Source organism: Castanea sativa, chromosome 11, assembly GCF_040712315.1.
Source record: "Castanea sativa cultivar Marrone di Chiusa Pesio chromosome 11, ASM4071231v1".
NCBI lineage: Eukaryota > Viridiplantae > Streptophyta > Magnoliopsida > Fagales > Fagaceae > Castanea > Castanea sativa.
This window is the reverse complement of record NC_134023.1, coordinates 9,377,335-9,449,423: the sequence shown is the minus strand read 5'-3', so window position 1 is coordinate 9,449,423 and position 72,089 is coordinate 9,377,335. Positions and strand designations below refer to the sequence as shown.

The 72,089-nt window shown below is 33.6% G+C and overlaps 3 protein-coding genes, 1 long non-coding RNA gene and 1 pseudogene across 6 annotated transcripts; 1 reads left to right on the top strand and 4 right to left on the bottom strand.

Moving 5' to 3' along the window:
* Positions 1-15,347: 15,347 nt before the first annotated feature.
* LOC142615812 (G-type lectin S-receptor-like serine/threonine-protein kinase At1g67520) lies at positions 15,348-19,556 on the bottom strand. The gene is made up of 7 exons (XM_075788656.1): positions 18,248-19,556; positions 17,034-17,147; positions 16,692-16,891; positions 16,394-16,604; positions 16,031-16,268; positions 15,751-15,901; positions 15,348-15,672 (listed from the first exon to the last, which is right to left on the bottom strand). Exons 1-7 carry the CDS (start codon positions 19,458-19,460, stop codon positions 15,367-15,369), a joined length of 2,433 nt encoding a protein of 810 aa, XP_075644771.1. The 5' UTR covers positions 19,461-19,556; the 3' UTR covers positions 15,348-15,366.
* Positions 19,557-31,561: 12,005 nt separating this feature from the next.
* LOC142614444 (uncharacterized) lies at positions 31,562-37,438 on the bottom strand. 3 transcript variants are annotated; one of them, XR_012840450.1, is made up of 4 exons: positions 37,100-37,438; positions 36,744-36,897; positions 34,973-35,069; positions 31,562-31,998 (listed from the first exon to the last, which is right to left on the bottom strand). It is a non-coding gene; the product is annotated as an uncharacterized LOC142614444 (long non-coding RNA). The 3 variants fall into 3 exon arrangements; XR_012840451.1 differs by having other exon boundaries at positions 37,111-37,438; XR_012840449.1 differs by lacking the exon at positions 37,100-37,438 and having other exon boundaries at positions 31,621-31,998; positions 36,744-36,996.
* Positions 37,439-42,615: 5,177 nt separating this feature from the next.
* Positions 42,616-43,254, bottom strand: LOC142616032 (uncharacterized). The gene has a single exon (XM_075788924.1). It carries the CDS (start codon positions 43,252-43,254, stop codon positions 42,616-42,618), a length of 639 nt encoding a protein of 212 aa, XP_075645039.1.
* Positions 43,255-50,367: 7,113 nt separating this feature from the next.
* Positions 50,368-53,153, top strand: LOC142616031 (uncharacterized). Its single transcript, XM_075788923.1, has 6 exons — positions 50,368-50,584; positions 50,732-50,893; positions 50,987-51,488; positions 51,592-51,850; positions 52,313-52,562; positions 53,137-53,153. The coding sequence occupies exons 1-6, from the start codon at positions 50,368-50,370 to the stop codon at positions 53,151-53,153; spliced, it is 1,407 nt and encodes a 468-aa protein (XP_075645038.1).
* A 59-nt stretch (positions 53,154-53,212) lies between these two features.
* LOC142616030 (G-type lectin S-receptor-like serine/threonine-protein kinase At1g67520) lies at positions 53,213-59,400 on the bottom strand (annotated as a pseudogene).
* Between the last annotated feature and the right edge of the window lie 12,689 nt (positions 59,401-72,089).

Below are 72,089 nucleotides of genomic sequence, written 5' to 3'. Positions count from 1 at the left end.
ACCAAACATTAACATCTATATATTTCTAAGTGAAAAACCCTAGCTAGCAACTAGCATATACAATGGAACTACCTCTGAGCACGCACTCACACACGCCCTTAAAGGCTCTTTTATTTTTTCGGTAAGGATTAATAAAAAAAAAAAAAAAGCATCGTGATATATATATAGAGAGTTGGAGAGGGGAAGTAATTTGATAACATCATAGTTGCTTAATAATTGTTTAATGATAATGGGGATATTTAAAATTGCTGGGTAGAAGTTTAGAGTTGTGTGTGACTAAAACGTGGGTATATAGTTTTTTTTTTTTTTTTTAAATATCAGTATAGGAAATATGTGTTTGTTTTGATTTTAATTTTTTTTAATAAATGGATAAAGAAATTTGAAAACGATCAAGAGAGTGATCCTCTTTTGTAAGCAATGTTTTAGTTGAAGTTAAAGAATTATTTTTAACAAGTTTTGCCCGTATTTAAACATAGGCTGTAGGGGTATTTTGGAATAAAAAGAAATTCGGTCCAAATAGGGGAAACCCTTTAAATAATAGTATAGATAAAATTTTGAGGTTCAATATCTGTTTACACCAAAAATTGATTGGTGTTTTAGTCTGATGATAAATAACTATTATCAAGAGTGAATGCTATAAATTAAAACTCTCAAAAAAATAATTAAAAAGAAAACTTGGTCATTCTGAAGATTCCCAACCAGAAGAAAAATGGGATATTCCCAGAACCTAACTACTAACAAATTTTAATGAGAAATGATATGTCCACAATATTTTCACAACATTTTGTTAAACAAATCTTAAGTGGCAGGTTGTTACTGGTTGTTATTGTTAGGACAAAAAAGAAATCTTAGTGTTAGGTTCAAATTTGAACCAATAACAACTAACAACTTATGATTTGTTATGAAAATGTTGTAAAAATGTTGCGGACGTAACATCTCTCAATTTTAAAACAATTTGTACGCACAAAATCTACAAGGATGGACTTCATAGAAGCACTATCCTGAGCTTACCTCACAACATGTTTAGTCCTCATGATGAGGATTTGAAGCAGCTTTGGTGGTATGTAAAGCAAGTCCAGGAAGTACTCTATATATACATGTGTGCGTGTGCGTGACTATATGGAACAAACAAGAACCCTATTAATTGCTTCCTGCATCCGCTATGTGACTCTATCTTTCTTAGCACTGTCTATAATGATAATGACTGATGAATCAAAAAATGTCAATTGGTATTTTTTCTTATCCTCAAATCTTAAGTTTTCTCCATCTCAAATAATATATGGTTATTCAAGTTGCTACTATAATTATTTCTCACAAACAAGTGATGCATCTCAAGGGCAATGGTAGTTTGGTCTGATGGCAATTCCACCCTTGTGGCATTTATCAAGAAAGAAATTCTCATGGTAGGAAACAAAAAGCTTTTCTACTAAGTTTTGTCTTAGGATTAAGTAATTGACCATCAATTTGTAAGAAGAGTGCACACCATAATACTAACAAGGTACCTATGTCAAAAACAAATATGGCATGTGTGTAGGTGAGAGTGAGATCAATTAAGTTACTGTCTGGAGTTGAGTGGCTGTCAAAGGCATAATCTTGGATGAACTCATTGATGCTAACATCTAAAGACAAATTTCTAATGGATGCATCTATAGGCATATGCCAATGTATGCATTCCTTGCACATTTTGTTGTTTCCCATCAATGACCTCAATACATTACCACCATAAGATGTCTTTCCTCTCAAGTTATTGATGATTCAAAATAATGCAGGAAAGTATACCAAGCCAATGTGATTGACCTTACAATAACAAACAAGGTTGTAAGCTTTTTATAAGTGAATTAGTGCACTCATGCATGCTAAACAAATAAAAATTATTCTTTTCATTCCTTCCTCCCAAACCAGCTGTCAATGAAACTAAGTGATTTCATAATAATTTTTGGAGCATCATTGTGTTTTAAAATAATTAAGCATGGTTAATTCCAAATGCATTATGACAAAAATACATACCATCAAATGAAAGCTCTACACATATAGCAAATACACTATAACAAACTATAAGTGATTCACATACTCAACCATGATAAATAGCTATGATACATAAAGTATATGATATAATGTAGGAGAAAATTCAAGCATGCCAAGATGCAAAACTGATGTGATAAAAAAATTAAATGATAATTCTACAAAGCACTACTGATAACAAGTAATGTTAGGGACATAAATTTCAGCAAGGTACTTAAAAGTATTGTTAATGCACAAAGAAGTTCAAAGAAGCATGTTTTGCATCAAACCAATCATCAAGCATTATTGTTAACCAAGTTCTTAAATTTAGGATTAGTGCCAAGAACTGCAGCAACCTTTCTTGAGGTAAAATTGATAAAGGTATGGGAAGGGTGGAATTATTTTATAGAAGAATTTGATAATGGAATGAACATATCACAAAGCAGTTCTATACCATAGAAGAGTTACACCTCGAAAGAGCATTTGACCCCATATTGACTTCTTCCTATTAGAACCTAAAAGTGTTAACATTGACAAGTTAGTTTGAAAGTAAAAGGTTCAATTCAGCTTATAAGCTAAAGTGGTAAAAGTTAATGACCATATTTGTCATAATGATGAGGAGCAAGAGTTCAGAATTAGGCAAAGTAGAGAAAAAAAATCAAATACTAAAATAATTTTAGTAATGAATTCAGATTGAAGCAACCCATAAATCCTACAAAGCTGAAATACCACCTGTTGATTTCAATCTATAAACTCAAAACAAACCATTGAAAAAATAGAGCACAAAAAAAGAAACCATATTCAGAACCAATAAATCAATTAACAAAATTGCAGTATCAATAGTTTAATTTCCTTCGTTTTCTTAGAAACTAAGCAGAGAGAGAAAACTTACTGGGTAGTGCCTGTGCCTGCAGGTGGGCGGCACTTTCCGATGATGCTAGGTTGGTGTGAGACATAGCCCGTGCAACAACATGGAAAGAGGAAATCCTGAGACCTTCTTTTGCCAACATGGAAGAGAACCCAAAAGCTTGGCTCTTACAAATTTAGGTCTTATTTAAGAGAAATTTCCATTTTAAAAGGGAAAAAAAAGTTTTGTACCATGTCTTTAAATTGTGTTCTTGCTTATAAATTGCTTTTACTTTCAAGTCTTTAAATTATTTTCTTGTTCATAAATTGTTCTTACATTCAAGTCTTTAAATTATTATTATTTTTTTATAAATTGCTTTTACATCTAAGTTCGTTAAATTATGTTCTTGCTTGCTTTTAATCCATTACTTTAACTTCTCTTTCTTTCTCTTGTTATCATTCTCATGGGAATAAGTATTCAAAGGTGCTAGGTCTCTAGCTAGTGCCATGAATCCTAGATTACCAAACAACGAGAAGCTTGGGTAATCAAACCTCCAAAAAATGTGTTTTCCAAAAATATGGAAGAGACTCCAATGGCCATTCTTTTTCTTAGAATGAATCTTTTCAAAGAAAGTTCCCTTTTGAATTCATAAAAGCCTTCCAATGGGGCACTTTTTCAAAAACCCTCAATCAATGACATTTTCAAAACCCTTATCCAAAAAGGGGTCAAGTTTGGTTCTTTATTTTTACACAAAAATGAATAAAAACCATGGTTTTCACTAAGACCATGGAAACCATTTTCTCAAAAGCCCTTTCTTTTTTCTTAAATGGTTTTGATCTAAGTTTTGGGTATTTTCTTTCTAAAAAAACATGGAATTTCCCTTTTCCTAAAATAAGATGGTTTTAATCTTAAACTTCTATTATTCTAAAACCCTTTTTAAATTAATTTTTATACCTTAAACTTCTTCTTCTTTTTTTTCTTTTTTATAGAAAACCATGGAAACCATTTTCTTGAAACCAAATTCTTTTTCTTAAATAACTTTGGTTCCAACTTAATGTTCTAAAAATTGTTTTCTTATACATGAGTTTGTTCTTCCTTTGTTTTGAATTCCCTTTACAAATGGTTTTCAATCCTAGACCATGTTTTTACGAAAACACTATTCAAAAGCAAACCATTTTTCCTAAAGGGTCTTAAATTTTAGTTTTGGGTATGTTCTTTCTAAAAGGTTTGGAAAATCCCTTTCTCTTGCTAAAAATAAAAAATCCCTTAAAAGGTTTTAAATCTTAAAAGTTTTGTTCATAAAAGTTCTTCTACTTTCCAAAATACCTCTCCTTAAAATTTGCACACTTTTTTTCCCCATCGAAGAAAACCTTTTTACATGTAAAACCAAGAGAAGTGCTTTCGGGTCATTTTTCAATGAAGCTTTACAAAGCCATTTCCCAAAAGTCATGAGGTTTTCCCAAGGGAAAAAACTTATCTTTTCAAAAGAAAATTAAAGGTTTCTTTTTATGTGCATTGTTTTGAATCTTTTGAATTCTACATTTTTGTTGTTGAGGTTTGTGTCTATGATTCACTTCCTTTGAATCAATAGATTCATATCAAGCTGATATATCCCCCCCCCCCCTTTTGCACTAATTATTTTGAGTTCATTGTGTTTAGAGAATAAAATGGACCTAAAAGCAAAAAGATGGCATCCTTCCTCTCCTCTTTTTTTATGTTGTGAAATATGCATATTCAAATGATAAACATGTAGTAAATATATTATTTACATGTATACATTTAAATCCTTGCAAATTTGTAATATAGTTTTCACATGATATGTATATATTTTATATAAAATATATACAAGCAAGAGCATGTTAATATATTCACATGCTCTTGCTTGTATATATGTCTTTGCAATAAATATTCATATGACACTTTATAAATACATAAAATACAAACATGAAATATATATATATATATATATATATATATATTTGTTTGTGCAAAACCTTTCAAACATAAAAATGCCTAGTATGTAATTTGTTTGCCTAAAATGTGTATGTTGTAGCTAAATTAAAATGAGATATTGCCTTTTGGATAAGAGGTATCGGGGTGTTTAACACCTTCTTTACTCGTAACCGAACTTCTAAGTCCAAAATCTTTGATTCGAGACATTGGCTTACCTTAATTAATCTAAGAACCTTTGAATATTTTTTAGTTAATTAGGTAAAACAAATTCGACAAATAGAAAGACTAATCACACCTAATACAAAACCAATCAATGGTGCAAGTCCTAAAAGTAAAATAAAAAAAATGTAAAACTACTTACATACACATCTCACCCTAGAAACACATACACACATAAATCACGTCACTAAAGAACCCAAAATGTGACAACTCCGGGGGAAAATCCTCCTCCCGAGGGCATCCACGCATCTTTTCTACACTTCTCCTTCACATGACCACTACCACCGGTAGTGATTGTTCTAATAGCATTAAGCAAAGAGTCCTGAAGGAGTCCTCTACCCTCAATTGTTCCAATTTTTAAAGATGATTTTTAAAAAAAAATTTTATTGTTAATTTCTCTACCAGATCTAAGAAACGTGATTAAGGGATGTACATGTGATTATGAATATGAGTTTTGATTTGGTGAATTATATGATGAATAATTAAGGGTATTTTTTTTAAAAAAAAATTGGCCATTATTTGAGGTTTTTCTATAGTCAACATTTAGGGGATTTGGGTCTCTAACATGTTGAAGTCGAAAAATCCATTCTTTTGTTTTACATTGAGTGTATTTGGGTCAATTTGAGAGTTTAGTTAGTTTATTGTTTTGGTTGATGCTGTAATAAAAATTAACTTTTCTAAAATATTGTTAAGAGGGAGATTAAGAAAAATGATGAAGACATTGAAAGGCTTCCAATTAAAAAATTGGAGTTTTTATTTTGTAAATGATTTCATTGTAATTATGTATGCCAAACAGATTTACATATGGGGTTAAAAACTTTGTAAATGAGTAAGAGAAATTTTACATAACGGTCACTTTTACAAATCTATTGAAAACACTTTCAAAGGACCGAAATTCTTAACACTCTAAGAAATATCAGGAATTTGGGAAAAACTATTTTATGGTCCAATCTTAGTAATATAATTTCATTGTTTAATTGTGTAGGCAACGATTTTCATTTTAATGAGATTGATTTAAATGGGGTTTTATAAAATTGAGGATAAATTTTGAATGAAGTTTGTGGTTACCTTATCTTGTTATTGATTTTAGAAAAATAATCAATACTTACATATGAGCATTTTAAGATTCAACGTGTTTTGAAACATTATTCAAGGTTTTCTTAAAATGAATTATGTATGTGCATTATTTATTCTACTTGATGATTTGTGGTTTTAAAATGACTAATGACCATTTGAAAACTTTTGGCTAAAATACCATTTTGTTGGTCCCTACATTTTAGGGTCATTGTTAATTTGACCTTTATTATTTTCAACTATAATCTACTTAGTTTGTACATTTTGGTAGTAGTTATATTGGACATTGTTATTTTTAACTTACATTCAACTTTGTCCCTATTATTTTCAATTTGCAAGTTATTTTGGATCTACATCTAGGTTTGCTTTAGTTGCTAAGTTAATATGTATCTACCATAGTAGGATATTGGTAAATTTGATTTGTGTTTTTGTGTTTAGTTGTCAAGAAAATGTAAGAAAAGTTACGATTTGATGGTAGTAACCAAATTGACCATAGCTTGAAAATAAAATAGACCAACTTCCTATAATTTATAAATAAATAAATAAATAAAAAAATCATTGACCAAATCAATGGCTACCAAATATAGATATCAAATTGACAACAATCCACAAATGTAGGGATAGAACTAATATTTTTCCAAATTTTTTTAAAGGTAACAAATTTTAAGAATAATAAACAAAAAAATTCTCAACAACTAATTGACTTATTGCATGAATTTGTGGTGGGGACTTTGGACAGTGCTCATTAGGTGGGTCCATGATTGGACAAAGAAAATTCTCTTCCTTAGCTAGAAAATTTTGCACTTAACAAGCGGGCCATTGTTGACCATGAAATGATCATTACAAAGAATATGGTGGCGCATGATAGAGCGCTTACTTGCTTCTCAGAACTAAACCAAATTATAGTTAATCAGATGATGAAGATTATTAAAAGATGTTTGTGATGGTCATAATCTGCACATATTTTTGCAGCAAATAAAAGGGAAAATCACCAAGTTAATTAATTAATTCAATTAACATGCGATACGCATGGTAGCACAAACAAATCACCAACTAAGTTAATATGCAGCAGAAAATAAAGTTGACATGGTGATTTGTTTACGAATGGGGAAAACCTTCAAGGCAAAATCTCACTGGGTGAATTTAAGGTCACCACTCTTGAGAATCCACTATTATCACAACAAGCAGTTACAAGTAAAGGAATCTCAGTACCTTATACCAATCTATAGTTGAACTTTAACCCCAATACACAATTGGACTTGTTTTGTAGTGATAATCTTTCATTTTCAATGCACGCGTCCCAGTTCATGACTAACTAATCGATGCACGAATCCAAGTACGTGATTAACCACCAACTTAAAAAGGATGTTGGCTGCAAAGTTCTTCAGTTCATCAACACGATGAAGATTACGAAACTACTTGGTTACAAAACCCTACGGCATACAACGAAGCAGCTTCTTCAAGAGAAAGATGAACTAGGGCATATGTCTCCGGTCACAATATGCTCATAAAAAACCTTTGCATCAAGTTTCACAAACTTGTCTCTTGTGTGACAACCTTTAAAATAATCGTTATATATGTTTAGGGTTGTAAGAAAAGTAATCCTAAACATGTATACACAAATTGGTGTGAAATCAAATCTGAAAAACTGATTTTTGTAAATCTCGATAGATAGATTATCTATTAAGCAGCTATCGAGCATCGGGCTAAAACTCCCTTTATACCTCGATAGATGCTATCTGCCAAATTAGCTATTGAGCTTTAAAATCCAGCACTTCTTCACTTGATTCTTGAACAGATTTGCATGGCTTTAACACTCGGACTTGAACTTTTGTTCCTTAAAATATTAAATTTATTCTAGATCTACCCAATTACAAGTAATGTGCATTTTGTCAAATGATTAGCCAATTCTAAATGACATATGTTCTTAACATGATTCACATATGTCCTAACAATCTCCCACTTTGGCAATCTGTGATAAAACCACAATAAACAAATGAAATATGAGAGAAATCATAAAACACTCAACTCATACTCACTTATTGAATACAACAAAATCTATCATAACACAAACTCTTAAAAAAATTTGTAAGAAGAGAGTTCATGGCAAGAAATACTTCGACAACCTGTATTTTTGAAACACTTTGAGCAAAACTCATCATGGCATCTTTGTGTGAAACAGAAATAAAAGATTGCATACAATATATAAGAAGTATGTGCATAAAAAGAGAAAAGAAACAACACATGAAGAGACAAGTGAAAGAATGTAATAACAACCTTAATATATATAACAAAAAGAATACAAGGTTTTCTATCACAAAGTAAGAACAATGTATCTAAAATAGAAAGAAAAGAAAAGATACAAAAGTCTTCACAACATCCCTCAAAATGAAAAACACTCCCCCTAACAAAAATATCTCCTATACTAACTCTCCCCTTAAGTACATGACTACTTTCATACCCAAAACTACTCTCCCTTTTGTGACGAATGACAAAGGGTAAGTCACTGAGAAGCAGTCATCTCCTCATCATTGGAAGAGCTAGAAGCCTCATCCTTATCACTATCACCACCATCGAAATCACCATCATTGTCCTCGTCCATTGAAGCCTCTAAAGAAGGAGAGGGAGACTCTATGAAGACACCAAGACGAGCCTGTCATCTAGCAATACAACCAACACGGGTGTTCACCTGACATAACTCATCACTGAGAGTGTCAAGGTGAGCATCCATGCACTGAAGCTGCGCCATGACTGCCTCAAGGGTCACACCACCTGCGGAAGAGGAAAGATCTAATGTGGATGGAGTAAAAAGGGCTGGAGGAGTCCCCATCTTGGTCCGTTTGTTTCCGCTTAGGTCTAAGCTAGGCCTTGCTCCGTCTAACAGTCGCACTTCAATGGCACACATGATGGGGAAGTGATCTGATAGAAGACAGAGAAGTGGCGAATGATCCGCGTGATAGCAGAAGGAAAGATAAGCTTATCACGGGTCGCCATATCTGTATAGACATCTATAAGGGAGAGTATGAAGTGAAAGGGAAAGTCAATAGTGAGTCCCTCAAGAAAGGATAACAAAAATCGAGCACGAGGCTCAGTAATGGAGTTATAGTGAGATAAGGGATAAAGAACAAATGTCATCACCTTGTTAAGGAACCTTCTTTTGCAAAGCTTGAATAAATGGTGTTTTGACGGTCACCCTAAGATGAAGATGTCTCATAGAGAAGAGACGAGAGTTCATCTTTGCACACAGTCCTAAGACAATCACAGCCGGGGTAGTCAGGATGAATTACACTCGGTACGTGTAGCACCTCGAATATAAGATCCTGAGTGACTACAATGCATGAATCTCAAACACGAGTGATAAAATAAGGTATAGAATAATCAAATCCGTGCATGTTGGAGTAAAACTTCTGTATGATCATGGAGCGACAAGTGATTAGGATGCCACAAAGTGACTCCCAACCCCTACTGTAGATGACAGTGGGAAAGTTAGTATCAGAAAAGTGTGATAAGATGACTTGGTGTTCTGAATGAATGCCGCGCAAAGAAAAGTTCTCTGAGAAGTCCGTATGGGCCTTCTCATCAAAGAACCGAATATGAGAGGGGGTAGAATCAGAAGTAGATGCCCCCGAACAAAGAGGGTTCTGGGACGAAATAGACTTACGTTTAGGTGCCATATAGCAACTTATCGAGAGAGAGAGAGAGAGAAGCGGAAAAGTATCAACACATATTAGAATCAATAAGTTAGAAAAAAATGGTGTGTGTGCATGAAAAATGCATAAGCATGTGACATGCAACAATAAAAACATCATAGACTTAGCCTAATCCAATCTTACCAGCATACATCATTTCAACAAAGTAAACACACATCTAAAATGCATGTATTTTTGTTAAAATGCAAATGTGATGCAATGCATGAACATTTAACATCTTTTTAACAAAGATACAAATGTGATACATGCATGAACATTTAAGATCATTTACACAAAATCTAACCCAAATTTTGAAAAAAAATCTCATCAATTCTAAAAAACCCCAAAAATTTTCAAAACCTAGAAACCTAGATTTATATGAATGAAATGAATGAAAAAGAGTGAAAACAAGATCATACCAGAGATAGGATGATCACTCTAGGCCGAAAGTCTTCTGGGGTTTGAGGTTTACAGAGAGAGAAAAGTGTTTGGAGAGGTGAGGAGTCAAATTTTGTTGAAAGAGATCGGAAAGAAATGAGAGAAAATCGCGCTGAAGCATATATATATATATATATATATATATATATATATATAGAAAACATAAAGCTCGATGGATCGAGAGGTGTCAAGCTTTATTTTTGAACAGATGGAGCTATCGAGAGGTGTCCATAGCCAAGTGACCTCGATGGATTGAGAAGATATCAAGCATCTATCAAGCATATAGAAACTCTCTCAATGAATCGAGAAGCTGTTGAGAAGCTATCGAGACAAATTCTCAAAAACTTCGATGGATCAAAAATGCAATAATAGCAGTTAAGAAAGGAAGATCAGAGGTTTGATAGATAGCCTAGTTGTCAAGAGGTATCGAGAAGCTGTCAAGATTGCTAAAAACTGTTTTTCAAATAAGAGAGAAACACAAATATAAATGCAATCAAACATGCTACTCAACTAAAGATCCAAGCAACATTTTAAGCTCTCAAAAACCCATCTCTCAACAAGAAAATGACAAACATTTAAACTAAACACACACACACACACACATTAAACAAGTCTAACCGATTTAATATTTCAAAGGCAAGTCAAGACAGTTTGGTGAGTCTACATTAACATATGTATTCCTTGTGATGGCCAAATCACATTGTACCTGCATATGTATCAAAAGTAGCAAAGAATATTGCATGTTGTGTGTGAGAAAATCGTATGATTGCATAAGAGTCTACATATTATGACAATTTGAGATATGAAAAAATCACTTTAACTCACAGATAATATAACCGCTTGATGGGGACTATCACATTCGAGGTACATCCTATAAATCCCATATCTCCTAGAAGACACACTTGCAATCATATAGAAAGCATTTTGATACTTTTTTGCTTTTTTTTTTTTTTTTGTGCATATTTTTCTTTTTTAAGCATATCATGGGCATATAAAAAAGAGAAAAGAAATACCCAATTATGTTAAGCTTTTGACATTACACTTTTGCTATGCCGAAGCATACAAATGTCATTTCATGATTGGCTAGCAACAGTAGTGAGATGGTTATTTATGCATTTCTCTTACGATTTTCTAGTCATTCTTGTAAAAAAGAGTGATACGCGTGTTAAGTACAAGATATTACTTAATCTTATTTATCACAAATACGAGCCAAAAAACTCACTTTCTTAGTTGTGCATAGAGATGCTCATCTAAGCTATAAAAGATACAAAGTTTAGAAAATTTTGTTTCAATAGCCATCCAAGGTACACAGGTACCAATGTACACAAAACACACATTGTTTTTGTATTTTTCTGATTTTTCATTTTATTTTTTATTTTTATGAAAAATAAAATAAATTAAAACTAAAAATAAACAAACAAAAACTTGTTAAACAAAGCAAAGCATAAAATTAGACTAACTCAAAACAAAAAAGCAAAACACATAAGTAATACAAGCAAACAAAAAGGAGAGAGAGAGAGAGAGAGAGAGAGAGAGAGAGAGAGAGAGAGAGTGTGTGTGTGTGTGTGTGTGTGTGTGTGTGTGTGTGTGTGTGACTAAATCACTTCGAGCCTTTTTCCTTCCACACCTTAGAAGAACCTTTCTGCTTAACAAACCCTTGATTCAGCGATAAGGGGGGAGAATTGAAACCGTTAAAGTTCGAAAGTAACATGAAAGCTTTGAGAAGATTTCCAAGAGGAGCAAAAGAGGATGGAAAATGATTATGCTTCCTGATGAGGTCATACTGTTGCTTTGTTAAGTGACTAACCACTTATAGTAATTTGGTTCAGTATATCTAGTCGCTCTGCAGTGATGGTTGAGATGTTGCTTCTTCCTTTTAGACTTTTGAGGATTACCCTTCTTAGCTCTAGGGTTTTTAGTCTCTTTATTATCAAACTTATGGGGTGCTCCTAAGATAGATTTACCCTTACCTATGTTCTTACTAGCTAAAGTAGTTTTGGCATCATCATTCTCAAATTCAACATTATTAGAAGGTGAAACAAATATAGTAATACTAGAAGAAGCAATACTAGAGGAAGAGAAATCATACCCTAAATCGGTTCGATCAGAAGCAAATTTTTGGAAGCTAAGCATCACGTCAAGCTTTGCACTTGAAGTCTTCTCCAACTGAGCTCTGACTTGGAACAGTTCTACCCCAAGCTTCTTGGTCTTCTCAGCCAAGAAATTGCTCTCAAAGCATAGTGCTCCAATGGTCTGATTGGCTTCATCAAATTTCGTGGAGATTTCTTCTCGTTCAAGCTCCACATCACTAAGTTTCTTGGTGGCCAACCTATACAGCTTATCATGCTTTTCCGAGACTTTGTATAATTTTGCATAGGCTTTGTGGATGTCATCTTATTCATCCATCTTTTCAAATTTAGATTCCACCGAGTCCTCTTCTTCATCCATATCTTCAACAATCTCCTCAGTAGGATTTACGATGGTAGTGAAGGCATTTAAGATTCCATCATCCTCATTTCCTGAATCGTCCTCAGGTTCAATGTCGCTCAAGGTAGCAGCAAGTGCCTTGCTTTTCTCAATGTTCTTGAGATATGTAGGGCACTCTTGTTTCATGTGTCCAAAGTCTTGACATTCAAAACACTTAGGTCTTGAGGGAACAGTGTACTGACCACCATCCCTAGCATCCTTCTTTCTTTTGTCTTGGCTTTTGAACTGAAACAAACTGGACTGCTTGCGGTCTTTGTCAAATCCTTTAGCATTGACGTTCTTCATAAACTTTTTAAACTGTCTTGTAATGTAGGATTTCATTTTAGAATCTTCATCATTTGAATGCTCATCAGTGTCATTGCTTTTGGCCTTCAGTGCTATGCTCTTTCCCTTACTCGATTTCTCTATCCATGTCAAACCCAACTCATAGGTCTGCTGATTACCAACGACCTCTGTCAAAGGAATTTTGTCAATATCCTTAGATTTCTCTATTGCGATGATCTTGACATGAAATCTCTCGGGTAGAGATCTGAGCACCTTTCTAATAATCTTGGGTTTGGGAATGGTTTCCTCAAGATTAAAGGTTGAGTTTACTATGTCCTTAAGCTTGGTATAGAACTCATCGAACAACTCATCCTCCTCCATCTCAATCTCTTCAAAGCTTGTAGTAAGCTTCTGAAACTTCGAATCCTTGACAGCCTTGGTTCTTTCATAGGTTGTTTGGAGGATGGTCCATGCTTCCTTGGCAGTTTCGGTAGAGGATATCTTCTTAAACTCCTCATTCGTGACCACTGAATAAAGCATTCAATGCCCTACTGTTGAAGTTAGCTGCCTTGATCTTAGCATCATTCCAATCAGTTAGCACTTCCTTTGGCTTGGTCTAGTCTATCTCTATAACTTACCACACTTTTTCATTTAATAACTGCAAGAAAGCTCTCATGCATACTTTCCAATATGCACAATTAGTGCCATCAAATAAAGGATGTATAATTAATGATTGTCCTTTATCTATGACAACAGGGGTTAATGGATCACATAGCAGAGATTAACTCTAATCAAAGTGTGTCTACTCTATTACCACTTGATAGATCAAGAATGTATTGACCCTTTGTGATAAATTAATTAATTAATTAGCCAAGTTAATTAATTAATCCAATTAACATGCAATACGCATGGTAGCACAAACAAAACACCAATAAAGTTAATATGCAACGGAAAATAAAATTGACACCGTGATTTGTTTATAAATGGAGTAAACCTCCAACGCAAAACCCCACTGGGTGAATCTAAGGGCACCACTCCCGAGAATCCACTATTATCATAAAAAACGGTTACAAGTAAACGAATCTCGGTACCTTATATCAACCTATAGTTGAACCTTTACACCAATACACAATTGGACATGTTCTGTAGTGACAATCTCTCCTTTTTAATGCACAGCTCCTAGTACGTGACTAATCAATCGATACATGAATCCAAGTACATGACTAACCACCAACTTGAGAAGGATGTTGGTTGTAAAGTTCTTCAGTTCATCTACACGATGAAGATTACGAAATTTCTTAGTTACAAAACCCTATGGCGTACAAACGTAGCAGCTTCTTTAAGAAATAGATGAACTAGGGCATATGTCTCCGGTCATAATATGCTTGTGAAAAACCTTTGCATCAAGTTTCACAGACTTGTCTCTTGTGTGATGGCCCTTAAAATAATCTTTATATATATTTAGGGTTGTGAGAAAAGAAAACCTAAACATATATACACGGATTGGTGTGAAATCAGATTTGAAAAACTAATTTTCGTAAATCTCAATAGATAAGCTATCTATCGAGCAGTTGTCGAGCATCAAGATGAAACTCCCTTTGAAACCTCGATAGATGCTATCTATCAAGCTAGCTGTCGAGTTTTAAAATCCAGCACTTCTTCACTTAATTATTGGACAGATTTGCATGACTTTAACACTTGGACTTGAACTCTTGTTCCTTGAAGTATTAAACACATCCTAGATTTACCCAATTACTAGTAAAATGTGTTTTGTCAAAGGATTAGCCAATTCTAAATGACATATGTTTCTAACATGATTCACATATGTCCTAACATCTATGTTATAATCAAAATTGTTATAATTACATGCATGTAACTTTTTTTTTTTTGTGAGAGAATTTCAATCTGTAGCGTCCACTCCAGATGATAACTCTTTATCATCAGACCAAAACACAAATCAGTTTTTGGTGTAGGTGAGAATTGAACAACAGATCTCTTATTTATCTATCAGAAATTTTATTAGTTGAGCATATAGTTTTGCAGCAAATGAAAGGGAATCTATTATAAACAAAATTGTAATAATTACATGTAACTTTTTTTTTTTTTAAGAGAGTTTCAATCTGTAGTGTCCACTCCAGATGATAGCTCTTTATCATCAGATCAATACATCAATCAATTTTTGGTGTAGGCGGGAATTGAACTTCAGATCTCTTATTCAACTTTCAGAGACTTTACCCGTTAAGCTAACTAGAACCCACAATTACATGTAACTATGTATGTATAACAGTAAATATTTAAGTGAAAACATTCAATTCTTGGGAATATTTGTTGGTTAATAAGTTTAAACCAATATTAACGTACTCAAGTATATGAAGTGATACTAAAAACATGCCTTTATCTTGGAATCATATTAGAAATTGACGCCCAATTTATCGAATTACATTCTGATTCTTTGTCAGATATATGTGCCTCTATTGCTTGTCTTGCAAGAGAAAATGCAGGTTTCTTAGGTGGCGGCAATGACAAATTTTCATTAGTCAACATAGCTAAGACATCTGACATTGCTGGCCGATCGATTGCACTATCTTCAACGCATAGGAGACCAACATGAACGCAACGAAGCATCTGATCCATATATGAACCATCAAGTGCTGGGTCCATTAGGTCCAGGGCAGCACCTTCATTCCATAACTCCCATGCCTGCAACAAGATTATACGTGATCAGAAATACACATTAAATATCATAGAATCATCCAAGCTCATAGTTGTTTGACGTACATATCCCACTAGATTGAACAAGTGCTCCGTCTTGAAAAAACTATTGTTCTTCCTTCCACTTAAGATCTCGAGCATAAGAACTCCAAAACTATAAACATCAGATTTTATAGAGAAAACTCCCTCCATGGCATACTCAGGAGACATGTATCCACTACATCAAATTAGAAAAAAAGTTTTGAGTTTATAGCTTCATTAATCATGTGGAAGCAATAGTGTTTAACATTCAAAATGATACAAATATAGTAATATATGTATTATAAATTATAATTAATTCACTTACTATGTCCCAACAACCCTTTTAGTATTCGCTTCCAATTCATTTTGTTGGAAAATTCTTGCCATACCAAAATCAGAGATTTTGGGGTTCATATTTTCATCAATGAGTATATTACTTGCTTTCAAGTCTCTATGAATTACTCTCAATCTTGAGTATTTATGGAGGTAAAGCAATCCTTGAGCAACTCCTTCAATTATACTGAACCGTTTTTGCCAATCTAGTAGCTTGCTCTTATTTGCATCTGTTGAATATAAAAGGTTAAATATGATTAATAACCTACTTTCAGCAAACTTATATAGATAAATATATAAATTTGTTGTTGAAATTAAATGAAGTGTTAAAATAAAAGGTGAATGTTTTTCAAACCAAATAGAAATGAGTCCAAGCTTTTGTTCGGCATATATTCGTAGATTAACATCCTCTCTTCTCCATGAAGACAAAAACCCAAAAGCTTAACAAGATTCATGTGTTGAAGTTTAGATATGAGTTTTAACTCATTCTTGAACTCAAGTATTCCTTGTCCTGAATTTCTTGATAGTCTCTTTATGGCTATTTTTTGCCCTGTCAACAATTCTCCCTGATATTTTGATAAAATAAGGTTTAAGCTAAGGTAAGACATAAATTAATTAAAACATCTTTCTTTAGTATGTTATTGAGAGCTTACCATATAAACTTCTCCAAAGCCCCCCTCTCCAAGCTTGTTTTGCACTGCGAAGTTGTTTGTGGCCGTCATGACATATGCATAATTAAATACACTTAAATCATGCCCCTTCTTCCCATCATTTGGAATCTGATTAACAATAGGAGATTGATCCAAACTCACTAAATCAAGTAATTCATTTTCATCTTTTGTGACACTATTTCCTGTCGTAATTTACAAAAAATAAAAAAAAAAAAAAATCAGCATCTCCATTAAACAGAGAGAGAGAGAGAGAGAGAGAGAGAGAAACAAATATTCAAGTTGCTAAATTTGAACTAACAAGTTCATTCATCATGTAAACTATACCTCCAGGTACAACTTTTCTCCTTCTCTGTATATAACACAATATGCTGAAAAATATTACAAGCAAAGCAGTGGCGATAGCAGTGCCAATCCATATCCACTTCTTTGTTCCTACACCTGATCATAAGTAACTGTATTAATAGTCATCATATGAGATTTATTTATTTATTATTTTTCTTTTGTGCTCAAAATTATATATTGCATATCAAGAATCTACAAATAGTCAGAAGTGAGATTTTCATGTTTGGTGTAAGAGCCACTTATAGAGGGTTAACAAGTTTAATTTGGTGCACCTTGAGAGGCCTAATTATCTCGAAAGATGCAAGTCGGCCTAATCCTTGAAAGTTCAATAACATTTAAGAAATCATGCTTTGATACCAATGTGAGCCGTGAAAGCCGAAAACATTAAACTAATAGTCGAAGAGATTTGAGATCTGACTAAACCCGTATGAGGCTTCACATGTAACCCATACGTAAAGTCAGATACTCAGATGCATGAGATTATTTAATTCTAGTTGGTTTGTAGGTGTGTTTTGTTTATAAAGCTGTAATAACTATTTTCACTAACAATTTGTTCTCTAATATTATCAAGGTCGGGATAACGGATGCACTTAGCGTTTTTTTTTTTTTTGGTAGGACACTTAGCGTTTTTTTTTTAATAGACTTTTGAAGAAAAATTTTAATAACATTGTTATGCTAAAAAAAAAAACTATCAAAGCCGTTATTTATTTTTTTTCTCATTTTTTTTTTAATTTTCTAAACAAATATCCCATCCGTTAACTTTTCCATTTTGTTAAATTAAACTAGCTATGGTGTATATTAAGGCTGTATTGGAAACTATTTCCAATTTATAGATGGATCCTGTTAACAAGTGTTTAAAGGATACATTTTAAAAATTAATATATGTTCAATTATTAGCATTAGTCCACATTTTTTTAAAATAAAATAAATATATTAATGAATTATTGATTATATTCACAAATTATTGTAGCTGTGTACTTTTTCGAATATATGTATACAATTTTGATTTATTTTTTGAAAAATATATAAAAATATTATCTAATAAATTATTAAATTCATCTTTAACTACTATCTTGAGGACATTATTTTTAACAAAATCATTTTAGATGAACATAGCCTATGTCACATAGGCATGCTTTGTTGTTGATAGTTAGCAATGTACATAGCACACAAAAAACCTGCAATTAAAAACTTACCTTTGTGAGAAGGACTCGATGATAGAAGGTAAATGGATACGAAATCACTAGCGTGGTCGGATTGGACCGCCGTCTCTCCTGTCCAAAATCGGCATCCAGTTTCATTAGCAAACTGATAAGTAAAAGCCACACAGCTACAGTTGCTCCAGCAAATAGCTTTACAGTCACTGATGCCGAGACTATAATTATTGCCCGACAAACTATCTCCGGTTACATAGTACCCAGCTGCAAGATCAAATTTGTCACCACGTTCCCTACAAATTGGCTGCTCCCAACCTTGACATCCTCCATTAGTATCATAGCTATAACAATTATCAGCTCTGCCAATATCAGGTCCTCTCAAATCCTTAAATTGCCCCAAAAAAGTGATAATCCATTCAGACATCAACACACTCTGATTTTTGTTACTGAAAGAGAAATATTCTTCATCCTCATTTGAAACAACTTTGAAATCATACATAGATGTTATATCTGGTGAAATGTTCTCAAATTGGTTGTTTCTCAAGGCCCCACTTTTCCAATGAACCACCCCTCTTTGCTTAATGACTAATTCAAGTCCCTTGGGGTCCCATTCAAGACTGAAAGCTCCATAATCTGGAATATCTGTAGTTAACCATGACGTGAGTGCCCAAGTATGGCCAGTCTTGTGATTGACCCCTAGCTTCATTTCAGGCAAAAGGGTGTCCATAAGATAATCAAAACTTTGCCATAACACCCTTTTCGTAGACCCATCAAAATTAACTTCTTTCAACACAAAATTGCCATTATCATACAAAGTAGCAACAGTGTTATTAGTACCAGAGGAGTATAAGATTATAGGACTCTCACCTTGGCGTACAATCTTCAATGTTCCATTGTTGTCCAAGGTAAGCGAACCCGTTTTGTCTTTGACAAAAGGATGACCACGATTGCCAAACCATACATAAAGATTGAAAGGACTCTTTGGATCAGCCATGTCTGATATTCCAACATAGCTGTCGTTAGAAATGATGTCGATCCTCCTAAAGAACCCCAAAGCGAAAGTCCCTTTTTGAGATACAAGGTAGCTCGTGGAATTGAGTGTGTCACCAGGTTTGAGTGTGTCACCAATTGATGACAGATTGCCAGATGTCACGTATACCCAGTCTGCAACATGAGGTGTCCACAAGGATGAGAAGAAGAGCAAGAAAACCAATGTGAGAAGGTGTACAAGTACAGTGTTGGTGGTAGCCATGGTTTGAGCACTGAAATTTGCTCACTTGGCAATTACTTGAATACAATTCATTCACGGTTCAGCATCCAATGGAATAATATAATCAATTGCTAAAGTCTAAGTCTTTGGGAGTACTGTATGAACATGTGACATATTCATCCTACTGACCCAACTGGGTGGGCAGCCTAAGAGATAAGAGAGGTGGGTGGCCAGTGTAGCTTGAATTAATGGAGTAATTATTGCTAATGTCGAAGTCGTTGGGACTTGTCATGTTCTGTGAGACATACACCAAGTGACTCAACTTGCATCAGATTATCTATCTTAGACTTCGAATCAATAAAATACTATAGAAGAAAGTTCTCATTAATTTACGATGGTAATATAGAGAAAATAATAAAATATATGTGGGTTTGACTCCATCTGTCCGAGTTTCAACGGTTTTACATTGGATTGGGTTGCAAAAGTTTAACGCCTAATTGTGCCTCAATTTTGTTGCTTCCTTCCTACAATTTCTCCAAACAATTGTGGGTGGTTCAAGGCTCATTCAAGGAAGTGAATAATTCAATCAAATTTAAAATATAAAAAACTATAGTATTTGTGGAAAAAGTGGGTCAGTTAGAAAGATTTATTTTCTTCGCAAATGATTAGATAATCAATTAAATTAGTATGATATTAATTGATTAATTCTCTAAAAAAAAGATGTTAGGTTCTAAGAATTTAGGATCTAAATATATTATAACTTTAATGTGTAATATTGGCAAACCATGATCAAAACTTAGAGTCTAGAATTAGGATGCTCAAAGTGTATTTATTTGTATAGTTGGAATCATGTGTACTGAAGGATTTATTATGTAAATCTGCAAGGCTCGATCAATCGAAAATTAGACTTGATCGATTGAAACTTGTGCAAATTGTTTTTCTGCAAAATTTTTCAACTCAGCCCAAGCTTGTTTGACGTGTAGGATTTTATGTTTTGCTTTAAGTATAAAAGGAAAAACTCTAGCCACGTTTTAAGGTTGTTATTTATGCTGTGTGTGTGAATCTCTTGTGAGATCTAAAGGTATTTGTCTTCATACATACTTAGGGTTATCAAGATCGAGATTGATGTCGAGAGCTTGGTGATCATTTCAATTGCTGTATAAAGAACTTCAAGAAATACAAGTGGTGTACTTGTGGATGCTGTGGATTTGAGATAAAAGTAGTCTGTGGACTCTGAGCTGTCACGTAGTAATGGTAGTAAGTTTTCTACTTTAGGTAGCAATAGGATGTTAGTGGCCTAAGTCGCTATTATAAAACTTCAATTCTTTCATAGTGGATCTGTTTTACCTTAAGGATAGCTAAGTTAAATCCTCTGCAGGTTTTTTATCGGTTTAGTTTTCCTGGGTTATCATATCGTGTGTTCTTTATTTTTCCGCACTACTTTACATGATATGATTTGTTTGTGTTAATCTAGATCTGAATAATTTAGCTAAGTTAATCACTTAGCTAAATAACTAGGTTCAACAACGTGTGTTTTAAGGGGTCTAAAAACCCACAAAAGATATTAATTAATTAAATAAAAGGAGAGACTTCTATCAAGAAGAAAAAAGGCTTTACACTATGTTTGAAAATTTATAAACCAGCGACATAAAATAGAACAAAATATAAAATATTTTATTTATCTATTTGAGTTTTTATAAACGAAATAAAAGAATATTAAAATCTACTAGTATCCATTAAATTTTTACTCGTCCTTTCTCATAATTGGATTAAAGTATATTTTTATGTTCAATTCATTAAAATAGATAATGAATTTTTCCTTACTTTTGGAATATACATTTAGCCACGAATAGAATAGATTAGTCATTGTGATTATTCAATTCATTTTTAAAAAAGTTTCAAATAATGAAATAGATAAAATAGTTATTTATTTTCGTTACATTGTTTTTCATTTGTTATTATGTTCTACGTACTTAAACGAGCTATTAATTATGATACCAATTACATGCGTTTTTGTTTCTTCTTTCTTAAATTGCTTGATGAGGCGAACTACAAGTGATACCATTAGTATTTTTACTTTGAATTATGTGTGAAACTTCAATTCCAAGTAATTTTAGATTGCCAAAAGTCTTGTAGTTGAATTGGCACCTCCACATGCATAAAGTGCTTGGAGGTTTAAAGGAGAAAAGGTTTGAGCTGCGAGATTAACAGCATGTTATAATTATCTCTAAAAAAAACTAATTTTGGATTTTATTAACTCAAAAAAAAATTTTGGTTTTTCAATTTAGCATGATGTTTTGAAAATTCCTGCCTTTTTACCCTCTTTGTTGTGTGAACAACAATTATTGATGTTCTAAAAAAAAAAAAAAAACAATTGTCGCAGATCCTTTATCTTTTTTTTTTAATTTATATATATATAATTTATTTTAATAATGCTGACATGGTATATAAGGTCACGTACTAATATAACAAAATAAGAACATATAGGTTTCCAAAAAAAAAGAACATATAGAGCTGCATTGCAAAGACATTAAGAAGCATGTCAAGAACTAAAAAAATGCTTAGAGTGTTGAAGTTCAATTAGTATTTGCTTATGTGTCTAATAAAGATGTTCAAGATTCAATCCCTTTCTTTTTTACTAAATATTATGTTTATATGTGTCCATAAATTATAAATATTGATTTTGTAAGACTAGCATTTGGCTCATATATATGTGAGGTTAACAACGTAAGGACGCGTACCGAAAGGCCTGTCACACCAGCAATTTTCTTTGACTAGGGTGCGAAAGCAAAGTAAACGCAATATTGAGACATTTTTAGATCATCACCGTCTATATCAATACAATTCATAGCTTAAAGACAAATTGGAATATAACGCATTAACTAGAAACCAAAACTATATTTTGACAACAAGAACAGGAGATAGAACAATTCCATCCATTGATTGTTTGGATATCTTAATTTTACGCATCATTATGTTAATCAATTTTTTTAATTAATTTTAAATTTTATTCTATATCTAAATATTTTTTTAGTTTTTTAGACTTTAATTGTATATTATGCAACAAATTATATCAATTGAGTCCAATTGGGACATCAAACCTTTGAGTCAAAAAAAAAAAATTCCAATTAAGACAAATAGTCAACTAAGTTTTAAGCAATTAAAGTAAGATGAGCATGCATATGTTGTCACTAATCCCAAAGCAATCAATCACAATAAATATAAGGTGGCCATATAGTGACTAAATGGAAAACCCAAAGAAAATTATTCAAGGTAAAAGTAATACTAGGAAATCTTTTCCAAAAAGCAATTCATACTAATCAAGCAAAAAAAAATTACAATCTAAGCAAAACTATTACTTAGACTTTACAATCTTAGTAAATCAACTTACACAAAAAACTTTCTACCATTTCAAAATCTCTAAATTCTTTATTTGGATATTTCACTGATGACACACTTGGATGTCACGAACAAAACCTCTAATCGACCCCAAGATTTTGTTAAAGATTTACTTCACAATAGTAGCACTAGGATAATATTATGACTTTAGCTTTGCATCAACAATCTTGAAAAACATCTTCATATTACTTCTAGCTAGAACTCTAGTATTGTGGTGATATCAAGAGATTATGTCTTCTCACTCTATTAAGCACAACAATAGCACGTGCATGCACACACACACACACTACTCTCTCTCTCTCTCTCTCTCTCTCTCTCTCTCTCTCATATTAGCTAGCCCTAACATATTCTTACATAGTTGCACAAGTAGGCTAGGAATTCCAAGCGAGCAGTCAAGAAAACGGGCTTGATATTATTATAATTATCAAGTTTTATATTTTGACAAAAAAAAATGTAATATTCTATTTAATTTTCTTGTGCATTGTACACTCATGAGTTATTAAAGAAAATTTGAATGACTTTTACTTGTTCCTTTCTCCAAAATTTAAATTACATTATGAGAAAATCTTGGATATAATTCCTTAGGTACACTACATTAAGTTCTCTAATTAAATTTAAACATTTGGCTACTTTGATTAATGAAGTACAAATATTAATGTCTTTGGCAAGAATAATTAAATTAAATGCAATTATATATTTGAATTTAATTGAAAGCCCTAATTAATTGCTCTTAACGAATTGCACTTAAGTTTTACCCTAACATTATTTGCTAATTTAGTACAACCCTCGTCGAATTATAGTATATATACATACATAGAACACGTGACTGCAGGGCAGAAGCCCACAAGAAAAAGGAATCAATTATATTTGGAATTTTGTTTATCCATTGACTCCAATTTTGTCCATCATCCATCTAAATGGTCAGCCATGAATTTGGAGCAAGATTCAATACTGAAATGCTGACCAAGAAGTAGCCTTCGAATGGGGAGACTCTAACTGTACTCTACTCCACTAGGGAAGCCATGGAATGGAATCTTTGTCGAAACAGCCTACCAATTATGCAAGTGTTGAAAGATGGCTCATAATCATATGAGTTCACACAGCGGTGGGGCTTATTTTCCAAAAATCATTCAAAGGTTCTAGAGTGGGGATAATAACTAAGGCAGCTCACCAGTCGGCCAAGTGGTAAAAAAAAAAAACATATTATTGAGTCAGCAATGGAATAGGCCTTCAATTCTAAGTCTAATCATTAGCCTATTTTCTCTAAAAAAAAGTCACTTTCATCTAGTGTTTTAAATGCCATAATATTTAGCATTGATGAACAGTACAATCTCAAATTTGAGACTGCACTATTCACAAATTATAAAATTTATATTATTTTTTTATTTAAGTGGGGTCCGCTTTCTTTTAAAGAAAGAATAAAAATTGAATGAAGTTGTAAAAAAAATGAATAAAAATATTAAAGAAAGAATATTTAAACGAAATTGTAAAAAAAAAAAATTGTTTGATGTTTGGTATATTGTAAAATAAGGTGTTAAAATTGTTAAAATAATGTTTTAAAATTTTAAATACTAAAATTTTTACAATTGTTGATGAGAATGCTCTAATGTGCTATTTAGTGGTACTATAGTATTTCCTATTAGTCTGTTTTGACACATTCCTAAGTGCCGGGCTATCCATGGATTGCATTTTCTGCTTTTTTTTTTTTCTTTTTTAATGAAGGATTTTATGTCTTAAAATCAAAACTTAATTCATGATAATGTCCAGAATTTTTTTTGTATTGTACTTATGTTTCACATAGCCAAACAGCGATTTACGAGGTTTGTTAAATTTAAGTTGCTAAAGCGAAAGTTAATTTCTAGCTTGATTGGGTGATAACTGGAACTAGCCAAACCAGACATAAGATCTTTTGCACTATCAGCTAACTTCAATGGAGTGGCAGAAATGAGGTACGACTTAGAACTTGGTCTAGGTGCTAATTCATATTCATCCGTGGACTCTTAGGTTCGGATTCTTCGGAAAGTAACAGATTTGTAATTCATTTCCTAGAACTAAATGATAATATTTTTGTTTCTCAACCCTATTAATTGTAGTATTAGAAGAATTATTAGTCCAGAGGGAAGAGTTCTGGAGGCTCAGATTACTACCGTATAAGTGAAACACACACACACACACACACACACACACACACATATATATATATATATATATATATTTTAATACAAGATAGAATTTCTACTTTAGCCTAATCTAAGTGTATATGTGTGTGAAGCTCCCTCCTAGAGACTTGAACCCCAACCCTTACTCTCCACACCCCACAAGTATTTATACTTGTAGAGTGACTACTGCACCAAGAGGGAGCGGTGATCATATTTCTCGTAGTTTTATTATTTGAATTGTATTTGAGTTAGCATCTATTGTTGTAGGGTTGTTTCTTTGTATTATTCAGTTGGAAAGATCCTTTCCTTTTTCCTAGGTATTCCCTGCTCTTACTCATGTTGTACGTGCAATATAATTCCCGTTTTAGTATAATTTACTTAAAAAAGAAAAACTTCAGGGTCGTTTGGTATGTAATTTTGAGCAACAATTTTCAGTTGTTAAACAATATTACACGTATTTTCACACACTTTTTCACTTACACATATTTTCAAAAAATACAAACAATGTTACTAAACGAGCCCTTAATTCTGTCAAAATATTTGGTAAAGTTTGTGTTAGGTTCTAAGACTTTAGGTTTAAATGTATTAAAACTTCAATTTATAATGTTGGTAAACTATGATCAAAACGTTTAGTCTTGTTTTATACTTGCTCAAAATATGTTTAAGCTGTAAAGTTGGAATCGAGTGTTCTGCAAGATTTACTATGTAAATCTGCTTGGCTCGATCGATCGAAAATTAGACTCGATCGATCGAAGCTCATGCAGATTGTTTTTCTGCAGAATTTTCCAATCCAGCTCAAGCTCGTTTTAAGTGTAGGGTTTTATGTTTTGCCCTAGGTATAAAAGGGAAAACCCTAACTACGTTTTAGTGATGCTCTTTATGTTGTGTGTGTGAATCTTTTGTGAGATCTAAAGGTGTTTGCCTTCACATACACTTAGAATTATCAAGATCTAGATTGATGTCAAAAGTTTGGTGATCAATTCAGTTGTAGATTCAAGAGCTTAAAGATATACAAGCGGTAGTGCTTGTGCTTGGTAGTCCATGGACTCAGAGCTGTCACGTGGTCGTGTAGTAAGTTTCCTACTTGAGGTAGCAATAGGATGTTAGTGGTCTAAATCACTATTGTGTAAACTTCAATTCTTTCATAGTGGATTCAGTTTTACCTTGTGGATAACTAGGTTAAATCTTCCCCAGGTTTTTTACCGGTTTGGTTTTCCTAGGTCATCATATCAGTGTTTCTTTTTCTGTTGCTTTTCATGATATGATATATTTATGTTAATCTAGATCTATTTAATTTGACTAAGTAATCACTTGGCTAATTAACTAGGTTTATCTGGTTGTATCTAAGGAGTCTAAAAACGTACAGTTTGTAATTTATTTTGGAAGGAAAAAAAATAATTTTAAAAAAATATTACTGTAGCGGCGTCTGTTTCTTAATAGTACAAATACTTGCACGTTTCATTCTTTTTTTCTGTCTTTAAAAAAAATTAAAAAAAAAAAAACTTTGAGGTTAATAAGGAATATATATATATATATATATATATATATTTTTTTTTTTTTCAGATTGGGGTTTTGAAGATAATCTCATATTTCACCATCATAAGTTTTTTGAAGCTCTCTTGAGTTAGTACAAACAATCATTATTTTGCTTAGATGCTCAATGAACTCCACTAACTAGTCTGGTTCATAGTCTAGCTCCACATGTTATTAATAAAAGTTTTCTTCTTTTCCTATATATAAAAAAATAAAAAATAAATAAAAATACTCCACTAACTAAAAGAATACATATCAAATAGTTAACATATATAAAAATAAAACTATTACTAGTAAATTCTAATTAGTTATATAATAAAATGTGCAAATACACGTTATTTAAGGCATAAGCAAAAATAAATGAATAATGGAATAATCTCAAGGCAGAAGTTATAGTAGATTTGTAGATGGAAGAGCTCATTTTTTATAACCAAACATTAACATCTATATATTTCTCAGCGAAACTCTAGCTAGCAACTAGCATATACAATGGAATAAGAGATTTAAGATTCAAACTCCACTTATACCAAAAACTGATTAGTGTTTTAGTCTGATGATAAGGAGCTATTATTAAAAGTAGACCCTATTGAAAGCTCGGATTTGTGCTAAAAGACAAGAGCTTATTTAGACCCCAATTTTAAAATTACGGCTAGATTTTTTTTTATTCTAACTTATCTAAGTGCGAAACAAGAGTAAATGAAGTGCAATCACTGAATCTACTCTAGTGCATACACATGAACAATAAAACAATAAAAGTAAAGCACAAGAGTAAGGGAAGAGAAATGCAAATACAAGATAACATCAAGACGTGTTATCGAAGAGGAAGCCGTAGAACTCGGCGAAAAACCTCTTCGCGACCCTCCAAGTCGAAATCGATCCACTAATGAATAAGTTGAAGTACACGAATAACAAAAGACCCTCCAAGTCTAGTCTACCAAATGTAGTTGAGCCATCCAAGCTCCTGCTACCAACGAACTTCTCGGAGACCTGTCTTCACTAGCTTTCCGGATCTCGCAATACGCTTGATTGCATCTGCCAAGCTTCACCGGCTTCTTTTGGCAAATCTCCAAAATTTCTCAAACTTCAAAACACTCTCTACACTCTAAATAAGTGTGAGTTGTGTTTGGGTACAAATTTCCTCTCAAGGTATGGCAATGGGAGAGAGAAGGAGAGGAGGTAATAATAATTCTCACTAAAGATGAGTAGTTCTCTCTCTAAAAGATGGGTGCGTTGTGTTGTAGAAAACCTATTTAAGGTTTTTCTCTTTGAATGGCCTCTTATACATTTGTGGGTAATTGGAGTCTATATAGTATGGGTGAAGGGTAAAAAAGTCACATTTAAAATTCTCTAAGCAGAACGTTTCGCGGGTATCTCTTGAGTTTGCCCTTTTTGCGAGATACTCACGAGATACTCGCAAAACTGACAGCCTGACATGATTTTTCAACTTCCAGCATGTTCTTCTCACATGCCCTTTTCGTATGTAAGCTTCTCGCGAGACACTAGTGAAATTGCACTGATTCTTCATTTCATGCTTAATTCTTCACCAACTTAATACTAAATTCAATACAATAAAATCCCACAAAATACAATGAAGAAAATACAACAAATACAACACTTTTTGTCATGAAATAAAGCCAACATAAAACATAGACATGCACTACTACACATGATATATAGCACATGGCATGTCATTCGAAAAGATTTTTTTAAGTAATTTAGGGGATTAAGAAGATAAACTAGTTAGAAGAAAATATATAATATATAAGTATTTTGTGGCAGAAAATAATGAAGAGATTTTTGGGCAGGCAAGTATTCTTTATACTTTATACTAACTACCTTTTAGCCCGCGCGTTGCACGTGATAATTTTATATATGAATGAGCTTACTATCAATATAAACTTAGTTCTCATGCTTCCACTGCATTCAAGTATATATGTGCCATCTATAATTTGTTCTGCTAAAATAATTTTCCTCCTTTTTTGTTTGTTTTTGGATATGAATTTTTTTCAAAAGATAAGAGGTGAAAACGATAACCTGTGTATAGCTATAAAAATGGTTTCTTTAGAAGTAATAAAGTTATAAGAACTAGTAAGTTGTCAGTGAGTTGTACGGATAATTTTGTGATTTTGTGATATCTTATTTATGATGGTTTTAGATAATGTTTTACATATATTATAAAGAAAAATTAAATTAAATTAGAGTAAAGAAACATATACATTTTGAAATATTAAAAATTAGTTTAGTAACTTCACTACATATTTGTAGCATTCTCAAGGTAAGATTTTTTTTTTAAAAAAAAAAAATCATAAAACCAAAGATAAATGCAAAAGAGTAACGGGACCATAAAAATCAACTAATTTGTGTTGTGTTCCATATTTCATACCATAAAATGAAAGTATGCCCAACTCTCTCATCATTTCTCTATCTCTCTACAGGGCCTTATGTGGTTAGTTATTACTATTAGTCCTTAAATATTATTATTATTATTTTTTTAATACTAAAACGGTAGGTATGCTAAAAGACATGAAGAATACAAAAATGTGTGGTGTAAACTTAGACAATTAATAAGATATTAATGAGATAATAGTAAAAAAGGTTAATGTAAACTTTTGCGTAACAGTAAAAAAAAAACTTAATAAAAAAGGTAAAAAAAGAGACTAAATGCAAAATTAGAGCGTCACTTGGCAGGACCTCATGCTTTCCCGCATGAGGTCTCTGCTTTTATATATATTGATTTCAATGATGTTACAGTTTTTTGTAAATATTTTTATTTTTTATTTTTGTTAATTTTGGAATAGTGCAGCAAAAAGAATTAATATAGATATTAAATTGTGTTTTTTTTTTTCTTCCATACCTTTTTATCATTTAAGATTGCATCAAAAATTTTAGCAACTATGTAATTTTCAAAACCATCCTTTAGATTGAATTCATTCAAATGAAGTAGAGAAATCCATTTTTTTCCTTTTTTTTTTTTTTCATATCACGTGGAATTCCTTCTCCAATATCAATATTTTTACAATAATTTAAATAATTTGTACCACAATTTATTTTTCAGCAAAATATCTTGTAGATTCAATTAGGATTTTCTCGGCATCTCAATCAAATATCACAAAATTTTTTTGATAGTTGCATCAAAAACTTCAATTTGAATTATGTATCTGAAGTAGTTTGCAATTGTATATATATAGTAGTTATATTGAGATAAATGTATTATAAATATTTGAAAAGTACGTAGTTAATGTCAGTGCCTCTAACTTTGGGATAGAAAGATTTATTTTTGTTTCACATGTTGCATACCAAAATGATTTTGCTTGGGGTTTGACATTTCTTTCACAAAGTACGCATAAAATGTAATACCAACCTATTGTTGTATCAATATTATTTATTATTTGCAATAACCTAGCAGTTCACATCTTGCAATGAACTTTGAAATTAATATATATTATTTTTTTAATGTAAATAATATGATTTATGATTTTTTTTTTTTTACATAAATGATGAGTATAAATTGAAATGATTAACAAACCTGTTTCGTAGGATCTCATCCAGTGCATTTTATCTTTACTATTGTCTTCATAATATTTAAAGATAAATCCTCCTACAAAAATTCTTTTGCATGTATTTTTGGTATTTCTTATATAGGATCATGTTTTTTACCATTCCTATAATTCAATTTTTTTTAAAGAAAATATTAAATTAATGGCATTTTGTGAGATAATATATGATATTTATTAGACTTTTTTGTTATTATAAATTTTAGAAATATGCACTTGTCAATTATTTCAGCAACCTCAGGGATCTTAAGATTTATATATAATTTTGTTGTACTGGTCGATGACAGAGAATTAGTATGCATAAATTGCATAGAACATTATTAATAGACAAAAGCATAATGAATTGAAATTGGGGAAAAATGAAGACATAATTTCATGAGTATGAGATTTTCTAGAAATATCACCTATACGTGGGGAGGAAGAAGAGAGTTTGTAAAAGGGTAAGAGTTTTTGTTTTGATTTACACGTGAGAATGGTCAAACTTGGATCATAATAATGTAAGGTTAGAACTGGTTTGAGTTTTTCATAATGGTTGATCTACTTTTAAAAGGTAGTTTATTTTATAGTGAATTAATTTTGGTCTAATGGGTCTAATTGTCAAGAACAACCCATATTTTACATAATAGTAAAAAAAAGTTACTATGATCAATTGGATAACAGTAAAAAAAACTTAATAAAAGAGGTAAAAAATGCTAAATTTATATAATAGTAAAAATAAGTTACTATGATCATTGAGTAATGGTTAAAAAAACTTGATGAAAAAATGTAAAAAATGTTAAATGCAATATTAGAGTGCTATGTGGCAGGATAAAGTTACTATGATCTATTGGGTAACAATAAAAAAAACTTAATAAAAAGAGGTAAAAAATGCTAAATATACATAATAGTAAAAATAAGTTATTATAATCTATTGGGAAACAGTTAAAAAAACTTAATGAAGAAAGGTAAAAAAAGGTTAAATGCAATATTAGAGTGTCATGTGACAGGATCTCATGCACTCTCATATGAGGTCTCTGCTTTTATATATATATTGATTGATTAGATATCATTACGTGTCTTTTAAAAAAAAAAAGGGGGAAGAGGAAAAGAAATGGAAAGAAAAATTTAGATTATTAGATTTATATATCTAAACCATGGTATACTATTTCAAAAAACGTGTTTTAACTTATCATATTTCTTGGATAAAACTCCAGAGTGTTCCATTAAGCAATTGAGCATGCATTCAACTACTCAAAAGATTTTCTCAAAAAAAAAAAAAAAAAAACTCAATAAATGATGAGAAGAAAAAATAGCCTATTTGACATCACTACATTATAGTCATGATACAAATTCTTACGCAAAATTCAGTAGACATTATAAGGAAAATTTCGATGCATTCAACCAGATATATAACTGATCCAAACAGCCACAATACAATTATATACACTATATTGACTTGGTTGAAAAATTAAAATAACTAAAAACATAGAAATCAAAGATGAAAAAAGTACCCTTTCCAAGCTCTCCAATTTGTTTCATAGCAATAGACACAACAAAATTATTGCTAAAACATGAATATTCAAATAAAATTTAACCTTTTGCATGTTTAACTTAGTTCTGTCTCTCTGTTACAACAGGAATGAAAGAAGCTGAAAAAAATATAACTATAAAAAATTCATGTTTCCTCAGTTTCTTTTATATATAAAGTGTGAGGACACCATTTTTGTTGATACAAATTTAATATTATGGTTTATGTTCATTGTAAGTAGGTTACTCAGAACATATCTGCCAAGAGGGGCGTAGTAGTCTCTAAATTTGTGAGAATGTCCTTGCAAATCAAAATGGGAAATTGCTATTAACGTACAAAATGCAATTAATCCATCCACTTTCAAGTTGCAAATTCCCTCTCAAACTTTGATTTTGACATTAAAACCTGAGTTTGGCATCAGGATGAAGCTGCAAACGAAGAAAAGAAGAGGTTCAATATTGTTTACCTGAGAAAGAAGAAAAAAGAAGCCTGAAACTGGGAAAACAATTCCAAAGGATAGATTTAGCAGTCTACATAATTCATTGAAATAATCCAATATTAAATCCTAATTTATGGTCAAGTGCAGATTTCTTCTTGGCATTCTCTATTCTTTAAAAAGACTTCTGAGAGAGGGCTTAGTTTTTTGTTCTTTTGAGTCAAAGTAGTGTAAATCTCATTCAAAACTCTAATGTGATTCTGATTGACAACAATAATCAAACACATTCAAGGCAATTCATCAAATGACAAAACACCCAACTCACATTTGCACCAAATCTAAGATGCCTAACTCACTGGCCTGATGAGAGAAAGTCCAAAACCTCAGCTGAAATTTTTTTACTACAAAGAGGCAAGTACTTTTAGCTGGAAAAAAAGAAAAAATAATAGAAGTCTAAAACTCTTCCCAAACCTATATAAAAAAGAGGGGGAAAAAAAAAGAATGAAAGAAAATGTTCATCAAAGTATCCTTCACAGTAAAATATATATTAGTGCAAGGGCATGTTGTACAGCCCCTCATTTGTCCTACTTGTAGGAATGCTATGTATAAAACACAATATCACTCTATTTAAAATCAACTCCAACTATCTTTTATAGAATTTAAAAAATATATATCATATGTTACAATGGTGTCCATCTAGAAACAAAATATCAAGCACATAGTATGACACAAAACATAGAAATTAGCAGAGATCAAAATGGTTGCAGCAAGTAAACTATTTAATAGAATTTACAAATTTCTCAAATTAGCATTAAAACCAAATTATGCTCAAGTAGAAATTGTCCATCAAAAGAATAATGCCTACTACAAAAAAGCTTACCATAGATATAGGATGGCAAGATGCAGAGCAATAAGTTTCAAAGAACAAAATGCCCATTGTTCCTAATTTCCTGCTTCTTTGCCAAGTTTGCATTCTATTACACGTTCGAATATGTATTTTTTACATGTTCATATATATATATATATATATATATTTTATATCAATAGAAATAAAGGGGAAAATCCCTAAACTTACCATTAAATTATTATATTCATTGTAACGCAATTACATGCATCAATCATTGTGATTTGTGAACTCTTTGACCTTTACATCACAACCCCAGGAAAAATAATTAAAAAAAGAAGCCCTCAAAGAACTTGTAAACAACGAAATAAAAAGAACATAGGAAACCAAATTATAAAGAGGAGCAACATGTGAAGAATAACACCTAGTATGAATTTCAAATTAAATACATAGATAACTATCACAATCAAATTTATAAATGATTGGATTATAGTATTCTTATGAACTGCATCAATAACTAATAAGCAGAATTTTTGAAAAAAAAAAAAAAAATTTGGTTCAATGAACGAAGCAAGTTAAATTATTGATAATGAGGAGAAATCTGATAGAATTTCAATAACAATAACTAATAGTTCTTACATGATTATTTAATATTAAAAAAGTCTATACTGACATACCACTTACAGTTTCATTACAACCTAAACTAACTTGGATTTGGTTAATAACCCAAAACAAAATGAATTCTAACCCAAATGCCTTAATCAAAACCAATCCAATATTACATTACATTACATTACTCCAGTATACCAGAAACCAAACACAGCCAGCCCAACATGAATGATATGTAAGTAAGTATTAACATAAAGAATCCAGGCTAGCTGGAAAAAAAAAAAAAATCACAATCAGATTTTTTTAGGGTAAAAAACAGTGCTTTCGGTAAAAAATTGCAATAATAAAATGAAAAAACTACTTGATGAGGGAACATTGTTGCCACCACCATCATCATTATCATCATACCCAACTACAGACATGTCTTCTTTACATTGAAACTCCATTCAAAATTAACACCCATTTATAACAAAAACTACTTCCTACTTGAATAATTAAAAATTTTCCTTCACCACCTTAGCAAGCTTTATAAAAATGCAAGAACCATCTAGAAATCCTACTAAAAAAGAGCTAATCTTCACCGCCTGTTTTACAATGCATGTCAAACCTCGCTTGAACCCTCTGACATTCAGCCTGTGCTTGTCTTTTCTATACTTTCTTTCTTCAAAAATATATTGGACAATCCTGACTGTGAACAAATAAGTAAATCACATCCACAATAACTGAGCCAAACACCACATCATTTTTTCTCATATGCTCAATTTGTTTCAAAATTAGCACTCTTCTTCTTACTAAATTTTGTGATCTCTTAGGTAACCCACTCAAGCATTGTTTTATTTTAATACTCTTCACATGTAAGCAATCACTCAAACTTGTTTTCATAACTCATGTTTGTGTCATAACTCATAGCTTTCTAAGCCCTGCAACCCATATATATATATATATATATATATATATATATATATATATAAAATTTAAGTAAAAAAAAAAAAAAAAAACTTTACTGGTAGTAGCAATTTTTTTGGATATGGGTTCTCATTTAAACTCTAATTTTCTTTTCTAAAAATGCTTCCTTATCTGTATATATCTAATTATGTTTTCTGAATAAGCAATAAGTAGTTCAAAATTCCTAGTTATCATGCTTTTCATAGGAATAACCCACCAAATTGTTCAAAAAGTTTTTCATAGGTACAAACCATAGTAGAAAATTATGAAAGCAGTAAATGATAATAAACCAAAATAAAAAACTTAAACAATATGATCTATACAAACAAAGAACTATAATAAGTCTTTACATTGGACTGGTAAAGGTTGAGCATAAGAAAATAAATTCATAGCTATTAATAATTATAGATATAAACACATTCAAAACTTTGTTTTTAAATAATTCAGTGACAGGAAATTACAAAAGGCCATAGATATAAAAAAAAAATGGACAATGATCATTTGACAATCCCAACTTTTTTTTACAAATCAAATAGAAGAAGCAAATTAAAAGGAAGCAAAAACTTACAAAAAGATTCAAGTTTGGCAGCTTTTCAGCAGCAATTGCATGATGGTAATCTTGCCTACCATATCCACTTTTGGGTGCTTAAAACTTTTTTCTACACCTACGCATCAATAATACTATCAATGTTAACTTTGGAGCAAATAGCAGATCACTAATTTTGTTGGTCCATGATTGTAAGAATTTACAAATAAAATAAAAACTAAACTTCTAGCTTACTATTGTCATAAGGTAAGGCAGTATTTATAACATTTGAATTAATATCAATATCAATTGATTGTTTTTATTACTAATGTCATTAATGATGACATGGTTTGTCTTTATAAAGGATGGATGTACATAATTCTTTAGAATGCAGCTCCTAATCTACAAATGAAAATATTAACTACAAAATAAGATCATTCTTATCTGATTAAAATCATTATAGAAGGAAAAAAGAATAATTGTTAATAATATTTAGCTTTCTGCATCAAATAGGGAAATAAACACCAAACAACAAATTTATTTTAGAAAACAATAAAGCTTCTATGAGAAATTCCATAAAACGTACTCTAAATTTTCTAGATTTAGCCTATCAACTACTCAAAACACATAGATTTTAGAAATATATACATATTGGGCAGTGTAGTAATCTAAAGCTTTTTCTTATCTTTCTTATTCCCTCTCTCTCCCCTTCACTCTCCTCTGTCTCCCTCACTTGCTAATCTGGCATCAAGCTACTATCCCAACTCTAACCTGCATTTAGTAGGTAAAGTTTTCTGAGTTGTTTTCCATAGATTTTCAAATTCCATCACTTCTTCTAGACTGATCTCTGTGCTTGACATCACCCCTTGTTGCAAAAAATATTCTAACCTCACTATAAACCTCCCTTGAGCATTAATTATCCACATAATCTTATCTGGTGTATTCCTTATTGAGTGAGGATTTTAACAATGGGTTGGGTAAGTACACTTTGGGGTGTGGAGCTATGCGGTTTTGGCATGTAACAGAAAAGTAGTTACCATTACCATTAGAACAATATTTTTAACATAAAGACCATCAATTACATGAAGTTGGTTGATGTTTGGGTAGAAAATGCCTGAGAAATTCTTGGAGGACTGTTAGCTATGGAAAAAAAAAAAAAAAAAAAACTGGGTACATGTTATGTAATATTACCTTTGGTTCAAAATTCATTTCATCCACCATGCTGATATCTTCTAGACTTCATCCTTCTAAACTTTTGTTCATATTCATTGTTGATAAATGAATAAATCATTTATATTTATCACGATATGGGGTGGGGATACCCAAATCCAAACATCACATATTAAGTCTAAGAGGGATTTCATTGAACATGTCGAATGCAACAAAAACAAATATGTAGAACAGTGTAAATTTTTATCTACAGTCAAAGAAACCCAAAAATTCAAATGGGGTCCAATTTAGTAACATCATAGATACAACAGCAAACAACTAAACACAGAAAGAGTATCTGAAACAGAAAAATTAACAACGTTATGTTGACCTTGTGTGTATGAAGTTGCAGAAACGAAATGAACAAAGAATGAAAAGGGGAAGAGTTTCCTTTTCTTTTGCCCATTTTTGTTGAACGAATGGCAAAAAAGACATACACCCAAAACATAAATCTAACCCAAAAACCTAAGTCAAAACCAACCCAACCAAAATACCCAAAACTAACTCATAAGTTCATAACCAAATCGAATAAGGAAAAAAAAAAAAGCATGGCAGATTTCAGAAAATAAAAACAATATTTGAAGAGGAAAAAAAGTATACAGACCTTCAAAATATGCTGTTGCAGAGACGAACTGAGCCAGAGAACGAACTGGGGAAATTTGATGCATCTGTAGCCTTCTTACAATGAATCAAAGACACCGTTAAGGCTGTGATTGAATGGTCCCGGAGATGGGTGGTGCTGGACCAAAAATGTAACCCTAAACCAAAATCAAGTCCTTCAAAAGCCTAAATCATATTTAAAATTGAGAAAAAAAAAACATTTTGATAGAGAATCCAAAAACCCAAAACAAAAATGAATCAAATCTAAACCTATCCAAAAAAAAAATCAATCAAAAGTAACATTTCATACCCAAATCTAAAAAATGGAAAAAAAACAAAAAAAAAAACAAAACAATGTACCGGTGCCGTACTTCGCGTCGGAATCGACGGTGGTTACAGAAGGCTAATCGGAAGCCTCATCGGTTGGTTCATCCTTTTCTTCTTCTTCTTCTTCGAGGCGATCTGGTGGGCGTGCCAGCAGTAGTAGTAGGGTTGAAGTTGAGTTGGTCTGATGAATCGGTGGCCATTGTGTGAGAGAATCGGAGATTGCGTGAGAATGAAGTTTTGGATTTTGATTTGGGGGAAGCATATGGTTTTGATTTTTGGGTTTCTGAGAAGAGAGAGGAGTTACGGTTTTCTCTCCTTTCTCCGTGTGCCAATTTTTCTTTCTTTTTATTTTTGTTTTAAGCGGTTAATTTCTTTTCATACCAGAAGCGGCCAAAATGGCTAAATACTACCATTTTCAGAAATTTGTAGCAAAAAAACACTGTTTCAAAACTAAATAAGAAAATACCACTTTTCTAGAACTCGAGTGTCAGAAACTCAAGTTCTAAATGGTACTTGAGTACCATTTATGCATAAACTCAAGTACTATTTAAACTCGAGTTTCTGAAACTCGAGTTCCAGAAAAGTGGTATTTTCCTATTTAGTTCCGAAACAGTGTTTTTTTGCTACAAATTTTTGAAAATTGTGATATTTGGGCATTTTGACCCTAGAAGGCTCCCAAACAGTGTTTTAACCCAATGAAACATTCTAATTTATCGCTTTTTTTTGCTTACGTGTATACGCCTCTTTAATTGTAGCAAAAAAATTCTGCTTTTATATATAGTACTATTAGTTATTATATAGATTAGATTAGATACCACTAGAACATTCTAGGGTCGATGTCACACACTTGATGTCATACACTTGAGGAAGTCTTGATTTTTTATCACAAATTAAGGACTTGGAAAGATAAGTTTCAGCAGCATTTTAATTGTTAATTATCCACCAGTTTCTAGCAATCTCTGCGATCGTGCTTAATTTTAATTTTTTATATAAAAATTACTGAGGAATATTATTTATGATAACCTTATATATATATATATATATATATATATATATATATATATATATATATATATATATGTTTTAGTTGTTTTCAAGTAGTGGCGGATCTAGAAATATTTTTCAGCTAGGATGATCATTATGAAACTTAAATTATAATAAATTTTACAATTTTCTTTTACAAATTTTCTTATTTTGAAATTTCTGTATGATAGTTTCATTATCAATGCTACAAGCTATATCTCTTTTATAATTTTAGTTAAATAAAACTTTTCTAGGTTTTTTTTTTTTTTTTTTTTTGTTCATAAGGACCTAATATATTGTTAAGATGACCAAAGTTTAAAAATAAAATTTGGCTACAAACTTAGTTGTAGCCTTAGGCGACAATTTTCACTAAACAAATTAACACTACTATATATTTTGAAAATCTAACCGTTGAATTGCATGTACTTTATGTTCTTAAAACACATGTCAAATTTGTACCAATTGAATGTTTTTTATTATTCGATCCATAAACTTAGTTTTTTATTTATAATTTTAAACTACAAAAGCTCAAAATTTAAACATTTGATTTATAACATATTGATCCTTAATATTCTTGAAATTTTGCAAGAATGAATGATATAAGAAGAAAATGTAATCAAATGGTAAATTTGTCAAAATTTACATCTAGTAAAAAAAAAAAATTATTGAGTGGAGTTGTGACCTTAACCAAGTTTATTACCAAACTTTGTCCATAATTTAATTATTTGGGCCTAAAAAAATTTAGGGTGGGCACAATTTTTTTTAAGGATAAAAAAATCATACATTTTAAAATTTTATATATAATAATTTTTTTTCCCCTGATAGGGTGGTCTTGTGACCACCCTGAACTCAATGTGGAGCCGCCCCTATTTCCTTAAATTACAAATAAGGATACTTATTGTCCAAATTTGGACACTAAATGTCCTTATTTGTAATATATTATAAAAGTTGAATTCCTCAAATTAGTAAATGCACAATACTATGATAAGTGACACAACATTTTATTTATTTAAAATGATGTGGAGAAATTATTCCACGTGGCAAGTAGCAATTTGCCCATAATAGAAAGCATTTGACATGTGTAAATAATTTACTACATTTTCTATATTTAATAAATGGGAATTTAAATCTCACCCTTAAATGGTCTCTATTAATTGCACAAAAATTTTTGCAACCAGGGAGGATAATTTCTAAGTGGAAAAAAAAAAAAAGAAGCTAACGTAGGCCAATAAACTTTTTGTTTGGCAACATATTGGTCCTATGGTACAATTGAAGTGAAATAAAACTAAAACAGTAAATTAATTGTCTACAAGCATGAGAATCGGTTGCTTATAAAATTCAAGCGGGGAAAAAGTAAATAAATACAACTTCAATTGGTCTTATTCATTTTTTTTGGGAATAACAATTTTTGAGATCAAAGATAGAAAGCTTTGTTAAGATACCAAAAGTAATACAAGCTGGATTACAGAACATAGACAGTGGACCTCCGGAAAGTAAAGCACAGGTCTGTACTCAATAGAACAGAGGCCACGAGTAAGAAATAATATACAGCAGTGAAATACACAGTAAAACAGTATGCTCAAGTTGTTTGTTCTGCCATGAGGTGCTGGTAATCTGTTAAGAGACCCGAAGCACCATCATAGATGTGCCTTGTTTGAAATTGAGTCTTATCAAAGTAAAATTTGTTTAGTGCATTCCAAAGAGCCCACACGATAATTGCCCAAGACTCAAGTTCCTGCTGGTTTAGCCTGGTTACCATGGTCCGAAACAACTGAAAGAAGTCTGATGCACTGTTCGAGCACTTCTGAATTCGTCTACCTGCCACGGACCAGACATTCCTAGCGAAAGGGTACCCCCACAGCACATGACAAGTGGTCTCTAAGTGTTGGGAGCAGAATTCGCACCTTGCGTGGACCTTCACCTTATGGCGCTGCAAGTTGTCTTTTGTGGGCAGGATATTTGAACAAGCCCTCCACAGAAGGGTCTGGACCTTAGGGGGCACATTCAGTTTCCACACCTTCTTCCAAATTCTGTCATTTAGCCGTGCTTGTGAGTGCTCACCTTGGGGTTGATTTTTGAGGCCAAGAGCAATTTTATAGGCTGTCTTCACTGTAAAGTTTTGGGCGCTATTTTCCGTCCACTCTAATTCATCACTGGAGTTCAGATTGTTAAGAGGTATGGCAAGGATCTTTTGTCAAGTTGATGGAGCAAACAGAGCTTGAATCTTTCCATGGACCCACTGCCTGGTGTCTTCATCGACTAGGTCCCTAAAAAATAGCGGATTTGGAGGAGAGCCCAGAAAAATAGGAGCATTAGCTAACCATTTATGGGCTGCCACCTCAATGTGATGCCCATCCCCAACCTGCCATCCCTTCTGGATAATTTCTCTAGCCATGAGTAGACTTCGCCACACATACGATGGATTAGTCCCAAGTTCAGCCTCCATGAAGGAGCAGTTTGGAAAGTATCGGGCTTTGTACACCTTATAAAATAGTGAATAAGTGTGTTTTATCAATCCCCAAGCTTGTTTAGGCATAGCTAAATTGAAAGCATGGATTGCTCTAAAACCCATCCCTCCATTAATTTTTGGACTACAAAGTTTATTCCAATTGATCCAATGAATTTTTTCTCATCCATAGTCTACCCCTACCAATATTTTGCAAGAGTTGAGTTCATGTCATCACACCAAGTCTTTGGGATCTTAAAGATGCCCATAGTATATGCAAGGATTGCCTGCACCACTGTTTTAATCAGTATTTTCCATCCTGCTTTTGAGATAAACTTCTCCTTCCATCCCATGGCCATCACCCGCTTAGTGATTTTTTCCTTAAGCCCCCTGAAGGCATTGACCTTGGATTTGCCAACCACCATGGGTGAACCAAGATATTTTTCACAATCAGTCATGACTTGAACTCCCAACATACCTTGAATGATATCCCTCACCTCTGCTCTTGTATTTTTATTGAAGAATAGAGCCGTTTTGTCCCTGTTTATTGCTTGACCCAACGCCCTCTCATATTGCTCAAGGATGGTTACCAACTGCTAGCACTCCTCAATTGATGCTTGGCAAAATAGTAAGCTGTCATCAGCAGATAGCAGGTGAGAAATCTGAACTCCATTTCTACAAGATAAGATACCCTATAGTTGGTTCCTCTCTTTCACCCTTCACAGCATGATTGACATACGCTCTGCACATATATGAAACAAATAAGGTGATAAAGGGTCACCCTATTTAATTCCCCTAGATAGATTAACAAAGCCCCTAGGCTCCCTATTGATTAGCACAGAGCATGAAGCTGTATTAACAGTTTCCATTGCCAAATGTACCCATTGTTCATCCAAACCCAGCCGTAGCATCATTTTTTCAAGGAAGCCCCATCCCACCCTATCATACGCCTTGCTTATATCTAGCTTTACTACCATCTAACCCTTTTTCCCCTCCTATGATTCTACATCTTCTGCAACACCTCAAAAGCTACAATTGTTTTATCTGTGATCAATCTGTCTGGCATAAAAGCACTATAAGCATCGGATATGATTTTTGGTAAAATAATTTTAAGCCGATTAGCAAGAACTTTGTAATGAATACATGAAATCACATTGCCTAAAAATGATGAGATGGAACTTCGAGAGATATTGGGGATCATTTTTTTGGGGGGATCAACACAATATGTGTGTAATTCATTTTGTGCAACAAGTGACCCAAATTTAGTACTGATAAAACAGCTTCAGTAACAGCAGGTCCAACTATATGCCAGTATTTTTGGAAGAAAAAAAGGGACTTACCATCAGGCCCATGTGACTTGAAGGGATGTATCTGGACGAGGGCTCGTTTAACCTCACTAGTAGTGTAAGGTCATAATAGAATATGTTTCATGTCAGTTGTGACAAGCTTGTCAACTGAGTCGAGGACAACCTCCATATTTGCATTATCTGCGTCTGCTATTGTAAATAGATTTTTGAAGTAATTTTCTTCCACTTTAGCAATCTCATTTTCTTTGTTACACTAGCTACCTGCATCATTGAATACCCACACAATATGATTTTTTCTTCTTCGCTGACTTGCCCTTTGGTGGAAGAATTTTGTATTTTTGTCCCTTATTGCTAGCCAAATTGCCCTTGATCATTGTCTTTAAGATACTTCCTCCTAGTAAAGCAACTTGTTTATTTCACCTCTGACCATTTTGATCCTTTTCACTTGATCTCCATTACTTCGACATGTTAACTCCTCCAACTCTCTATGCTTTTCCTCAATTTTTTCTTTAGTATTTCCAAAAGCAAAACGTGACTAGCCAAACAAAGATGTCCTGTAGTTTTTAATTTTTTCATACAGCCTAAACATCAGGCTGCCATGAGGAGTAGACCAGTTCCAGGCTTCTTGAATGACCCATTCACACACGAGGTGCACCACCCATTTTTCCTCAAACCTGTGGGGGAAGTTTTTCCTGCGGACTGAATTATTTGGGCCATGAGTGGTAAGAAATATTGGGTCATGATTAGAGTAAGAAACCTGTAGATGTGTGACTCTACAATGATGGAAAAGCTCTCTTCCATTCCATTGTTGCACAGGCCCGATCTAGACATTGTTGGACATAGGTATCGTTATGCCATCCATTATTCCATGTGAAGATATTACCAACATACCCAAGGTCAATCAAAGTACAATGAAGTAGTGCACTATAAAACGCTTGCATGAAGGCATGTGCTTTTGTTAATCTACCTTGCTTCTCCTCCGATGATAGGATTTCGTTGCAGTCCCTAATACATATCCAAGGCATTGAGTATTGAAAGTGGAGATGGCATAACAAACTCCAAGTTTTGTGACGAAGATTTTCTTTTGGTTGGCCATAGAAACATATGATTCTCCAAGGTGGACCCGTGGGGTTGATCATAATGGCGTAAATATATTTCTGGGAAAAGGTTTGAACATGCAAGTCTACTTCCTCCTTCCAAAGCATTGCAAATCCGCCACTTCTCTGCAAACTAGGAACTGTAAAAATCGCTTGGTATTGTAGGTCTTCTTTTATATTTCTCATCTCCCCCACCGATTTTTTGGTCTCCATGAGAAATATAACCTTGGGCTCTTTAACTTTCACAAGATGCAAGAGAACGGTTAGTGCTCGAGGGTTCTCAAGCCCCCAACAATTCCAATTGAGGATATTCATTGTTATCGTCGGGGTTGTATCGTAGCCCCCATCGTTGTGTATGATGATTTTGTGTTGCCGGTCAAAATCCTAAGCCGTTTTTTGTTAGTCTCCTCCATCTCCGAACCACCATTAGCTTTGTCACTGTGCCCCCATTTCTTGCTTGCAAGTTTTGTCCACTCAGTGAGTCTAGTACCATATTAGTAGGTGGTTTACGAGCATTTTTCCCCTTCCCTGTCTTAACAGAGTCATGTTTGTTATTAAACACATTAGCTATCTCACATGCCCCATTAAAGAAAGTGTACATTGTGCTAGTATTTACCTCAGCATCAGACACTTCTTCAGTTACGCATTTAATAGGAACACTAATTAGATCAATCTCAGGAATTTTGGACCTATTGATTCTTCATTTTCCATATCAGTGGGATTTAAGGCTATCGTTTCAGCATTAACTATCCTTTTCATTCCAATCCTCTAATTTTCTGGCTTTCCATGCTACACAATAGCTCCTTGGTTTGATTTTGGATGTGGCAGACCCCTAGTGTGTTCTATTTGTTTTATTTTCACACCGTCGAGGTGGTCTGGATGGCTTCCTTCCTGAACTATCACACTTCCTCTTGTTACTTGCTCTCAACCATTCCCCGTATGGGAGCTCATCCCCCTTATCTATTTTCTCCATTGAACATTCTTATAACTCATGGCCCAACATACCACAATTGTAGCATAGTCCTACAAGTCACTCATATTTGAAAGCGACCCGAATTTCATCTCCCTCAGGACTAACAATAGGAGCCCGATGGCAGATAGGTTTGGTTAATGGAATTTCAATACGGATCTGTAAGAAGCATGCCTGGTCAGATGCACTGGCCTTACTATCCACTTCCACCACACAACCTAGACTACTCCCAATATCCTAGCCTACTTCTTCATTTATGAGGTCAAAAGGTAGTCCCCAGACCTGAACCCAAATTGGTAGGACTGGAAAAGAACTTGACCTCGCCGTCATGCCTTTTTCCCATCTTCGGAGCACTATAATTTGATTATCAAAACTCCATTATTCATAACCCATCTCAATTGGCTTTCCATGGCGAACTTAAATTGGATTAGGCCATCTCTAACATCCACCATCTACAAATCATTTCCTAGCTTCCAAACCAATCGCAACAAATCCTTTGCAGCTTTTTGGTTAAGTGGCTGAGAGGTGAGAAACTTCCCTATAATACTAAGTAAATGTTCTTCAAGTGTCCTAGCCTGTTGGATTGGCCGGAGAGTGATTGCTTCCCCTTCTTCTAACGTGAGTCTTACTCTCAATACTTTCGATGAAGTCTAAGTCCATTCTACAGGCAAATAAAAAACTCACCACTCGTACTACTTCTTAAGGAAGGAAAAAGAAGAGAGACGGTGGAAGAAAAGCTCATCCCTGGTGAGAGAGAATGCTCCTACATAGCTGAGGAGAGGAAACGATATTGACTTAATTAACTCAATCTTCAATGAGGCGGTTGATCTTCTACTTACAAATTATGATACAAGTGAAAAAATTGTCATAAATTCAATGATTTTTTTTTTTTTTGATGTGAACTACTACCATATATTAAGAAGAAGAATAGGACAGTACATCTTGGGTCACTAACTCGTCTAGGAAAGGAGGCATATCTCCAATCCAAGTACATGAATCTGATAAATTCTTAGCATAATGGGCTAACCCATGAGCTACTCTGTTCCCACTCCGTGGCACAACAGAAAATTTACACTCGCCAAAATTAGATGCTTGAAGTAAGGACCCTGAAATCAAGTTGCATATACTAGAAGGAGGGGCGATAGAACTTATGAGTGAATTATAAACCACCATGGAGTCTCCTTCAAAGATTGCAGCACATACACCCTGATCCCAAGCAAATCACAATCCCTCCTCCATTGCTTTGGCTTCAGTTTCAAGAGGCCCCAACAAACCATGAACCTTCATACTTAATGCAGCACGAACCAATCCAAAATGGTCCCTAACAACCACCCCAATTCCCACCAACCTCTGCCTTTAAAAAACAGCACCATCCACGTTTATTTTAAGACATGGAGGATGAGGAACAGTCCAACCAACTTGAACCTGTGGTTTCTTCACCTAAATCTTATGATTCGCCACTTGAAACTCCTCTAAATAATCCATAGTCCAACGGGCAATAGCTGAGGCCGATTTATGAGCTGCACCTGTCCTTATTTCATTTCGATTGGACCAAATCCCGCAAGCAATGGCAAACAAACAAGCCAAAGACTGGGTAGGCCATTGTTTCTTGTTCCTAGCATACCAGACTAGATCGAGGAACTCACTAACCTCCCCCAAATCAGCTTCAAACTCCACATTCGCAGCTAACCACACCTCCTTATCTCTAGCACAGTGCCAAAAGACATGACCTGAGGACTCCACAGCTACCCCACATTCTTCACAAAAATTATCTGAAGTCACCTTCTGAGAATGCAAGTTGGCTTTAGTTGGCAAAATGTTCCTACATGCTCGCCAAGCAAAAGCATTAATCTTATTAGGCATAGGTAGCTTCCAAATACACCTCCAGAAAGAAACCAAATGCTGGGAAGATGAACTCTCACCTTGATGAGTATCAGCCATGGCCATGCGAGTAACCCAATAAGTGCTACTAACGGCAAACCAACCTGTTGGAGTAAAAGCCCAGATCAGCCTATCTTCAGGCAGAGTCGGGCTAAGGGGAATGGAAAGAATAGCTTCAGCATCAAAAGGAAGGAAAACTTCGTGGATAATATCAGACTTCTAGGTGGCTGTAACCAGGTTGATGAGAGCAGAAACCTTGGCATCAGTAGGGAAAAAATGAGGAAAAGTTGCAGGTTTATAAGAAGACGGAATAGGCAACCACCTATCACTCCACAATCTGGCAGAATCACCATTGCCAATCTACCACCGACACCCTATTTGAATAGTTTTTTGTGTCGCCATTATACTACGCCATGAATATGACGCATTTCTCCCCAATGATGCACTTAGAAAATCACCATAAAGAAAATATTTAGCTTTATAAACCCGGTAGAATAATGAGTTTGAGCATGTTTGAAGCCGCCAACCTTGCTTAGCCAACAAGGCAATATTAAATGCTTTCAAATCATGAAATCCCATGCCTCCCTCCTCCTTTGGAGCACACATCTTGTCCCAACTTAGCCAAGCCAATTTTGAATGGTTATCCTACTACCCCCACCAAAATCGCCTCACCAAACTAGCAAGATCATCATACAATGCATCTGTAAGCTTAAAACAACTCATAGTATAGGATGGAATAGCTTGGGCCACTGACTTAATCAAAATTTCCTTGCCGGCATTTGATAGGAGCTTCTCTTTCCAGCCATAAAATTTATTCCCTAATTTTTCTTTAAGATCATTAAAGGTGTTACGTTTAGACCGCCTAACCAGAGAAGGTAACCCTAGGTATTTTTCATGCTGCCTAATCACTGAACCCCCAAAATGCCGTTGAAATTCCTCTTGAATTGCACCTGGAGTATTTCTGCTAAAAAATAGAGCCGTCTTATTCCTGTTTAGTTTTTGCCCCAACACTGCTTCATAAACTAAGAAGATTTGCTACAATACTTCACACTCCTCCAATGTAGCTTGGTAGAAGATCAAGCTATCATCTGCAAAAAATAAGTGAGAAATGCGAGGGGCACCACGATAAACAGCTACTCCTTTAAGGTTGCCCCTTTCCACTTGTTGTCTAATCAAGCCCAATAAGCCTTCTGCACAAAGTAAAAATAGATAAGGAGAAAGAGGGTCCCCCTGACGTAGACCCCTAGTAGGAGTAATACGCCCTATAAGTTTCCCATTAATCCACATAGAATAAGTAACAGTGCTAACACATCTCATTACAATCTCTACCATCCTCCTATGAATGCCAAGTTTTTCCATAATACCCTTCAAACAAGCCCACTCCACCTTATTATACGCTTTACTCATATCTAATTTCAAAGTCATATTTCCAATTTTCCCTGTTTTTTTCTGACTAATATGATGCATAGTCTCATAACCAACAAGGATATTATCAGTTATGAACCTACCCTTAGTGAAATCACTTTGGTTTTCACTGACAATGCCAGACAAAACATTTTTAAGCCTATTAGCCACAGTCTTAGAAGCAAGTTTATAAATGACATTACAGAGGCTTATAGGTCTATACTCTGTAATCTTGCGAGGATTTTTAACCTTTGGTATAAGGATAATGTGGGTGTCATTAAAATCCAGAGGAATTATCCCATGATTTAAAAAATTTTAAACTGCCAGTGTAACACAATCACCAGAAAGAGACCCAAAATTTTTGATAAAAGAAGGGGGGCATACCATCCGGATCTGGATCCATTGTAGGGTGCATTTGTTTTAGCGCTTGATACACTTCTATTGCTTGAAAATCTTGGCCAAGCAAACAGTTCATGGGTTCAGAAACCACAGCTTGAACAGTCTCAACAACTCTCTCAATGTTAGTCAGGTTGGAAGTGATGAAAAGCGAAGAAAAATAGTCTAGGACAATGCCTTCAATTGCCTCCAGATCTTCCTTCCACAAACCAGATCAATTCTCCATCCCTTCAATAAAAATTTTCTGATTTCTAATAGAAGCTTTGACATGAAAAAATTAAGTATTTCGGTCACCAGCCACCAAATACAAATTTCTAGAGTGTTACTGCCACATGACCTCCTCGGTGTTAAGCCATGAATTCGATTCCTTCCTCACACTTCTAATATCCTCGCTATGTTGATCGGGTTGTTGCTCAAGCCTTTGGAGAGTGGTTTGTAACATTGAAACTCGGCAACCCACATGACCAAATTCTACCTTATTCCAACGTTGCAAGGACTCCCTGCATGCCTGGAGACAATTTCGGATCGGAAAGCCTGATGAGAATGATAATCCATGCTCCCAAGCTTCACTGACCACCTCCGGACAACAAGGATCACGAAGCCACATGGCTTCAAAAAGAAACAACTTTCCTTGTCTCATTCGGTGTCTAGTATCATGGATCCATTGAAGACAAAGCATGTAATGATCAGATTCTATTGTAGAAATATGGACCACCTTAGCATTAACAAACTTTTGCATCCACTCTTCATTAGCTAGTGCATGATCCAACCAAGCCCATACACTATCTCCGTTCTCACCCGAGTATCCCAAGTCCCTGAATTGACACAAATCCACCACCTCACGAAATCTATCCATTTGTCATTGCGGTCTAAGCTGCCATTCTAACTTTTCAGAGTTACTAAGAATTTCATTATAGTCACTGATGCACAGCCAAGGTAACGTATTGTGACGACCAAAAGTTTCTAAAATTTGCCAAGTTTCTTCCCTTTTACTAGTATCAGGTTGGCCATAAAAGCCTGTAAAACGCCAGCACCCTTGTACATTCCTACACACAACCTTAGCATCAATGTACCATTTTGAATAGCCCTTGATGTTGACATAAGTCTCTGGTTTCCAAAGAAGTGCTAGACCCCCACTTCTACCCTCACTTGGCACAATTAATCCCTGGGTAAAACCAATGGAATTCTGAATTTCCTTCATCTTGTTTTGTCTTTTCCTTGGAATCTTAGTTTCCATGAGGAAAACTAAGTTGGGAACTTCTTTTTCAACTATGCTCTGGAGAGCTTGAACTGTGTGCAATGGCGGCACCACGTTATGGTCAGGGTGTTCCCAGGAACACCCTGACTTGAAATTTATATATACAATTTTTTTTTTACCCTTAAAAAATAAAATAGGAACACCCTCACATTAAAAAAAAATATATATTTGTTCTACTTTCAAGCCAAAAAAAAAAAAAAACCCAAAAAAAAATTTCAACTAAAATCTAAAAAAAAATTGTAACAGAGAAAAAAAAAATGTAAGAGCAAAACATCGGACGAATCATAGCAAGCCCAACATCAAGCCCATTGCCCACGGCAAGCCCAACAGAGATAGAGGAAGCAAACCCACGGTTTCTCAACCAAAAAAAAAAAAATACAGACCTCAAATCAGTTATCAGAGTTCAGTACATCATCACTAAAGCTCTTCTCAAAAAAATTAAAAAAGAAAACCTAAAAAGAGTTCAGTAAAGCTAAGCAAACCTAAAAAAGAAAAACAGAGCAACGGCGCTCCCCTTCGAAGTTAGATCGATCCACCGTCCACGGTTCTAGTCGCTCATCGGACATCGGAGATCGCCAGATCGATCCAGCTCCAGTCGCTCATCGGAGATCGGCCTCGTCGCCCTCGTTGCATCGGAGACGGAGATCAGTCCGCAACTCCGCATCATCATCGTCGCCGCGCTCATCGTCGCCATCGCCATCGCCGTCGCTGTCGCCATCCCAGGTATTTCTCTCTCTTTTTCTCTCTGACTCTCTGTCTCTCTCTCGCCTCTCGGTCTCTCACTCTTTCTATACTCTCTCAAATTTGAAATGAAGATAGGAATAAATGAATGAAAATGAAACTTATAAGTTATAACTGTGTGCCTTTATTTATGACTCTCTCTCTCTCTTTAGTCATTATTAAATTTATGACTTTGTCTCCTTGTTTGTCTCATTGTTGAACTGGTGATCCGTGATTGGCTGGCTGATTCCAGAAGCACTCAGTTTTGTTTTTTATTTATTTTTTTTTTAAAGAAACAAGCACTCAGTAACACTTTAACTTTATTATTTTTTTTACTTTTTAAATTTGGCATTTTTCTTTTGTCTTTATCTTATGATTGAATCTTATCCGTTGGTTGGTGTGTAAATTGAAATGTGTTGGTATTGGTGTTGCCGTGTTGGACTGTTGGTGTGTATTGGTATTGGACTCAACTCAAAGACATTAATTGTCTTTTAGCGTTATTGTGATTTGTAAAATTGTGATTGTGAAATTTTCTGATTGGTAGCTAGTTCTTGTGAAATTTTCTGATTGTCTTTTAGCGTTAATAATTTAATTAATTAATACATTATAAAAGACAAAAAAATTAAATTATGTTAGACAAACAACAATTAATAATCTTATAATTAATGAAACAATAATATAACAAATTATAATTTATAAAAGACAAATAAATTAATGAAACAACTAAATAATAATAATTAATAATTTATTGATATTTCAAATAAACTTATAATTTATTGTTTATTCTTTTGCTAGAATTATGGACAAATACTTGATAAAAAAACCACGTACACAAGATTCATCTCCTGTGCAAGATTCATCTCCTGTGCAAGATTCATCTCCATCTTCTAAGCGAAGTCGTGTTGACTTTAACTTAGAAAATCTTCCTTCAGATCCTGGGCTACGACAAAAGATATCATCTTATCATCCTAATAATCATGATGAAATAAGAAGATATTATTTAGAAAAAGGCCCTTGTTGACCTCGTCATGATTACCCGGTATCATATTTTTCTAGAAAGCCCCGTCGATTTAGAGTCAAATGGTATGAAAATAGAAATTGGTTGGAATATAGTATAGCCAAAGATGCAGCATTTTGTTTTTATTGCTACCTATTTGGGAAAGATGTTGGTAAGCAAGGAGGATGTGACACTTTTGTAACGAAGGGATTCAGACTTTGGAATCAGCTTGGGAAGTTAGATTCCCATGTTGGAGGAGTTAATAGTGCTCATAACCAAGCTGTCAAGAAGAGTGAAGATTTACAGAAGGAAAAGCAACACATTCAAAGTGTCTTGGTTAAGCAATCAAATCAAGATAAAGTTGAATATCGGATTCAATTAAATGCAATAGTTGATTGCGTAAGATTCCTTTTATTCCGAGGATTAGCTTTTCGTGGTCACGATGAATCTCAAGGTTCAAATGATAAAGGAAATTTTCTTGAGCTTCTACAATTTTTGGGGGATCATAATGAATCTATCAATGAAGTGATGCAAAATACTAGGAAAAATTGCAAGCTTACCCATCCTGATATTCAAAAAGACATGGTGAATGCAATTGCACATGAAACATCCAAAGCCATCATCGAGGATCTTGGCAATGGGTTCTTTTCAATATTAGTTGATGAGTCACGTGATATCTCAGTGAAAGAACAAATGGCACTCGTTCTTCGTTATGTGAACAAACAAGGAATTATTATTGAGCGGTTCCTTGGTATTGTACATGTAGCAAGTACCACCGCTTTGTCACTCAAATGTGCTATTGAAGGTTTACTTTGTGAACATAATTTGAGTTTATCGAGACTACGTGGGCAAGGTTATGACGGAGCTAATAATATGCAAGGTGATATCAATGGTCTCAAAACTTTATTTTTGAAAGAGAATAAGTCAGAATTTTATGTCCACTGTTTTGCTCATCAACTTCAATTGACACTTGTTGCCGTTGCTAAAAATCACATTAACATTGCTGATTTTTTTTTATGTGGTTAGTAATTTAGAAACTATTGTTGGAGGCTCTTGTAAGAGACGAGATGCTCTTCGAGATGCTCAATTTGCCAAAATTAAAGAAGATTTAGAGAATGGTGTACGAAGAAGTGGACAAGGTTTGAATCAAGAGACAAATCTTAAACGTCCTGGTGATACACGTTGGGGATCATATTATGAGACTATTCTCAACTTGATTTTGATGTTCTCTGCTGTTGCTGATGTACTTGAGATTATTGAAGAAGATGGGCTCTTCGACCAAAAAGTTGAAGCTCGATCTATTATGAGGTCAATTCTATCTTTTGAATTTGTTTTTGCTCTACACTTGATGAAAAACATTTTAGGGATCACAAATGAGTTGTCAATAGCATTGCAAAAAAAAAATCAAGATATAGTAAATGCTATGGATCTTGTTAAAGTGTCTAAGTAACGATTGCAAGTGATGAGAGATGATGAATGGACATCTTTATTGACTGAAGTGTCTTCATTTTGTGCCACACATGAAATTCCTATCTTGAACATGGATGAAATATTTGTAGTTAGTGGGAGGCCGCGACGCAACACCCAACAAAATACAAATTTACATCATTATCGTGTTGAGCTATTCTACACAGTCATAGATATGCAACTTCAAGAGCTAAACAATCGTTTTTCAGAGGTGAATACCGATTTGCTAATTTGTATGGCTTGCTTGAATCTAAGTAATTCATTTGTGGCTTTTGATAAGGAAAAGTTAATACATCTAGCAAAGTTCTATCCATATGATTTTCCTGGGACAGATATCTTGGCACTTGACTCTCAGCTTCAGAATTTCATTTTTGATATGCGCAACAATGACTTATTTTTAGAGCTTCAAGGAGTTAGTGAACTTGCTGAAAAGTTAGTGAGCACGAGGAAGCATGAGACTTATCCATTAGTCTATTTGCTTGTGAAGTTAGCGTTGACCCTTCCCGTTACTACTGCAACAGTAGAAAGAAGTTTTTCAGCAATGAAATATATAAAGAATGAACTGCGCAATCGAATGGGAGATCAGTGGATGAATGATTGTTTGGTTGTATATATTGAAAAAGATATAGCTTGTAGCATTGATAATGAGACTATCATGCAACGATTTCAAAATATGAAAAGTCGTAGAAGGCAATTGTAAATTTTATGTATTTACATGTTTTTTGATTGTTGTTGTCAATATATAAAATTTTCTTTTTATTAGATCGTGTAATTTATACTTATTAAGGAACACCCTAGGAAAAATTCCTGGAGTCGCCACTAACTGTGCGGTGGTTCCCAAGCCCCCGATAGTTCCAACTAAGAGTACTTATTGCTTCGGGCGGTGCTGCCTTGTAGCCACCGCCAATCCAAGTTCATTTTTCAAAAGGGCACTCACCTCAAGAACTTCATCATCTTCCCTCCTTTTCTTCGCTTCTGGGTTCTCTTTAGACTCATATATACCATGTTTTGGCTTATGTTTACGTTTAGTACCCACCTCCACATCTTTAGAAACTATTGTACCCACATGCATGGGATGGTGCTGAAGTCTTTTCCATGTTCTAGTATTTGGTCTTGCATAAGTAACATTGTCCAGCCCACTACTTGGTTGGCCCAAGCCCACAAAAGGTGATTCTTGCCATTACTGGTCCTGTTTCTCACAACCTTTTGGACTACATTGACCCCCTTCCTCCTTATTAATATTTGTAACTATCCTAGACAAATCCACCTCAGCTTGGACTGCAGCATCCTCCACAATAGGATTAGTCTCTGCCAAGATTGACTCTTGCACCATAATCACTCCTACCCCTTGACCATCGGCCTTGCCCACTTCCAGAGCAAATGATTCATTTGTTCCCTTAGTGGTGTAAATATGCCCCTCTAGTTCCATATCAGTTTCCTTTAAATGATTTTGGAAAGCATCCTCATCCCTCAAGATATCCGATATTGCACCATGTAATGGAATACTCGTCCCCACCCTATGCTCACCTTCCAAGCTTGTCTTAGACGACCTCTTCTTTCCTAAATGCACATCAACACGCCTAGGTAACTCTACCACTGTGTTCATGACTGGTGCTTCACTCGACAAGTCTGGCCCTCGACTTGAAGCAGCAACAAGAGCCCTTATTCCACACACTTTAACCACTTTTTTCCGAAGCAAACTTGGGAGGTCAGCCCTCAACCATGGCCCATATTCCTGATTTTCTGCTCTCAATTCTCCTCTACTTGAAGCCACAGATCACACTCCTTAGAATTGTGATTCAAGACTCCACACCAATGGCAAAACATAAGTAATCGTTCATAGCGAAACGACGACCATCCCTCCCTGTCTGGACTAAAACGAACCTTCCTACCTCTACATAATGGCTTGTGAATATCAATCTCCACCCTTACTCACATAAAGTCACCATACTCTGTCTTAGACCTATCATAGGAATGGATCACCCACCCCACCGACTTGCACAAATTTTCTACCGTCTCTGTGACCATACGTCGAACAGGTAGATCATGGACTTGGACCCAAAACTTCGCCGTATCAAATTGGAGCCTCTTCAGAGAACTATCATTCTCATACCGACGCAGGACAATCAAATACTTATCGAAACTCCATGGTTCTCCCAACAACACTCGGTTAGCATCAGATTCTATCATTCTAAAAAACAAACAACAAAATGTGGTTGCCCATGTCCTGGATTTCAAAATCCTGCTTAGTATGCCATAAAGGCTTCAAGGTTCAAGCAACAGCCTCAATGTTTAGAGCACGTTTCGTAAAAATTTGGCCACCAGTGTGTATTCTTTCCTGCATACTTGGTTTTCGAAGTTGAAAACGTCTCCCTCATTCTTAGATAAAGATAAACGAGTCTAGGCCTTCGCAAGGTTCTCCATCGTCGCATAACACTCCTTAGAGAAACTTGAGAACCCCTATCCCTCTGCGCAACAAGTTACGAAAGGGAACAGAATTCCTACAGGGTAGGAAACAGAATTCTACAAACCACGGTTTCTAGCGCTGCCAGAAGACCTAGGTCAAAGAAACCACTCAATTTAATTGAAAGAAAATGACAACAATAAATTATTATCTTTTTCAACCGGAAGAATAAAATAAGAATGAATATGGAAAGTGGCAAATTTTTAATAAACGTATAAATTCTTGACAATGTTATATTTACTAAAAACTAAGGGGAAAAAACTAAAATAGGATAATATCTTCAATGAATAAAATTTCACATGGCTAAGAAGTAATTTGAACTAATTACTTATAAAAAAATAAGGGGACAATTCTCTCTTTAGTGCCATGACATATTTATTGACATAGCTACCACATGGCTATACGTCCATGTATCTTGCTTGCATCTCGGATATGGACAAGCCATTCAATGAATACGCTTCTGATTCTTTATCAAAAATATTTTCCTTAATTGCTTTCCTTCCAATAGAAAATGTTGGTTTTTTAGGCAAAGGTAATGGCAAACTTTCATTCGTCAACATAAAGAGCACATCTGACATGGTAGGTCGATCAGTTGCACTATCGTCTACACATAGTAGACTAACATGAATGCATCTTAGTACTTGATTTTTGACACAAGAGTCACTTATTTTTGGATCAATTAATTGTATTCCTTCATCTTTTTGACACAAATCCCATGCCTGAAAAGAAGGTTATAGTCAATTAGAATATCTGAAACACATTGATCAAAATATACATAATTCACAGTTGATGTTTTCTTGACATACGTACATATCCAATGAGGTTGAGCACATGGTTAGTATGATAGAAGCTATTGTTTCTTCTACCACTAACTATTTCAAGCATTAAGACCCCATAGCTGTAGACATCAGATTTTATTGAGAATAGACCCTCCATAGCATATTCAGGGGACATATAACCACTGCATAAAAAGACAAAACAAACATTTTTATTTCACAAATTGACTATTGAGCTTTAATGAGCAATAAGTTGTAGTTGGCAGCAGCCAAAAAACATGTATATCGATGCATGGTTAACTATATTTTATAAGATAACTTATGCATCTTTAACTTACTATGTCCCAACAATTCGATTAGTATTTGCCCCCAATTCATTTTGTTTAAACATTTTTGCCATTCCAAAATCTGAAATCTTCGGATTCATACTTTCATCAAGGAGTATGTTACTAGCTTTTAAATCTCTATGAATAACTCTTGCCTTGAATATTTGTGGAGGTATATCAATCCTTGAATAATTCCTTCAATTATGTTGAAACGCTTCTTCCAATCTAGTAGTTTGCTTCTATTTTGATCTGTGAAATACAAAAGGTTAAATATAGTCAATAATCTACTTTCAGCAAAATGGTATACCAATATATAAATTTGTTTAAGGGAAAAAAATGAAATCTTAAGACGAAAGTGAATGTTGCTCAAACCAAACAGAAAGTAGTCCAAGCTTTTGTTGGGCATGTATTCATAGATCAACATTCTTTCTTCTTCATGTATGCAACAACCTAGAAGCTTAACAAGATTCATGTGTTGTAGTTTAGATATGAGTATCAACTCATTCTTGAACTCATGTATTCCTTGCCTTGAATTTTTGGATAATCGCTTTACAGCTACATTTTGCCCTGTTGGCAAATTTCCCTGTTGTGATGACAAAATAAGCTTATGCCAGCGTAAAAAATGTTTAATTAAAATATCATTCTATAAAAAATAATTGGGTCTTACCATATATACAGGTCCAAAGCCACCCTCTCCAAGTATGTATTCTAATGAGAAGTTATGTGTGGCCGCTGTGATTTGTGCATAACTAAATACACGTAAATCATGCCCCTTTTTCCCATCAATTAAAATATCATTGATATTAGATCTCTCTGATGTCCCTAAATCAATCAATTCATTTTCATCTGCTTCATTATTTCCTGTATAGATTGACATAAAACACATAGAATAAGACTTAGGTACAATACTTAGGTGCTATTCCTTAGGTTCTCCTCTTAAGATTCTACTATGTGGCTTTTTTCTCATGAGATGAAAGTGTAATTTTTTAATTAAGCAACCACATGACAGAATTTTAAAAGGAAAACCTCAGGAACAACCAAACTTTTAATTTAGGAGTACAAGTGTACGAACTTTTAATCTAACATGTTAATTCTATATGAGAATGATATACCTTCAATTACAACTTTTCTCCTTTGTAGATAACACAATATGCACAATAATATTATAAGCAGAGTAACGGCAATGGCAATGGAAATACCAATCCATATCCAGTTCTTTTTTCCTACATTCGGTAATAAGTAGCTGTATTAGTAATCATCATATTTTAATAAAAATTATATTTTGCTTATCGACAATCTACAAGGAGGAGGAAGTGAAATTTTGATGCCTTAAATTCAACTGTTAATTTTGTGGAAGAGCCACTTATAAAGAGATTACATGTCTGGTGTGCATTGAGAAGCCTAATTAGCTTAAGAGATTTAGGGCCCGTTTGGTAGAGAAGTTTGAGTAATGTTGTTTATAATTTCTTGAAATACATGTGGGTGAAAAAGTGCACGGAAATGTGTGTAATGTTGTTTAAAAACTAAAAATGTGTGTTTAAACCATTTTACCAAACAGGGCCTTAAAATTTTAAATGTATCTAGCATTGTGTTGGGTGGAGCGGGGAATAGAGAGAAGGGGATTTAGCGGATGAGAGTTTAATTCATCTAATATGGATATATATATATATATATATATATATATATATATATATATATATATATATATATATAGATTTTAATTAAGGAGGAAGAAAGGATTTAGGAGTAAAAGAAAATATTTGTTCAAATAACAAAATATTCAAAATTTAAAGAATAAAATATAACATTGCACAAAAAATGGGGAAGTGGAAGAGGAAGTAAACAAAGTAGGAAGAAAATGAGTAATGAACTTATAAAGTATGTTTAATACTCGAAATATTTGTGCATTGCAAAGAGGTAGATGGATAATATTAATAGTATTTTCATCTAAGATATAAAAGATCTAAGTTTAGCATACAAACATACATACTAAGAAATTAAATTTAAAATTTTATGATAGCGACTTGGCAAATTAGTCAAGTTGGTTATAGGTTAATGTATACATGATTAATTTTGCAATATTTATGTGCTAGTGACTAATAGGAGTGTGCATGGATCAAATGGGAGATTAGAGGGTTTTTGCAATCCAGCCTAACCTTGTTGAGTTGAAAAATTCTCAACCAGACCCAATTTATCATATGTGTAGAAACCAACTCAACCTAAACATTGGTCGAATTGGGGTGGGATTTTTAAGCAACTTTTTTCAATAAGTTTTTACAATTCACATAATATGTTTAAATTATATTCTAAATTTCAAAATTCATCTTATTTAATTATCAAAATACTAAAATAAATCAAACTAAAAACATTTGACTGATAAACTTATATATATGGTGAATCAAGTGGGTTGAAAAAATTGTCAATCCGAACATAACGTAACTCGAGATTTAAAATAAAATTCCAATCCAACCCATCAACTCACAAAAGATCAACAAGGTTTCGTTGGATTGAGTTGGTTTCATCAGTTAAGTGAGTTAGATGCACAACCTTATCACTTTAAAGCGGGAAAAAAGAATTGCAAATTGCTCAAAAAAATTAGTAAACTTACCCCTATCCGAAGGCTTTGATGATAGAACATAAATAGAGCGGTGATCAGTAGAGTGATTGGAAATGAACTCCCACTTTCTGGTCCAAAATTGGCATCCGGTATTATTATCAAACAGAGAAGTAAAGGCGACACAACTACAGTTGTTCCAGCAAATAGCTCTGCAATCACTGATGCCATGACTTGAATTATAGGGGGGCGAAAAATCTCCAGCTACTAAATATTCATGACTTGATGCCCACACATTGGTTACTTCCATGTCTGGCATCCTCCGTTAGTGTTATAACCATCACAATTATCAGCTCGAGCTATATCTTCTCCTTTCAAGTCCTTTAATTGCCCCATAGGACTAAGCAACCATTCTGAAACCAGACTTTGATTTCTGTTACTGAAATAAAAGTATTCTTCGTCTTCATTTGAAACAATGACGAAGTCATACATAGATGTTACATTTGGTGAAATATTCTTAAAAACCTTTCCTCCCATCAATGCCCCACTTGACCAATAAACCTCCCCTCGTCGCCGAATGATCAATTGGTATCCCTTGGGGTTCCATTCAAGACTGAAAGGCCCTGGATCTGGGATGAGCTCTGTTGACCATGATGTGAGTGACCAAGTTTTGCCAGTTTTGCGGCTGACCCCTAATTTCATTCGGGGCAAAAGTATATCAGAAGGATAATCAAAACTTTGCCATAAGACACGTTTCATAGTTCCGTTCAAATGCAATTCTTTTAAGATAAAATTGCCGGAATCCAATAGAGTAGCAACTGCGCTTTTGGGAGGTTTAGGAGGAGAGTATAAAACCGTAGGATCACCATCTTCTTGTACAATTTTCATTGTTCCCTTGCCGTCCAAGGTAAACATGGCTGAATTGTTAAGAATAGCATTGCTTCCACTGCCAAACCACACAAAAAGATTAAAAGGACGACTTTGATCAGCAATCTCCGCAATTGCTAAGTAGTATTTGTTGGTAGTACTGTCAATCCTGCGGTGGAAGAATCCCAGAGCGAACCTGCGTTTAGCAGAAACAATGTAATTCGAGGAATTGAGGGTGTCACCAGGATTGAGACTGTCACCTGAGGCAGTGGATGATATCCGCGCTGATGGTACGTACACCCATTTTGCAGCATGAGGAGTCCACAAGCATGGAAAGAAGAGCAAGAAAACAAATTTTAGGCGTACAACGTTGGTATCCATATATGATTGATACAACTGAATTTTTCACTAGGATACTACTTGAATGATTCAGCTAGCATAGAAATGTAGCCAAGGTGAAATTTTGGAGTAATTGGATCAAGACAGAGTATCATATATGTATATATATATATCTTATGGAATGACCGCCTAATGAACAAAAGGAACTTCCGCTGAAGTTTGTTGCGTATGAACCTATGGTATGTGACTCCATCGCAAACATTGGGTCAATAATTACGTGTGAAATAGTGACGCTTGATATTTGTTAATGGGCCACCACATGTATCCACCTTAACTTTCTCCAAAAAAAAAAAAAAAGATACACTTTATTAATTTATTTTAGAATATGTGTGAATTTGGTTTATAACATTTCAAATGTGTCAATTTAGATTCTTAGTCACGTTAGTATTTTTTATCTATCAATTAATGTCAGTAACCATTTTGAATAAATAAAAAAAATGTTAGAGAACTAAATTGAGGCGTTTGAAAGGTCATAGAGCAAATTAACATACAACGAAAAGATTCAAGGTCAAATACAAAATTTACCTTTATTTTATTGGTGGTTAAAAGATAATTTATGATAAGCCAAAAATGTATTAGCCCCTTGTGATTAATTAATTGATTAATTACTCAAGTTTATTAATTAATCAAATTAACATATAATGTACGTGGCAACACAAACAAATTACCAACTAAAATAAAATGCAGCGGAAAATAAAATTGACAAGGTGATTTGTTTTCAAATGGGAAAAACCTCCAAGACAAAAAATTCCACCGGATGATTTTAAGGTCCCTACTCCTGAGAATTCACTATTATCACAACAAGCGGTTACAAGTAAAGAAATCCCAGCACCTTATACCAACTTACAGTTGAACCCTTACCCCAATACCCAATTGGACTTGTTATGTAGTGACAATCTCTCATTTTAATGCACGACTCTCAGTACGTGACTAACCAATAGATGCACAGATCCTAGTACGCGACTTGATCACTTACTTGAGAAGGATGTTGACTGCAAAGTTCTTCAATTCATCACACGATAAAGATCTCAAAATTGCTTGGTCACAAAACCCTACAATGTACAAACACAGCAGCTTCGTCAAGAGAAAGAAGAACTAGGGCAAACTAGGTTTCCAATCACGATTCGCATGAACAACACTTTACTTCACACTTGTGCAATGTGCTCACTGTGACGACCCTTATAATAATCATTATATATGTTTAGAGTTGTGAGAAAAGAAAGTCCAAATACATATTCACGGATTGACATGAAATCAGAACTAAATATCTGATGTTCATAATTCTCGATAAATACTCTATTTGTTGAGCTTTGGACTTAGGCAGCTTTTTAAATCTTGATAGATACTAGCTATCGAGCTAGCTATCGAGTTTTAAAAACCAGCACTTCATCACTTGATTCTTGGAAAGACTTGCATGGCTTTAACATTTGAACTCGAAACCTTGTTCCTTGAAGCATTAAACACATCCTAGATCTACCTAATTACAAGTAAAGTACGTTTTGTCAGAGGATTAGCCAATACATGATGACATATGTTCCTAACATGAATCACATATGTCCTAACAATTTAGTTAGTTGAATTTTACTTCAACTGAAAATTTAATCATTAAAAGAAAAAGATTAGACAAATTAATCATTAATAGCAAACCACACCGTTTATTAAAGCGAGTCAATCTAGTACTTCACATCAAATTTATTAGCAAACCACACCGTTAAAAATCCAATTAGATTATACAATTGAAGTCTAATTTTATGTCATGTGTCATAAATTATTTATTTTTAGAGAGTTTTATTTCTTAATTTTGGAGTAAAATGTGTGATCACATCATAAATATCCATCGAAGTGAGTTATTGCGTACAAAAACTAAAGAGTACAAACTTAATGAATGTAATTTTTTTTTTAAATGAGCAATTTACATTTGCTACCTAATAATATTATTACAAGACTTTTTAAAGACTGAAAAAAAATAAGAATAACTATCAATAATATTTAAATTATATATGTAAGAGTTATACTATGCATCTCAATGTATATATTTTAAGTATATCCATGTATATGCATGGAGTTACAAGCTAGTAGAACTAATACATAAGATTATAGGAGTCAAATTTTATCTTCTGTGATAGCTTAGGGGTTTAAAATTTTAAATTTTAGTAAAGGGGGCTATGTTTGCATATGACCCAAAATTCAAGGGGTGTTTATGTAGTTTGCCCTTTCTTATTTGCACAAATTTTTGTTACAAACTTAATTGTAGCCAATAGCTACAATTCCACTCACTATCTATTTATTAAATGTAAATTTTGACAAATTCACTTTTAAATTATATATTTTTTATATCTTCCATACTTGCAAAATTTCTAACAGATCAAAAATTAATATCTATGTCATCAATCAAATATTTAAATTTCAAGTTTTTGTAGTATAAAAATATGTATAAAGAATACGTTTATGGAATGATGTGTTTATTTATTTTTTATTCACTAACTTTATGTCCTGGTTGTATTTTTTTTATTGTTATAATTTATTAATTTACCTAAATGGAGTATATTTATTTTATTTTAGTTGCTATCTATAATTATAAAATATATTATTTAATTAATTAATAAACCTATAATTTAACCAATGAACCACTAGTTAAACTAGTGAACAAGTGAACCAATTCTTCAGTCAGTTCAATCTCTAATACAGTTTTGATAACTATGCATAGGAGTCAATTTTATCTTCTATGATAGCTTAGGGGTTTAATATTTTAAATTTACATAAAGGGGGTGATGTTTGCACATGACCCAAAATTCAAGGGGCTGTTTAAGTAGTTTGCCCTTTTTATTAGCACAAAGTTTGGCTACCAACTTGATTGTAGTCAATGATTACAATTCCACTCAATATCTATTTATTGGATGTAAATTTTGACAAATCCACTATTAAATTACATTTTCTTCTTATATTTTTTATACTCATAAAATTTCTAAAAAAATTAATATCTATGTTATTAATCAAATATTCAAATTTTAAATTTTGTAGTCTAAAAATATGTATAAAAAATATGTTTATGGATCGAATAGTAAATAACAATCGGATTAACCTAAAATTTGACATATATATATATATATATATAAATACAATTCAACTACTAGTATTGTAAAATATATAAGTATGTTAATATTTTAATAAGAGTTGTAGCTATAGACTACAACTAAATTTCTAGCTAAACTGTCCTTTTTATATTGACAATTTAACATATGCGCAATGTTATAAAATCCTCTTATTTCAACCTATAGACAGATGGATCAAAAGAACTACTCAATTCCCCATATGAATTAATACGATGAACCCTCTCGATAGATTTCCCAGGGGACCCTCAGCAGCCTTTGGAATTAGTCATGCTGCACGGTATATATATGTGCATACACATGCACTTTTTATAGCATGCTCGCACATCACTCGTACTTGGTATCGCATATTCGCATGTATTGACGTGCGACTCGAAGTTCTTTTTGTGAGATATGTTATTACTTTTTAGAGTTGTTCCCCATGCTAGAGGTATTGGTCCACAAAAACTCCCTCTATTATTAAAGAAAGAGTAACGCCATGTACGAAATTGATATCACATTTCTACCGACTTGTAACAGTTTTCTATTTAAAATATATTGTAAAATTTTTACAGACGTAACATTACCCATTGAAATGTGTGAAGGAAATGATTTCAAAAAAAGAAGAAAGAAATGTGTGAACGAAATCACTTGTACTTAGTTATGTATGTGTTTGCTATTTGCTTCAAAATGTGAGTGAATTATTTTATATTTATTGAGAGATAACTAAATTAAAAAATTATGGGAAAATTTTTAATTTCTTTTTTATTATAAGTTTTTTTAGATGCTATCTTTTATATAAAATTAAATAAGTCATCCAATATTAAGAAAATGAAAGATCCATATTTCTTAACTTTACTCACATGTAATTATCATGGTTTTGAAACTCGAACCGTTCATTAAACCATAAAAGGGAGAGGTTCAAGGTTTTTGAAGTTGAACCGGGGTTGAACCAAGGTAAAACCAGGGTCGAACTGTGATAACGTTATAATTAATTTAATAATTAATTAAAACCTAAATATAGATATTAAATTTATAAAACTAGAAAAATTGACTAATATATCTATATATTTGAGGAAAATTTAATGATTTTCAAGCATATATTTACTAATTAAATAAGAAAGTTAATAAAATAAAATAATAACCATGAAAACATTAAAATTTATGATTAATTTTTGAAGTAAAGTTGAATATCTTTGAAGGGTTTTAATTATTATTTTTTATATATTCCTTGTAATTAAGAGATGAATAATTTAATTAAGTAGAATAGAATTGTGTTAAATTGTTTTTATTAAAAAAAATTGAATTGGGGTTGGACCGCACGGTTCATACTACCAATTCTATATGAATCGTGCAGTCCAACCCCGGTTTAAGGGGTTCACGGAATTAACAATAATTCCAGTTCTCTAAGCATAAAAAATTAGTTTTCATCCCGATTCTGGTTTTTCCGGTCGGACCTCCCGGTTCGGTCCAGTCCGGGTTTGAAAACAGTGGTAATTATAAGATAATTTTTGCTTCATTTAAACGTTCAACTTCTTAAACATTTTAAATTTAATCTTAAAAAATAGTTTTATTTACCACACAATACTAACAAACGTGTATAATACATTAGATGCTTAGCATATATAACAGTATTTTTACTCACAAATATTATAAAAAAAAACACCGATGAAAAATTATTTTAGGAAGCTATTATTCTAATAAATCTTTAAAAAAAAAAAAACTTTTATTCTCAATCCATCTGACATCTCATATGACTTTACACTCTTCTGGTTCCTAAATTGAATAAAATAATACAGAAGAAAAAATAACATAAATTGAAAAATTAAGAATTGTGTAGTCAAGAAAATTATATATAAAAAACTATGCATATTGAAGTATTGAACACTAGTCCGAAATGTGCGTCGCTGAAATTGGGTTACTGCCAAAGCCAAAACTGATCCCCAGACAGCATTTCATTACTCTCATAGCAAATAAGTATTTTATTTTTATTTGATAATGAATTTTCTTTAGCCAGATACCTTTAACATAATTGTATTAGAATTATTGAGGATTTTTCAAGTATTATTTTCACAAAAGTTATGAACTTAAGTTAGGCTTTTCTAAAACTCAAGACTGCTGCAACGAATAGCTTGTTCTCAGATACTTCCAAGCAGAGCATTCAAATTTTCTTTACTTTAAAGGTCCAAGTTATTTGGTTTTTCTATTATTTGGGCTCTATGCTTTCATACTTGACCAGCTCTGTGTGATATGGAATTTTGGGAGCTCACCGTTGAAGGAAATTGAGGCTTTGATATTCTATGATTTAGCAGCAAATATGGAAATAGCGTCCACAACCTTTGCTGAAATCCTGTATGAGATGGAATTAGGGTACAAAATTCTTCGCAGCGCAGTAGCTGACTTCAAAAATTAAAACACGTTAAACCTGATTTTTTATTAATCTAGCCACTGTTGAAGAGTAGTCAAAATGGGTACAAAGTGTCGTCTTTCGCCTGCCTTTCACACTTAAATCTTGAACATGAATGATTTATTATAGACTTACGAATTAATACATTGTTCTGGAATTTGCTAAACTAAAAACCTAACACGTGGTATTTTACATTCATATGAAAACGAATCAATTACATGGCGGCTCCACATGCACTTCATTTGCCAAAAAAGAGATTATACTTGAAAAAAAATTTACATGCATAATTATTTTTAAATTAATATGTCTTTTCTAAATATTGAATCACTTAGAATTTGTTGTGAAATTGTTGTGGAAGTAATATTTCTCACAAAAAATTATCTTGGTCTCCAAACAACAGAAAATGAACAAAAAATTCAACATAAAAAAAAAAAAAAAAAACTCAAATAACAATAATAATAAAAATTAACCTAAATAACAGTAAAAATTTCCAAAAAAAACTTTGATTATTTAGATTTTTAACTTGTTCAACCCATTACATAAAAGTAATTCTTAATTTATAAAAACTCTCATTACTCACTTTTTGCTTTTTTAATTTTGTTAATAGAAGGAAATTATAAAATTCAGGTATTTGTGTTTTTTTTATGTCAATATATTCAATTTTTCTTTTAATTAGATTTTGTTTGATTTAAGTCTCCTTTTGAACACCCTAAAAAAATTTCTAGAGCCACCACCTATCTATTACATATAGGAACTTAAATGTGCTTACTACCATATATCTAGATGAACATATTTATTTCATAAGAATAATTTAATGTAAAACAGATAACACAAACTTTCCTTGAGCAAAGAGATTATCAACTCACAAGAAGTTTGAAAAGTATAAAAATATTAGTAGAAATCATTCGGAGAAAATGGAAGAATTGCATAAATTTTGGTGATCTAAAGGGAATCCACATGAGGATCAAAACTCATCGTCTTATAACCATAACCTACACTACTTTTCAAGCAAGGTCCTCTATTTAGGCTTTAATTTTGCTATTTGTGGTCATTTTTTCAATTATAACTTTTAATTTAAAATTCAAAATACTGTCACATATATTTTGGGATATTTCTTAAAGTCCAAAAGATTGTAAATTTCATAATTTTTCTCTCTTTTTTTCCTTTACTATTTTTTTCTTAAAAGAAACAATTTAACCTATTTTCTACCATGGTTTTGTACTTAAAAGTGGAGTGTTCAAGGGTCTCCTAGTTGATAGGGTACCTTATGAGAGACTTGACATGACTCTTTCGAATAGGGACGGAGCCATGTATTGGGCTTGGGGGCTATCAATTTGAATATATATATATATATATATATACACAACTTTACCCCTCCCAAAAAAAAAAAAAAAACTAACCTCGTTGAACCAAAAACGAAAGAACTGCTCAATTGCCTAGACCAACCTTTAGACAAGCATCAAAATATGAACAAAACAAATCACAAATCCAAAATACAAGTTTCTAAAAAAATAAAAAATAAATAAACAACTCCAAATAAATAAATAAACTTATTTTTCATTTCCTCATTTCTTCGTTTATTCTCTTTGAATATCTTGCAATCTCATATCTAATTGTTAGCAACAAATATTCAAACTCAAAAATGAGATCTGGACTTTATAGAGAGAGTATGAATTTGAGAGAGAGAGAGGTATGGTTGAGAAAAACTTAAAAAGAAAGAGGGAAGATAAAGAGAGGGAATTGGTTATGGTTGAGTGTTGAGACTGAAAGAGAGGGAGGGCAGTGGGAGATGAGAGTCACTGTAAAGAGATGGTTTGATTAGGGACCGTTGGATTCATGCACACTAAGCTGTTGGATTATAATCCTTAATACTATTAATGTCAGATAATAATATTTTACGACATTTCTCTTCCATTTATAGTCATTTATCCTCATGTTATAGGACAATAAAGATAGTAAGAGTTTTTGTTGTGTAGATAGTAAAAGTTGCTAAAGAATATGCATGCTCCCTGCGCATGCATGCATCCCAGAAGCCCTAATTTTGACAGCTCTGATGGCCCAACTTCAAATGGCCATAACTCACTCATTATTAATCCAAATTGGGCAAAATATGTGTTCAAATTAAAACCCAGGATGTCTACTTGCCAATGAATCAAATCTTACTAAAACATTCTTTATGAATCAAGATTTATTATAAAAACAATAAGCAAAGGTCAATTTTTAGCATCGTTTTCAAAGCGATTTGAGCACTTTTGAGTTGTAATTATTTCCAAACTATCAAAATAACTTAAATTACCTTTTGCAGACATGCCAAGTTCATCATTGGGACTTGAGACTAAAATTTATTAATGGGTACAAAATGTGGTGTCTACAGTTACTAATTCTAATTTTGGGCCAATACTTATATCATTTTTTCACCCACTAATAATAGCTTGTTTTATAAGATTTGTTGTGAAAATGATGTACATATAGCATTAATCCAAAAATATTAACCCTCTCTCTTACTCTTTATCTCATAACTTTCATACCTATTTTACTCTTATGGCTTGTGAAAGCTTGGATTTGTGTCAAAAACACAAGAGCTATTTAGACCCCAAATTAATAAATTACGGCTTGGTTGATTTTACTCTAACTTAAACTAAGTGCGGATTAGAGTAAATGCGAGCGAACAAACAAAACCGCTACTCTAAGCCATATTCAATAAAACACAGCAGTAAAATGAAAGCTAAAAGAGTAGGGAAGAGAGATGCAAATACAAGATAACACGCCGATGTGTTATCGAAGAGGAAATTGAAGAACTGGACGAAAAACCTCTCCGCTGCCCTCTAAGCAGTAAATCGATCCACTAGATAATAATTTGGGATACACGAATAGCGAAAAACCCTCCAAGCCTAGTCTACCCAATGCACTTAAGCCTTTCAAGCCCTTACTCCAACAAGGCTTCTCGGAACCGTGTCTTCTCTAGCATTCCGGATTCCGCAATGCGCCCGGTTGCATCCGCCAAAGCTTGGCTTCTTCCAATACTTTCCAGCAGCACCAAAAACTCATTGGACACTCAGTATGGGTTTGGTAAGTGTTTGGGCTATCAACCTCTCAAGGATATAGAAATGGAGAGGTAGGAGTAGAGGAAAACCACAATGGATGGTTTGTAGAATTGTGGGTATGACAATCTCACACTCTCAAGGGTTGAGGCTAGGGTTTTCTCTTCTGAAAAGCTCTCTACTCAAAATGTGGGTAATGATGGTATATATAGTGTGTATGAGGATGAAGTGGAGCAGATAGGACAAAATAGCAAAATAGACTGTTTCACCGGTACCTTGCAGGAAGGCCTTACCCACGAGACACTCACAAAAACTAGCTGTCACCATCAGTCATGACTCTTCGCATTCCAATCATGTGCAAGGAACATGCATCACTTTGCAGGATGCTTAGTCACGAGATACCAGCGAGAAATCTTCTGTCTTCAAATGCTTAAGTATTCACACTCTCTATCTCTCTATCACACAACCTTTACAATAAAATCTCACATAAAGTACAGGGTATAAAAGATTGAACAAAATTACAATCAAATTTGACACGAAATTAAAGCCAACACAAAACAGTTATAAATCACAACTTTACAGCTTTTTTTCCCACTTTCTGTTGAGGCAAAGGCATATCAAAACCACTCCAATGTAACACATTTAGGATCTTCACTTTCTCCCAATTCAAACCATACTTCATGGCTCTCTTCTTCTGGACTTTTTGCATTTGGATTCTACTCACAAGGTGATGGCTTTGCTATTGGAATATGGCTGATTAATCAAGCTGAAAAAACAATAACTTGGATTGCAAATAGAGATGACCTACCTGTCTCCTCAAATGCTTCTCTGCAACTAACCAGAGACAAAGCAAGGGAGACAAAAGAACAATTCTAGTGTGCCCTATCCTGTAACTTCAGCTGCTTTGCTAGATTCTAGTAATTTTATGCTCTACAACGTGACTTCCAATGTCATATAGGAGGGCTTTGATTTTCAAACTGACACCATATTAGGAGGTCAAAATCTTTCTTCCATGAAGGACTTGGTCTCTAGTGTCTCTACATCCGACCACTCAAGTGGACTATTTAGGCTTTCTACGCAGCAAGATGGAAACCTTGTTGCCTATCCTATAAATAGCTCAGCTGAACCAGTTGGCACTTATTGGTTCTCTGGTACTTCAGATTAATATTTACAGTTGAGTCTTAATGATATCAATATTCTATTTCTGGGCAATGATAATTCAGTTGTACAATTTTTGGCTAACAGCTTAAGAAGTCATGTTTTATGTTGGCTTCATTCAGTATCAAAACTTTATATTTAATGAATTTTATTGGTGATGTATTATTTTCTGGGTTTTTGTGTAAGTTAGGGTAATGTACTTGAGCCTCGTCCTGCTGACTAAAAGCTACATCAAGTCGAGATTTCATGGCCTGGAGGCGACCTGCTCATGACCTAAGCTGCTCGTGAAGTCCACGTGGCAAGTGTTTGTTTGAAAGCGCTAATGTGCACCTCAGAACCATCTTTCGGCCTTAGGGGGCGAATTGTCACGAGTTGCATGGTCTCTATACTCTACAAATTGCACTAACCATTGCTTTTATGCTAACACACACACACACACACACACACACACACACAGCTATGAGGCATGGCAAGGGCTTCAAATAAGTATTGTCCCAACTCTAGAAACCCTAAGGGTGCCAAGAGAGTGAAGTAATTCCTATGTATGACAGGAGAGAGCTTTATCCTTAGAGAAAAACCAAGTTCTTAATCTCCCTTTTCCATCTCTTTCATTCTATTGATAGAAATTCTATAAATGCATTCCTCATCCACAAACACATACCTGTGAGTAAGTGAATGCGTAAGGAAACTTGAGAAGCCACAACATAAATCCAATCTTTATTGGTGGTGATTCTATTGGTGCTTCAATGGAGGGTCTCTGATAAGTTAGGAAGAGAAAGGGCTCGTTGAAGTCAGCTACTAGTTGGAGCTTGGAGGGCTCAAATACATGTAGGAGCTTAGGTTTAGAGGGTTCATTGTATGACTTATGTACAACAACTATCTTGCATAGTGGAGATTTTCGACAGGTGGTCAGGGGAGAAGTTTTACTCCCGATGCTTGGGTTCTCCTCTACCATAATACTTGTGGTGTTATATGTGGGTTGCTTGTCTTCCCCTTTCTATTTCCTTTACCTTACGATATTGCCATGCTTGTGTACTATAGTTTGTGTGTTGGAAAATTTGCTAAGTCACTTACACTTTAACTATTGTTTAGTTTAGTGTTAAAACCAACTTAGCCGTAAAATTTGGTGTTAAAGGTTCTAAATATTTGCTAGGTTGTACATAGCAATTTCAATTGGTATCAAAGTGGGTTCATATTTGCTTGTGATTCACATCACATTGTGTGGACCTTGAATCCTTGTTGTGTTAGCATTTTCCTTTTTTGTGTGTTTTTCCCCTATTTTTGTTGCATTCCTTTTGGTCTTTACCCTTATGGAACGTGGCCAATCGATAGCTACTGCCCCACTCTTTGATGGGAGCAATTATGCTTTTTGGAAGAGGCGCATATGTACTTTCCTCTATTCCATTAATGACAGCCTTTGGAGTTACATTGAGGAAGGTTGGGTAGCACCTGATAAGCCTAAGGCTGAATGGGATAAGGTTGCCAAAGAAGTCTATCGCTTACAACAAAGCCTTGAATGCTATATTTTGTGCTATGTTTCCTGAGGAATTTCGTAGGGTATCTCACATGGAACTAAAAGCATGGGACATCCTTCAAACGACCTATGAAGGAATGAAAAGGATCAAGGATACCAAGCTACAAATGCTCGCAATTCATTTCAAATAGCTGAAGATGAGGGTTAAAGATGGGGGGAAGATGAATCATTTGACTCATTCTACTCCAAGCTAAATCAGATTGTGACATCAAAGCTGAATCTTAGAGAGAGAATTCCAAATGAGAAAATAGTAAGGAATGTTTTGAGGACCTTGCGAAAAGTGTTTCATCCTAAAGTTGCTGCAATAGAGGAGAGCAATAATATTGATAAAATCAAAATTCAAGAGCTCTTGGGATCATTACAAACCTATGAGATGGGACTACCTTCACACAAGTCTGGAAAATCCATTGCCTTAAAATCGGTTAAAGAGTTGAAAGTTTCAAATTCCAATGAGATTGATATTGAGAAAGAGGTGGCGTATCTTGCAAAGAATTTCAATAAATTTCTGAAATTCAAGAAGGCAAGATGGAAAGCCATTTAGGAAGTCATTTGATTCAAGAAGAGAGTTCCAAAAGGACTATGGGAAAAGGGACTTCAAGTGGAAGAAATCTAGTGAAGGATCTTCAAACTCCACACCTAATGCTATCAGTGCAATGGAGTAGGTCATTTGAAAAGAAAATGCCCAAATAACATTAGGGTAAAGGGAAAGGTTATGAGTGCAACTCTTGGTAATTCAGAAAGCTTGTCATCTGAATTCCGATGATGAAGTAGACGAAGATGGAAATTACATTACTTTTATGGCCATCTCTAATGGTGATGCTACAACTCATCTTGATGAGATAAATGAAGAGGATGGTGACGATCCGGAGACCATCCCTACAGAAAAAGAAGTTGTTCCTGAAACAAACTTCTCCCATTATCAATTTTAAGATAATGAAGAAGAGTAAGGGAAAGAAGGAGTTATAAATTCTTCGGCAACATTATGATGCTTTGCTCAAAATGAGTGGCAAGTACGCTAGGAAAGCTGAAAATGCTACCATATGAATGAAAAAAGCTGAAGAAGATAAGAAAGCTACGTTGGAAGAATTGGAATCTATATGCGGCTACTGTTGTCTACAAGAAATTAAGGACGTTCAGACAGAAGTCTCATCCATAGAGATTGTTGCTCAACACTTTAGTAATTTTTAGTTACATTCATCAGAATTGGGATTTATCACACAAATCCACTACTTTAGAATATGGGAGTAAATTCTCCAAAACTTGCTCCCACTCCCCCCACTAAGTTAACATGTCTTCCATGAGCGGAGTTACATAAAATAAGGAGGCCCACTCAAGATTCCTTATATAAAGACCAAACCTCATCAAATTCAAGGTATATGAGAAATTTACAAACTCTTGTATTTCGAGAGTTCATGGAGATCTTGAGAGAGTTTCTGACTTAA

What these genes read in the sequence shown, in the direction of transcription:
- LOC142615812 (XM_075788656.1), bottom strand. Translation starts at nt 19,460, where the DNA reads ATGGCTACCACCAACACTGTACTTGTACACCTTCTCACATTGGTTTTC. An exon ending in AAAAGGGTTGTTGGGACATA is followed by an intron (nt 15,902 to 16,030) that starts GTAAGTGAATTA and finishes AATTTGATGTAG; the next exon opens with TGGATACATGTCTCCTGAGT. An exon ending in TGTTCAATCTAGTGGGATAT is followed by an intron (nt 15,673 to 15,750) that starts GTACGTCAAACA and finishes ATCTTGTTGCAG; the next exon opens with GCATGGGAGTTATGGAATGA.
- LOC142616032 (XM_075788924.1), bottom strand. Translation starts at nt 43,254, where the DNA reads ATGAATATCCTCAATTGGAATTGTTGGGGGCTTGAGAACCCTCGAGCA.
- LOC142616031 (XM_075788923.1), top strand. Translation starts at nt 50,368, where the DNA reads ATGGACAAATACTTGATAAAAAAACCACGTACACAAGATTCATCTCCT. An exon ending in TTATTTAGAAAAAGGCCCTT is followed by an intron (nt 50,585 to 50,731) that starts GTTGACCTCGTC and finishes TATTTGGGAAAG; the next exon opens with ATGTTGGTAAGCAAGGAGGA. An exon ending in ATGGGCTCTTCGACCAAAAA is followed by an intron (nt 51,851 to 52,312) that starts GTTGAAGCTCGA and finishes GCTTTTGATAAG; the next exon opens with GAAAAGTTAATACATCTAGC.